Below are 72,089 nucleotides of genomic sequence, written 5' to 3'. Positions count from 1 at the left end.
AAATCCCTCTGCAGGTCAGCTTTCAGAGCAGACATTTCACCACAGTCACGGCAGTGGCGAGTTTTTCTAAGCGTGGTGCTGGGTTTGGAACAGTGTTCATCTATTGATGGGTTTGGATTCAATGATGAGCTGGGATCCAATGGCGGGTTGCTGTTAAGTCCTACTGGGTTTCTGCTTACGACTGAGCATTGGCTGGAAGAACCGTTGTGATTATCTGGAAGGTCACAGGGAATGTGGAGACCCTTAAGGTGGGTCACAGTAACAAAAGGTGTGAGATCCACTTGTTTAGGGTCACTCTCTCTGTTCTCCACAGTCTGGGTTTGGTGAAGAGTCATGGACTGAAGTGAGTCCTCCTGATCACATTCACTTTTCACACAGGAAGGAGTGAATTTGAACTCAGCCTCCAGCCCCTGAAGCTGCTCTTCCTCCTGACTGGTCCTGAGTTCCTCCTGTTCCTCTTTAATCTGTGGAAGCTCTGGGTTCTCCTGCCCCAGACTGGGGCTCCACTCCTGCTCACAGTGCTGCTGCTCAGGGAGAACCTTCTCTTCAGAGACAGCAAGAGAGAGCTGCAGGGAATCTGGAGGAAAGGAGAGGAGCAGAGGTTATCTATACAGCCGTTAGACAGTCATCACTAGTTGGCACAGCCACAGACATAAACCCACCTATTTCTAAAATGCATCTTCTTAAAGCAGAACTGAACTCAAGAACCAATTTCTCTCGTTGAAAACAGCATGTGACATTGATATAAGCATAAGACATTGATTTTTTTTTTCCTGTGCCAAAATGGTAGGTACATTTTCTCCTAACCACCAATGTAAATTCTCCGCATAATTCTCCTGTGGTTATGATGCAACAAGCAACCTGGTCTCAGAGAAAGACGTATAATACTATAGCTCCTCAAATACTAATGATAAGTTAGGTCATCCAATTCGTATGCTATTGACCGACCAGGTAAGACGTATGATACTATAGCTTCTCTAATTCAAATGATATTGTACGAAGACTATGACATTCATAATTTAACCTAATGTAATATATCATACTAAATGTTGGGAACGGATTTATATACCAAATCCTACAAATTGTTCTGAGACCAAGTTGCACGACACCGGTGCTTCGAGGCTTGCATGACATTTTCAAAGCAGAGAGCTACACTTCTGGTGCCAAAATTTGACTGTATTTGACTGCAAATATCATTTAGTCTATTCATCTATGGCAAATATACTTATATGTTACCCTTTCATCTGTGTCTGGTGTTAGCTAGTTACTGGCTATGTAGGTCTAATGCCAGTATGGAACAAAAGGGGGGAAAGTGTCTTTCAAAACTCAGACGTAGTCGTCAAGTCAACTCATCCGACAGTGCTGCTGTGAACTCCAACAAAACAGGAGATGTATAAAAATGAAGGATATCATTGATGCAAATTAAATGTTGTTTGAGTTGCTTTGTGTTTCACCAAATTAGCTTGATGATTTTACTGCAACACTTCATCAAAGTTACTTGATATAGGAGTTTCAAAGAGCTGTCAGTCAAGGCGAGCTCATGAATATAAGCTCCCTGCCAACAGCCTGTCGTCTTTTCAAACTTCCTGGTTGTTAGCCATGAGAGAAAAAGTACATTTTCATAATGACAGTTCAGGACCTTTAAACAAACCAACCACATTTCCCCCTGGCCAAGCTGTCTCATGGCATCAGTTCATGAAAATAAACTGAGCAAAAAAAGAAATGTCCCTTTTTCAGGACCCTGTCTTTCAAAGATATTTTTAGGAATTATCTTCACAGATCTTCATTATAAAGGGTTGAAACACTGTTTTCCATGCTTGTTCAATGAACCATAAACAATTAATGAACATGGACCTGTGGAACGGTAATTAAGACACTAGCAGCTTACAGACGGTAGGCAATTTAGGTCACTGTGATGAAAACTTAGGACACTAAAGAGGCCTTTCTATTGACTCTGAAAAACACCAAAAGAAAGATGCACAGGGTCCCTGCTCATAGGAGCATGAGGACTGCAGATGTGGCCAGTGCAATAATTTGCCATGTCCATACTGTGAGACGCCGAAGACAGTGCTACAGGGAGACAGGACAGACAGCTGATCGTCCTCGCAGTGGCAGACCACGTGTAACAACACCTGCACAGGATCGGTACATCTGAACATCACACCTGCGGGACAGGTACAGGATGGCAACAACAACTCCCTGAGTTACACCAGGGACGCACAATCCCTCCATCAGTGCTCAGACTGTCCGCAATAGAATGAGAGAGGCTGGACTGTAGGCTTGTAGGCCTGTTGTAATGCAGGTCCTCACGAGACATCACCACCAACAACGTCAAACTATGGGCACAAACCCACCTTCGCTGGACCAGACAGGACTGGCAAAAAGTGCTCTTCACATACGAGTCGCGGTTTTGTCTCGCAAGGGGTGATGGTCGGATTCACGTTTATTGTCGAAGGAATGAGCGTTACACCGAGGCTTGTACTCTGGAGTGGGATCGATTTGGAGGTGGAGGGTCCGTCATGGTCTGGGGCCGTGTGTCACAGCATCATCGGACTGAGCTGGTTGTCATTGCAGGCAATCGCAATGCTATGCGTTACAGGGAAGACATCCTCCTCCATCATGTGGTACCCTTCCTGCAGGCTAATCCTGACATGACCCTCCAGCATGACAATGCCACCAGCCATACTGCTCGTTCTGTGAGTGATTTCCTGCAAGACATGAATGTCAGTGTTCTGCCATGACCAGCGAAAAGCCAGGAGCTCAATCCCATTAAGCACGTCTGGGACGTGTTGGATTGGAGGGTGAGGGCTAGGGCCATTCCCCCCCAGAAATGTCCGGGAAGTTGCAGGTGCCTTGATGGAAGAGTGGGGTAACATCTCACAGCAAGAACTGGCAAATCTGGTGCAGTCCATGAGGAGATGCACTGCAGTACTTAATGCAGCTGGTGGCCACACCAGATACCGACTGTTACTTTTGATTTTGACCCCCCCTTGTTCAGGGACACATTATTCAATTTCTGTTAGTCACATGTCTGTGGAACTTGTAAACTTTATGTCTCAGTTGTTGAATCTCGTTATGTTCATACAAATAGTTACACATGTTAAGTTTGCTGAAAATAAACGCAGTTGACAGTGAGAGGACATTTCTTTTTTTGCTGAGTTTATAATGTTAATATATTCAGATGTAATTGTTAGACAATAATTAAATGTATGTGTTGGGCACAATGGTGGCAGTGGGGTTATGGTATGAGCAAGCATAAGCTACAGAGAACGAGCAGAATTGCATTTTATCGATGGCAATTTGAATGCACAGAGACACCGCGACGAAATCCTGAGGCCCATTGTCATGCCATTCATGAGCTGCCATCACCTCCTGTTTCAGCATGATATTGCACAGCCCCATGTTGCTTGGATATGTGGATATGTACACAATTCCTGGAAGCTGAAAATGTCCCAGTTCTTCCACGGCCTGCATACTCACCAGACATGTCACCCATTGAACATGTCCCAGTTCTTCCACGGCCTGCATACCCACCAGACATGTCACCCATTGAACATGTCCCAGTTCTTCCACGGCCTGCATACCCATCAGACATGTCACCCATTGAACATGTCCCAGTTCTTCCACGGCCTGCATACCCACCAGACATGTCAACCATTGAACATGTCCCAGTTCTTCCACGGCCTGCATACCCACCAGACACCCATTGAACATGTCCCAGTTCTTCCACGGCCTGCATACCCACCAGACACCCATTGAACATGTCCCAGTTCTTCCACGGCCTGCATACCCACCAGACATGTCACCCATTGAACATGTCCCAGTTCTTCCACGGCCTGCATACCCACCAGACATGTCAACCATTGAACATGTCCCAGTTCTTCCACGGCCTGCATACCCACCAGACATGTCACCCATTGAACATGTCCCAGTTCTTCCACGGCCTGCATACCCACCAGACATGTCACCCATTGAACATGTCCCAGTTCTTCCACGGCCTGCATACCCACCAGACATGTCAACCATTGAACATGTCCCAGTTCTTCCACGGCCTGCATACCCACCAGACACCCATTGAACATGTCCCAGTTCTTCCACGGCCTGCATACCCACCAGACATGTCACCCATTGAACATGTCCCAGTTCTTCCACGGCCTGCATACCCACCAGACACCCATTGAACATGTCCCAGTTCTTCCACGGCCTGCATACCCACCAGACATGTCACCCATTGAACATGTCCCAGTTCTTCCACGGCCTGCATACCCACCAGACACCCATTGAACATGTCCCAGTTCTTCCACGGCCTGCATACCCACCAGACATGTCACCCATTGAACATGTCCCAGTTCTTCCACGGCCTGCATACCCACCAGACACCCATTGAACATGTTTGGGACGCTCAGGATCGACATGTAGGACAGTTCCAGCCAATATCCAGCAACTTCGCACAGCTACTGAAGAGGAGTGGGACAACCTTCCACACACCACAATCAACAGCCTGATCAACTCTATGTGAAGGAGTTGTCACACTGCATGAGGCAAATGGTGGTCACACCAGATAGTGACAGGGTTTCTGATCCACCCCCTTCCTTTTTTAAGTTATCTGTGACCAACAGATACATATCTCCATTCACAGTAATGTGAAATCCATAAATTAGAGCCTAATGATTTTATTTCAATTGACTGATTTCCTTATATGAACTGTAACTCACAAAAATCTTTTAAATTCTTGCATGTCGAGTTTATATTTTTTTGTTCAGTGTAGCTATCAGAAGATCTACATACGAACCTATTCTACATAGTTTTATCTCCGGTGTGATCCGCAGCAGTCTCCGTAGCCGATCATTCTCCTCCTGGTACTCCGCCACTGTTTCTTCAACTGCCCCGAAAATCTCCACAGCTGCCGCCGTTAAACGCTCATTTAAAAACACACGAAACGAATGTAGTTTAGACATATTTCAGTCGACTGAGAGTTGGGTATTTAGGTAGTATGTTTACATCCACGAGGAAAAAATGGTGGACGCAAATGAAACAAACCCGCTCTCAGATGTACTTCCCTTTTGTTCTGTTTTTATCAGCGGGTAACGAGCCCATTATCACATCACAGCGCCCCCATGGAGATGGAGTTTTATTACGCGCTACAGACCAATGACAATGTATCTCAGGGATTCTTGACGCGACAAACCCCTACCTTTTTCCCACAAATATTTTTTATTAATATTAACCAAACAATCTCCTTCTTAAATATTTTCTGAAAATGCAACTAACTGGATTGATGTCAACTCCGTCAGACACCATAAAAGCCATTTCATTTTTACATGCATTTTCCAAGAAAGGTTTAAAAGTCTTCATTGTTTCATTCTAACATTAAATTATTCAAATATGTAACACAAATCTCCCAAAGTTTTGTTTTATTTTATAGCGCTATATCAGGGATGGTTAACTGGTGACCCGACCTGCAGCAACCATTTTGAAGGCTCTCTGATCAATTTCCGTAAAGAGTAAATATATTTTTAATCAGTTGGGGTCTTCACTTCTTGTTGAGATTATAATATCTAACATAATGGAGTAAAACACACAATGAATGGAGTAAAACACACAGCAGATGGCAATGAATTATTGGGTAAGTGGGTAATACGAGCTTTGGGTAGGTGGGTAATACCCAGGTAAAGGAGATGGAAGAGAGTTTAGTCCAACGGTAGCTATCCCTGTGAATCCACCATGGCTCCTCCCACCCCCAGTAGTAGATCTAGAAGTATTGGAGAGACTACAGAAAGATAGGCAGGGTGTTGATCCATCTGATTGGTTTAAGAGATGTCTGGATACTGTGTATATCAGGATGTTGTGGCCATTTACACAGATGGTTCAAAAGATCCAAGGACAGGACGTACTGGGTCAGCATTTGTAGTGCAGGAATGTGGGGTGAGAGTCAGGAAACGTGTTACAGATCATCTGTCTGTATATATGGCAGAGGTGATGGCCATACTGTTGGCCTTGCAGTGGGTGGAGGAGTTAAGCCAGACAGAGTAGTTATTTGCTCTGATTAATGTGCAGTGCTAAGGAGTCTCCAGTCCTTTATATCACGTAGCAGACAAGACCTGCTTTATGAGGTGATACAAACCCATGGCAGGAGTAAACAAATGGGTATACAGATCATATTTACATGGGTCCCAGCTCATGTGGGAGTGGAGGGGAACGAGGCAGTTGATGTACTGGCTAAGCAAGTATTAAGTATTGAGGATGATGTGGTAGTTTCAATGAGCAAGGTAGAGGCAAAAAGCATGATATGGACAGTGAAGGAGGAGAAATGGCAGGAGCAGGGGAATAGAGAACCTAATGGCAGGAGCAGGGGAATAGAGATACTAATGGCAGGAGCAGGGGAATAGAGATCCTAATGGCAGGAGCAGGGGAATAGAGATCCTAATGGCAGGAGCAGGGGAATAGAGATCCTAATGGCAGGAGCAGGGGAATAGAGATCCTAATGGCAGGAGCAGGGGAATAGAGATCCTAATGGTAGGAGCAGGGGAATAGAGATCCTAATGGCAGGAGCAGGGGAAAGTGGAATAGAGATCCTAATGGACCAGGAGCAGGGGAATAGAGATACTAATGGCAGGAGCAGGGGAATAGAGATCTAATGGCAGGTGCTAATGGCAGGAGCAGGGGAATAGAGATCCTAATGGCAGGAGCAGGGGAATAGAGATCCTAATGGCAGGAGCAGGGGAATAGAGAACCTAATGGCAGGAGCAGGGGAATAGAGATCCTAATGGCAGGAGCAGGGGAATAGAGATCCTAATGGCAGGAGCAGGGGAATAGAGATCCTAATGGCAGGCATTTTATTTCAAGTACAGAGGAAAGTCAGGGAGGGGAGAACGGCAGGAAGGGACAGAAGAGAGGAGGCAATATTTACAAGATTAAGAGTGGCACACAGCCAGTTGAATAAGACCTTACATGTGATAGGCATCCAACAGGAATATGTGAGTATTGCCAGGAAACAGAGACAGTGGAGCATGTATTTTATTTGATTAAACTAGGCAAGTCAGTTAAGAACAAATTCTTACGTACAATGACAGTCTAGGAACAGTGGGTTAACTGCCTTGTTCAGGGGCAGAACGACATATTTTTACCTTGTCAGCGCAGGGTAGCCTAGTGTGGACATTATTGGAGGGAAAGAGAGAGGATGAGATCTAGTATGATGGAGAAGGGGATATAGGAAATTAGTTTAAAAATATATTGAGTAGAACGTCATTAGATATTGTCTCAAATATTTAATCTTTTTTAATAGCAACAGGGCTGGCAGGTAGGATTTAGATGGTCCATGTTTCTGGCCCACACTCCAGTACAGTAGGTGGCGGTAATGCACCATAACGTTGGATGACAACCGCGGATAAACCCCACCGAAGAAGAAGCTTTGCGAGACAACCTTAGTCCCTCGTGGACGAAGTAATACTAGCGGAATACCCACTTTATTGACTGAAACATGTCTAAACTACAGTCGTTTCATGTTTTTTTAAATGAGCGTTTTACCGCGGCAGCTGTGGAGATTTTTGGGGCAGTTGAAGAAACGGTGGCGGAGTACCAGGAGGAGAATGATCGACTACGGAGACTGCTGCGGATCACACCGGAGATAAAACTATGTAGAATAGGTTCGTATGTAGATCTTCTGATAGCTACGCTGAACAAAAATATAAACGCAACATGCAACATTTTCTAAGATTTTACTGAGTTACAGTTCATATAAGGAATTAGCCCATTTGATATAAATCCATTTGTCCCTAATCTTTGGTTTTACATGACTGGTAATGCAGATATGCATCTGTTGGTCACATATACCTTTAAAAAGGTCGGGCGTTAATCAGAAAACCAGTCAGTATCTGGTGTGACCTCAATTTTATTTGTCACATGCGCCAAAAACAACAGGTGTAGACCGTACAGTGAAATGCTTACTTACAACCCATTAACCAACAATGCAGTTTAAAAAAAACAACTACATTAAGTTAACTGTAGCGAGGCTATATACCGGTACAATGTGCTGGGGCACCGGTTAGTCGAGGTAATTGAGGTAATATGTACATGTAGATAGAGTTAAAGTGAGTATGCATAGATATCATGGTCCAAACACACTGAGACAGTTGTGAAGAGGGCACGACAAAGCCTATTCCACCTCAGGAGACTGAACATATTTTGTAATTGTCCTCAGATCCTCAAAAGGTTCTACAGCTGAACCATCGAGAGCATGGTTGCATTACTGCCTGGTATGGCAACTGCTCAGGGCCAAGCTTCCTGCCATCCAGGACCTCTATACCAGGCGGTGTCAGAGGAAGGCCCTAAAAATTGTCAGACTTCAGCCACCCCAGTCATAGATTGTTCTCTCTGCTACCGCACGGCAAGCGGTACCGGAGTGCAAAGTCTAGGTCCAAAAGGCTTCCTAACAGCTTTTACCCCCAAGCCATGGATTTGTTGGGGCGGTATGCAAATTGGTGTGGGTCTAGGGTTTCTGAGATGATGGTGTTGATGTGAGCCATGACCAGCTGTATAAACCACGCCCCTCTGCAAACACGACTTCTCCGATGTTTTGACAATGCAGTACTTATTTAAAGAGAAGAGAATATTATGTTAGCACACATTAAAATTAAGTGATGTCAGCTTGTCCCCTTAATAACGAGTCCAAGTGTTTGACATGAGGGAGGGAACCAGTATTTTTTATGATCAAACTTTATCAATTTAGAAAAAGCAACAGTCACTGTTTTCACACTTTGGTCATCATACATTTACATTTACATTTAAAGTCTAGAAAGATTTAGCAGACGCTCTTATCCAGACACTGTCTCCAGTTCTTACAAATCCATCTTGGACACTGCATTCACCTTATGACATCCAGTGGAGCAGCCACTGTTACAATAGTGCATCTAAATCTTTTAAGGGGGGTCATCTTGGAAGGATTACTTTATCCTATCCTAGGTATTCCTTAAAGAGGTGGGGTTGAAACAAGGTGTCTCCAGTTCATTTATAACGAAGGTGGTGATTGACTCCGCTGTCCTGGCGTTCATTTATCGTGAGGGAGTTTGTTCCACCATTGGGGGGGCCAGAGTCTCCAGCGTTAGAAACAACAGTTTTGACTGGTTCTGAGAAACAACGGTTGGGAACTGTACTTCCTCAGTGGTAGGGTCCATCTTGGACACTGTCTCCAGTTCAGGCCAGAGGTGGATTCCTTCAAATATCCAATTTCATGAAAAACCTGATTTTGACTGTTCATGACCTTGAACTGTCCATGTGCTCAGGCAGAGTTCCCGGTGCACATGCACACGGTACTGCAGTCTATCCAGTGTGCACTTGTGCTCCAGTTAATTTATAACGTTAGAAACAAGGTGTAGACACTGTCCCAGTTAAACCGGATCTAGAAAGATGGCAGAAAGTCGTCCATCTTGGACACTGTCTCCAGTTCATTTATAACGTTAGAAACAACGGTCGTCCATCTTGGACACTGTCTCCAGTTCATTTATAACGTTAGAAACAACGGTCGTCCATCTTGGACACTGTCTCCAGTTCATTTATAGCTCAGTAGCTGAGAAACGGTTCATTACTCGTGGCGTTTAAACAACAGTGTGGCTGCGGATCCGGACTAAAGGTCCCGAAGCTTCTGTACACATGCTGATCACGTTCTGCGCATGTGTTTCTTAACAAATACATTCTTGTGGTCTCTTTCCCTTCACGTTTCTCACTGTCAATCAAGAATGACACTTTTCTAGTTTTACTAGTGAAACGTCCATGCAGCATCTGCAAATCAACCATTTGATATGGTGCCGGGATGATACCAGTATCACAATATTTGTTCCAATGCAAAAATGAAAGCACCAAGCAGACTTAACTTTTTGGTTCTTTAAAAACCTGCTGTATGTAACATATTGTGTGCTATGGCTTGGAAATAAATGTGACTCTGGATGAGTCACATTAGGGCTGTTTTCCTAAAGAAGTTAAATCCTCTTCATGTTTTTCCTTGACACAATACTAACGAGTATCGTGATACTTGTATCATCTCGGCCCTAATTTGATGTTAATCAGTTTCCTGGGGATATATGTTTAGATCTTCTTGAGTTATACAGTGTTGTTTTGAACGATGCACAGTGAGGTTTAGAGCAGATGGTGCTGTCAAACTGTAGCATAGCCTACCGGTGTATTTTGCCTAGTGGCACCATGTTGAGTCTTGGCCACATTAGAGAAAAACATTGATGTTTCTGTCTTACAGTATAACGTTATGCTTATGTTTCTGTCTTACAGTATAACGTTATGCTGATGTTTCTGTCTTACAGTATAACGTTATGCTGATGTTTCTGTCTTACAGTATAACGTTATGCAGTTTTCTGTTCTGTTATGTAGAATACTAGCATTTATAAGATCTAGCAGACATTGATTCAGCTTTGATATAACTTTATTAAATAAGCAGAGTTACCTGTTCTTTACAGTAGAGCAGAGTTACCTGTTCTTTACAGTTGAGCAGAGTTACCTGTTCTTTACAGTAGAGCAGAGTTACCTGTTCTTTACAGTAGAGCAGAGTTACCTGTTCTTTACAGTAGAGCAGAGTTACCTGTTCTTTACAGTAGAGCAGAGTTACCTGTTCTTTACAGTAGAGCAGAGTTACCTGTTCTTTACAGTAGAGCAGAGACTGTGCGTGAAGTAGAGAATAAAAACATCTGATCCACAGACTTAAAACAATGAACATTAGTCACGGCGGTTAGTCACGGCGGTTAGTCATGGAGGTTAGTCACGGCGGTTAGTCACGGCGGTTAGTCACGGGGTTAGTCACGGAGGTTAGTCACGGAGGTTAGTCACGGGGTTAGTCACGGGGGTTAGTCACGGCGGTTACTCACGGAGTCACGGCGGTTACTCACGGAGGTTAGTCACGGAGGTTAGTCACGGAGGTTAGTCACGGCGGTTAGTCACGGCGGTTAGTCACGGCGGTTAGTCACGGAGGTTAGTCACGGAGCTTTGAACACCAGGCTTTGAACACGAGGTAGGCATCTTACATTCCACTTCCCTTTATTGCCTCAATTCAAAAAACTTCTAAAACTGAATCTATGCCATTATTTAGGAGGATGTGAGTGTGACAAAAGCTTATCATGAGGCCTACTAAATGAAATGTATTATTATTAACCATGATGTGCAGATAAAATTAATAAAACGATGGTGCTTTTGCCGTGATTCGACCCTGTCTTATCGTCAGTGTTCTGTGGTTCAAACAAAGCTTCGGCTGTCATTGATTACGGGGTCATTTACATTTAAACAATCATCAGCTGTACTTTTGCATAGGATCAGACTGCTTTGAAAAATGTTCTGCAAGTCTCAAAGCACCTGCAACTTGGTCACAGAACTATTAGTAGGATTTGGTAAGTCAATCCGTTCCCTACATTTAGTATGACATATTACATTAGGTTAAATTATGAATGTCATAGCCGTCACACAATATGATATGAATTAGAGAAGCTGTAGTATCATAAGTCTTACCTGGTCGGTCAATAGCATACGAATTGGATGACCTAACTTATCATTAGTATTTGAGGAGAAATGGTATTATACATCTTTCTCTGAGACCAGGTTGCTTGTTGCACCATAACAACAAAGGATAATTATGGGGAGAATTTACATTGTTGGGTAGGAGAACTAACAACAGTTAGGTGAATTTATGTAAAAGGTTGAGAGAATTTACGTAGCAGGTTAGGAATTAATTGGGTAGAAGTTAGGGGGAGGTTTAGCTAAAATGTTACAGTTGTCCCCAACACGACCCAGTCATGATGAACTCTTGTACTCAAATCTCACAACTCAGTTTTGGAAGATACTTTATGACAAATGTACCTACCATTTTGGAACAGGAAGAAATGTTTCTGACATGTCAATGTCACATGGTGTTTTCAATGAGAGAAATTGGTTCTTGAGTTCAGTTCTGCTTTAAGGAGATGCATTTTAGAAATAGGCGGGATTTATGACTGTGGCTGTGCCAACTAGTGACGACTGTCTAAAGGCTCTATAGAAAACCTCTGCTCCTCTCTCCTTTCCTCCAGACTCCCTGCAGCTCTCTCTCACTGTCTCTGAGGAGGAGGTTCTCCCTGAGCAGCAGCACTGTGAGCAGGAGTGGAGCCCCACTCTGGGGCAGGAGAACCCAGAGCTTCCACAGATTAAAGAGGAACAGGAGGAACTCAGGACCAGTCAGGAGGAAGAGCAGCTTCAAGGGCTGGAGGCTGATATCAAATTCACTCCTTCCTGTGTGAAAAGTGAATGTGGTCAGGAGGACCCACTTCAGCCCTTCACTTCTCCCCAAACCCAGACTGTGGAGAACAGAGAGTGTGACCCTAAACAAGTGGATCTCACACATGTGACCCACCTTAAGGGCCTCAACATTCCCTGTGACCCTCCAGATAATCAGAACAATGTCAGCCAATGCTCAGCCGTAAGCAGAAACCCAGTAGGACTTGACAGCAACCCACCATTGGATCCCAGCACATCATTGAATCCAAACCCATCAGTGGGGGAACACTGTTTCAAACCCAGCACCACGTCTATAAAAACTCACCACTGCCATGACTTCTGCAGAATACGCTACGACTCCATTTGTAAACTGAAGGCCCATGTCTGCCTCTGTCACAGTGGGAAACCCAACACCTGCCCTGTTTGTGGCAAGACCTTCAAACTCAAAATATATCTGTCCAAGCACATGAGGATTCACACAGAAGTGGGAGAGAAACCATTTAGCTGTGGAGACTGTGGGAAAAGCTTTGTTCATAAGTGGAACCTAAAGAGCCATATGCTGACTCACACAGGAGAGAAACCATTTAGCTGTGATGACTGTGGGAAAAGCTTCTATCAGAAGGGGAGCCTAATAAACCATAAACTGACTCACACAGGAGAGAAACCATTTAGCTGTGATGACTGTGGGAAAAGCTTCTATCAGAAGGGGAGCCTAAGAAAGCATCAACTGACTCACACAGGAGAGAAACCATTTAGCTGTGGAGACTGTGGGAAAAGCTTCGTTCATAAGTGGAACCTAAAGAGCCATATGCTGACTCACACAGGAGAGAAACCATTTAGCTGTGATGACTGTGGGAAAAGCTTCTATCAGAAGGGGAGCCTAATAAACCATAAACTGACTCACACAGGAGAGAAACCATTTAGCTGTGATGACTGTGGGAAAAGCTTCTATCAGAAGGGGAATCTAAGAAAGCATCAATTGACTCACACAGGAGAGAAACCATTTAGCTGTGCTGACTTTGGGAAAAGCTTCACTCAAAAGTCTAACTTACTGACACGTGAAAAACATCCAAAAGGAAGACGAAAATAAAAAGTACACGCTCATTGACACAAATAGCTGGAATACGTAAATGAAGTCAGAATAGTCTGATTGACTGTTGACTAAATTAGCAGTGCAGATGGCAGTATTTTGTTAAGTGCAGAGGTGAATTATAGGTAATAAATGTGCAGAGGACTTCTGAAATTCTACAGATTTTGTGGAGCAGCAGAAAGTTCAGCATACCCCAAATCCAGAGGTTGTGAGTTCAAATCCCAGGTGGGGTCATATTGAAAAGTCTACTGAGTCATGTCAAATGTAATCATATTGTCATTGCTTACCTTTTTTTTTTTTTTACACCATTTTAGCTAAACAGTGTATCACTAACCTTAAAACCCCCATACCATTTCATTACTTGCCTTATAATGGTTTGGGACACCTGGGACTAGGGCTGTTGTGGTGACCGTATTACTGCCACAACGGCGGTCAGGGGTCATGAAGGCAGTCGCGGTAATTGTTTCAAGACGGGTGCATGATAGTGGTCCATTTGAAATCAAAACACATTTCACACATTATTTAGTATATGTAAAGACAAGATTAAATCAAGAATAGTCTGATGGGTGACAATATTAGCCTATGACTTGTGAATTATACATTAGGTAAAGTAATGACGACAATGTTGCCAGACATTCGCACAACAGGACAGAGCAGCACAACATGACATCAGAGAGAGACATTCACAACAGGACAGAGCAGTACAACAGGACATCAGAGAGAGACATTCACAACAGGACATCAGAGAGAGACATTCACAACAGGACATCAGAGAGAGACATTCACAACAGGACATCAGAGAGAGACATTCACAACAGGACAGAGCAGCACAACAGGACATCAGAGAGAGACATTCACAACAGGACAGAGCAGCACAACATGACATCAGAGAGAGACATTCACAACAGGACAGAGCAGCACAACATGACATCAGAGAGAGACATTCACAACAGGACAGAGCAGCACAACATGACATCAGAGAGAGACATTCACAACAGGACAGAGCAGCACAACATGACATCAGAGAGAGACATTCACAACAGGACAGAGCAGCACAACATGACATCAGAGAGAGACATTCACAACAGGACAGAGCAGCACAACATGACATCAGAGAGAGACATTCACAACAGGACAGAGCAGCACAACATGACATCAGAGAGAGACATTCACAACAGGACAGAGCAGCACAACATGACATCAGAGAGAGACATTCACAACAGGACAGAGCAGCACAACATGACATCAGAGAGAGACATTCACAACAGGACAGAGCAGCACAACATGACATCAGAGAGAGACATTCACAACAGGACAGAGCAGCACAACATGACATCAGAGAGAGACATTCACAACAGGACAGAGCAGCACAACATGACATCAACAGACATTCACACAGGACAGAGCAGCACAACATGACATCAGAGAGAGACATTCACAACAGGACAGAGCAGCACAACATGACATCAGAGAGAGACATTCACAACAGGACAGCAGCACAACATGACATCAGAGAGAGACATTCACAACACAAGCAGGACATCAGAGAGAGACATTCACAACAGGACAGAGCAGCACAACATGACATCAGAGAGACATTCACAACAGGACAGAGCAGCACAACATGACAACATGACATCACAAGAGACATTCACAACATGACATCAGAGAGAGACATTCACAACAGGACAGAGCAGCACAACATGACATCAGAGAGACATTCACAACAGGACAGAGCAGCACAACATGACATCAGAGAGAGACATTCACAACAGGACATCAGAGCAGACAGAGCAGCACAACATGACATCAGAGAGAGACATTCACAACAGGACAGAGCAGCACAACATGACATCAGAGAGAGACATTCACAACAGGACATTCACAACAGGACAGAGCAGCACAACATGACATCAGAGAGAGACATTCACAACAGGACAGAGCAGCACAACATGACATCAGAGAGACATTCACAACAGGACAGAGCAGCACAACATGACATCAGAGAGAGACATTCACAACAGGACAGAGCAGCACAACATGACATCAGAGAGAGACATTCACAACAGGACAGAGCAGCACAACATGACATCAGAGAGAGACATTCACAACAGGACAGAGCAGCACAACATGACATCAGAGAGAGACATTCACAACAGGACAGAGCAGCACAACATGACATCAGAGAGAGACATTCACAACAGGACAGAGCAGCACAACATGACATGACATTCAGGACAGAGCAGACATGACATCAGAGAGAGACATTCACAACAGGACAGAGCAGCACAACATGACATCAGAGAGAGACATTCACAACAGGACAGAGCAGCACAACATGACATCAGAGAGAGACATTCACAACAGGACAGAGCAGCACAACATGACATCAGAGAGAGACATTCACAACAGGACAGAGCAGCACAACATGACATCAGAGAGAGACATTCACAACAGGACAGAGCATGACATCAGAGAGAGACATTCACAACAGGACAGAGCAGCACAACATGACATCAGAGAGAGACATTCACAACAGGACAGAGCAGCACAACATGACATCAGAGAGAGACATTCACACAACAGGACAGAGCAGCACAACATGACATCAGAGAGAGACATTCACAACAGGACAGAGCAGCACAACATGACATCAGAGAGAGACATTCACAACAGGACAGAGCAGCACAACATGACATCAGAGAGAGACATTCACAACAGGACAGAGCAGCACAACATGACATCAGAGAGAGACATTCACAACAGGACAGAGCAGCACAACATGACATCAGAGAGAGACATTCACAACAGGACAGAGCAGCACAACATGACATCAGAGAGAGACATTCACAACAGGACAGAGCAGCACAACATGACATCAGAGAGAGACATTCACAACAGGACAGAGCAGCACAACATGACATCAGAGAGAGACATTCACAACAGGACAGAGCAGCACAACATGACATCAGAGAGAGACATTCACAACAGGACAGAGCAGCACAACATGACATCAGAGAGAGACATTCACAACAGGACAGAGCAGCACAACATGACATCAGAGAGAGACATTCACAACAGGACAGAGCAGCACAACATGACATCAGAGAGAGACATTCACAACAGGACAGAGCAGCACAACATGACATCAGAGAGAGACATTCACAACAGGACAGAGCAGCACAACATGACATCAGAGAGAGACATTCACAACAGGACAGAGCAGCACAACATGACATCAGAGAGAGACATTCACAACAGGACAGAGCAGCACAACATGACATCAGAGAGAGACATTCACAACAGGACAGAGCAGCACAACATGACATCAGAGAGAGACATTCACAACAGGACAGAGCAGCACAACATGACATCAGAGAGAGACATTCACAACAGGACAGAGCAGCACAACATGACATCAGAGAGAGACATTCACAACAGGACAACAGGACAGAGCAGCACAACATGACATCAGAGAGAGACATTCACAACAGGACAGAGCAGCACAACATGACATCAGAGAGAGACATTCACAACAGGACAGAGCAGCACAACATGACATCAGAGAGAGACATTCACAACAGGACAGAGCAGCACAACATGACATCAGAGAGAGACATTCACAACAGGACAGAGCAGCACAACATGACATCAGAGAGAGACATTCACAACAGGACAGAGCAGCACAACATGACATCAGAGAGAGACATTCACAACAGGACAGAGCAGCACAACATGACATCAGAGAGAGACATTCACAACAGGACAGAGCAGCACAACATGACATCAGAGAGAGACATTCACAACAGGACAGAGCAGCACAACATGACATCAGAGAGAGACATTCACACAACAGGACAGAGCAGCACAACATGACATCAGAGCGAGACATTCACAACAGGACAGAGCAGCACAACATGACATCAGAGAGAGACATTCACACAACAGGACAGAGCAGCACAACATGACATCAGAGAGAGACATTCACAACAGGACAGAGCAGCACAACATGACATCAGAGAGAGAGACATTCACAACAGGACAGAGCAGCACAACATGACATCAGAGAGAGACATTCACAACAGGACAGAGCAGCACAACATGACATCAGAGAGAGACATTCACAACAGGACAGAGCAGCACAACATGACATCAGAGAGAGACATTCACAACAGGACAGAGCAGCACAACATGACATCAGAGAGAGACATTCACAACAGGACAGAGCAGCACAACATGACATCAGAGAGAGACATTCACAACAGGACAGAGCAGCACAACATGACATCAGAGAGAGACATTCACAACAGGACAGAGCAGCACAACATGACATCAGAGAGAGACATTCACAACAGGACAGAGCAGCACAACATGACATCAGAGAGAGACATTCACAACAGGACAGAGCAGCACAACATGACATCAGAGAGAGACATTCACAACAGGACAGAGCAGCACAACATGACATCAGAGAGAGAGACATTCACAAATGACATCAGGACAGAGCAGCACAACATGACATCAGAGAGAGACATTCACAACAGGACAGAGCAGCACAACATGACATCAGAGAGAGACATTCACAACAGGACAGAGCAGCACAACATGACATCAGAGAGAGACATTCACAACAGGACAGAGCAGCACAACATGACATCAGAGAGAGACATTCACAACAGGACAGAGCAGCACAACATGACATCAGAGAGAGACATTCACAACAGGACAGAGCAGCACAACATGACATCAGAGAGAGACATTCACAACAGGACAGAGCAGCACAACATGACATCAGAGAGAGACATTCACAACAGGACAGAGCAGCACAACATGACATCAGAGAGAGACATTCACACACAGGCAGCACAACATGACATCAGAGAGAGACATTCACAACAGGACAGAGCAGCACAACATGACATCAGAGAGAGACATTCACAACAGGACAGAGCAGCACAACATGACATCAGAGAGAGACATTCACAACAGGACATCAGAGAGAGACATTCACAACAGGACAGAGCAGCACAACATGACATCAGAGAGAGACATTCACAACAGGACAGAGCAGCACAACATGACATCAGAGAGAGACATTCACAACAGGACAGAGCAGCACAACATGACATCAGAGAGAGACATTCACAACAGGACAGAGCAGCACAACAGGACATCAGAGAGAGACATTCACAACAGGACAGAGCAGCACAACATGACATCAGAGAGAGACATTCACAACAGGACATCAGAGAGAGACATTCACAACAGGACAGAGCAGCACAACAGGACATCAGAGACATTCACAACAGGACAGAGCAGCACAACATGACATCAGAGAGAGACATTCACAACAGGACAGAGCAGCACAACATGACATCAGAGAGAGACATTCACAACAGGACAGAGCAGCACAACATGACATCAGAGAGAGACATTCACAACAGGACAGAGCAGCACAACATGACATCAGAGAGAGACATTCACAACAGGACAGAGCAGCACAACATGACATCAGAGAGAGACATTCACAACAGGACAGAGCAGCACAACATGACATCAGAGAGAGACATTCACAACAGGACAGAGCAGCACAACATGACATCAGAGAGAGACATTCACAACAGGACAGAGCAGCACAACATGACATCAGAGAGAGACATTCACAACAGGACAGAGCAGCACAACATGACATCAGAGAGAGACATTCACAACAGGACAGAGCAGCACAACATGACATCAGAGAGAGACATTCACAACAGGACAGAGCAGCACAACATGACATCAGAGAGAGACATTCACAACAGGACAGAGCAGCACAACATGACATCAGAGAGAGACATTCACAACAGGACAGAGCAGCACAACATGACATCAGAGAGAGACATTCACAACAGGACAGAGCAGCACAACATGACATCAGAGAGAGACATTCACAACAGGACAGAGCAGCACAACATGACATCAGAGAGAGACATTCACAACAGGACAGAGCAGCACAACATGACATCAGAGAGAGACATTCACAACAGGACAGAGCAGCACAACATGACATCAGAGAGAGACATTCACAACAGGACAGAGCAGCACAACAGGACATCAGAGAGAAATTCACAACAGGACAGAGCAGCACAACAGGACATCAGAGAGAGACATTCACAACAGGACAGAGCAGCACAACATGACATCAGAGAGAGACATTCACAACAGGACAGAGCAGCACAACATGACATCAGAGAGAGACATTCACAACAGGACAGAGCAGCACAACATGACATCAGAGAGAGACATTCACAACAGGACAGAGCAGCACAACATGACATCAGAGAGAGACATTCACAACAGGACATCAGAGAGAGACATTCACAACAGGACATCAGAGAGAGACATTCACAACAGGACATCAGAGAGAGACATTCACAACAGGACATCAGAGAGAGACATTCACAACAGGACAGAGCAGCACAACATGACATCAGAGAGAGACATTCACAACAGGACAGAGCAGCACAACATGACATCAGAGAGAGACATTCACAACAGGACAGAGCAGCACAACATGACATCAGAGAGAGACATTCACAACAGGACAGAGCAGCACAACATGACATCAGAGAGAGACATTCACAACAGGACAGAGCAGCACAACATGACATCAGAGAGAGACATTCACAACAGGACAGAGCAGCACAACATGACATCAGAGAGAGACATTCACAACAGGACAGAGCAGCACAACATGACATCAGAGAGAGACATTCACAACAGGACAGAGCAGCACAACATGACATCAGAGAGAGACATTCACAACAGGACAGAGCAGCACAACATGACATCAGAGAGAGACATTCACACAACAGGACAGAGCAGCACAACATGACATCAGAGAGAGACATTCACAACAGGACAGAGCAGCACAACATGACATCAGAGAGAGACATTCACACAACAGGACAGAGCAGCACAACATGACATCAGAGAGAGACATTCACAACAGGACAGAGCAGCACAACATGACATCAGAGAGAGACATTCACAACAGGACAGAGCAGCACAACATGACATCAGAGAGAGACATTCACAACAGGACATCAGAGAGAGACATTCACAACAGGACATCAGAGAGAGACATTCACAACAGGACAGAGCAGCACAACATGACATCAGAGAGAGACATTCACAACAGGACATCAGAGAGAGACATTCACAACAGGACAGAGCAGCACAACATGACATCAGAGAGAGACATTCACAACAGGACAGAGCAGCACAACATGACATCAGAGAGAGACATTCACAACAGGACAGAGCAGCACAACATGACATCAGAGAGAGACATTCACAACAGGACAGAGCAGCACAACATGACATCAGAGAGAGACATTCACAACAGGACAGAGCAGCACAACATGACATCAGAGAGAGACATTCACAACAGGACAGAGCAGCACAACATGACATCAGAGAGAGACATTCACAACAGGACAGAGCAGCACAACATGACATCAGAGAGAGACATTCACAACAGGACAGAGCAGCACAACATGACATCAGAGAGAGACATTCACAACAGGACAGAGCAGCACAACATGACATCAGAGAGAGACATTCACACAACAGGACAGAGCAGCACAACATGACATCAGAGAGAGACATTCACAACAGGACAGAGCAGCACAACATGACATCAGAGAGAGACATTCACAACAGGACAGAGCAGCACAACATGACATCAGAGAGAGACATTCACAACAGGACAGAGCAGCACAACATGACATCAGAGAGAGACATTCACAACAGGACAGAGCAGCACAACATGACATCAGAGAGAGACATTCACAACAGGACAGAGCAGCACAACATGACATCAGAGAGAGACATTCACAACAGGACAGAGCAGCACAACATGACATCAGAGAGAGACATTCACAACAGGACAGAGCAGCACAACATGACATCAGAGAGAGACATTCACAACAGGACAGAGCAGCACAACATGACATCAGAGAGAGACATTCACAACAGGACAGAGCAGCACAACATGACATCAGAGAGAGACATTCACAACAGGACAGAGCAGCACAACATGACATCAGAGAGAGGCATTCACAACAGGACAGAGCAGCACAACATGACATCAGAGAGAGAGACATTCACAACAGGACAGAGCAGCACAACATGACATCAGAGAGAGACATTCACAACAGGACAGAGCAGCACAACATGACATCAGAGAGAGACATTCACAACAGGACAGAGCAGCACAACATGACATCAGAGAGAGACATTCACAACAGGACAGAGCAGCACAACATGACATCAGAGAGAGACATTCACAACAGGACAGAGCAGCACAACATGACATCAGAGAGAGACATTCACAACAGGACAGAGCAGCACAACATGACATCAGAGAGAGAGACATTCACAACAGGACAGAGCAGCACAACATGACATCAGAGAGAGACATTCACACAACATGACATCAGAGAGAGACATTCACAACAGGACAGAGCAGCACAACATGACATCAGAGAGAGACATTCACAACAGGACAGAGCAGCACAACATGACATCAGAGAGAGACATTCACAACAGGACATCAGAGAGAGACATTCACAACAGGACAGAGCAGCACAACATGACATCAGAGAGAGACATTCACAACAGGACAGAGCAGCACAACATGACATCAGACATTCACACAACAGGACATCAGAGAGAGACATTCACAACAGGACAGAGCAGCACAACATGACATCAGAGAGAGACATTCACAACAGGACAGAGCAGCACAACAGGACATCAGAGAGAGACATTCACAACAGGACAGAGCAGCACAACATGACATCAGAGAGAGACATTCACAACAGGACATCAGAGAGAGACATTCACAACAGGACATCAGAGAGAGACATTCACAACAGGACAGGACATCAGAGACATGACATCAACAGGACAGAGCAGCACAACATGACATCAGAGAGAGACATTCACAACAGGACAGAGCAGCACAACATGACATCAGAGAGAGACATTCACAACAGGACAGAGCAGCACAACATGACATCAGAGAGAGACATTCACAACAGGACAGAGCAGCACAACATGACATCAGAGAGACATTCACAACAGGACAGAGCAGCACAACATGACATCAGAGAGAGACATTTACAACAGGACAGAGCAGCACAACATGACATCAGAGAGAGACATTCACAACAGGACAGAGCAGCACAACATGACATCAGAGAGAGAGACATTCACAACAGGACAGAGCAGCACAACATGACATCAGAGAGAGACATTCACAACAGGACAGAGCAGCACAACATGACATCAGAGAGAGACATTCACAACAGGACAGAGCAGCACAACATGACATCAGAGAGAGACATTCACAACAGGACAGAGCAGCACAACATGACATCAGAGAGAGACATTCACAACAGGACAGAGCAGCACAACATGACATCAGAGAGAGACATTCACAACAGGACAGAGCAGCACAACATGACATCAGAGAGAGACATTCACAACAGGACAGAGCAGCACAACATGACATCAGAGAGACATTCACAACAGGACAGAGCAGCACAACATGACATCAGAGAGAGACATTTACAACAGGACAGAGCAGCACAACATGACATCAGAGAGAGACATTCACAACAGGACAGAGCAGCACAACATGACATCAGAGAGAGACATTCACAACAGGACAGAGCAGCACAACATGACATCAGAGAGAGACATTCACAACAGGACAGAGCAGCACAACAGGACATCAGAGAGAGACATTCACAACAGGACAGAGCAGCACAACAGGACATCAGAGAGAGACATTCACAACAGGACATCAGAGAGAGACATTCACAACAGTGCCCCCTCAGTATTCAGTTGTGCCCTCTCCTGTTTCTGTTTAATAGAAACAACGTTATTTTTTTAAACCGACGCGTTTCGGCTGCATGGCCTTCGTCAGGGGAGTACTCCTTGTTTCTATTGAACATGCCATACTAATAAAGGCATTTTAATCAATTATATGAAGAGCGTCTTGGTCCTCCTTTCTTTTTGATGACCCTTTTACCAAAGAGCACCTATCTACCAAAATGTACTATTGTGTACCTTAGTAGCGCTTCCCTTCATCCTCTTTCTACTATGGGCCTATATCGAATCTCCCATTCCTCTTAACATAAAAAAAAAAGCTGTTGCTCGGCAACTCACTGCCTTCCTGAAGACATACAATGTATACGAAACGCTTCAGTCTGGTTTTAGACCCCATCATAGCACTGAGACTGCACTTGTGAAGGTGGTAGATGACCTTTTAATGGTGTCAGACCAAGGCTCAAGACATCAGTCAGGAAGTTAAAGCACGGTCGCAAATTGACAATGACCCTAAGCATACTTCCAAAGTTGTGGCAAAATGGCTTAAGGACAACAAAGTCAATTTGTGGGCAGAACTGAAAAAGTGTGTGCGAACAAGGAGGCCTACAAACCTGTTACAGCAGCTCTGTCAGGAGGAATGGGCCAAAATTCACCCAACTTATTGTGGGAAGCTTGTGGAAGGCTACCCAAAACGTTTGACCCAAGTTAAACAATTTAAAGGCAATGCTACCCAATACTAATTGAGTGCATGTAAACTTCTGACCCACTGGGAATGTGATGAAAGAAATAAAAGCTGAAATAAATCACTCTCTCTATAATTCTTACATTTTACATTCTTAAAATGAAGTGGTGATCCTAACTGATCTAAGACAGTGCATTTTTACTAGGATTAAATGTCAGGAATTGTGAAAAATTGAGTTTGCATGTATTTGTTAAGGTGTATGTAAACTTCAGACTTCAAGTGCACCTACACCTACGCTGCGGTCACAAGACGCAGGCCTCCTTATTGTCCCAAGAATTTCTAAGCAAACAGCTGGAGGCAGGGCTTTCTCCTATAGAGCTCAATTTTGATGGAATAGTTTGCCTATCCATGTGAGACGCACTCAGTCTCGACCTTTAAGTCTGGCTGAGAGAGTGAGACACACACACACAGGGAAAGAAAGAGCGGGATGAAATATACAATGGACATTCTCACTTCTCATGTTGTTGTAGCCTACTGAAAGGATCCTTGTTAGTGTAATAGATCCACGTCATTGGCCAGCTAGCCGAATTCCTTTTGCTGCAGTAGGATGTCATGCAGACACCTCTTAATCAGAGGGACACTGAGGAGCAAACATGTGTTTAGTTTTATTTACTCAACATGCATTAGTCTAGAAGCCTGCATGTATAGAATGAAAAGATGTCCTCTTTCTGGGAACATTTAAGCAGATACCTCATCTACACCTCTTTCTATTGTAGTAGACTAATGTATACAGTGAAAGTCCCACTCCTCCACATTGTGGTCAATCTGGATAACACACACCTGTTTATTTGGACTCTCCTGGTGTTGTGAACCTAATCCTGATTTACAGTCACCTCTGACCCCACAGTACACAACATCTTCCCTCATTCCCAGGGTCAGTCATGTCTGGTTCAGTTTAGCATAAGCCTGTTTGGTTGTAATACAATGTGTTTAGTAATGGTTTATGCCCTCATAGGTCTCTGGAAAACAAGATGAAATGACTAACAGGTTTGATATACTGAGATACTGCAATCTAGTGGGGAGACATCCTAAACAGTGCCATCTAGTGGTAGGAAAGCAGAAGTGTCACCACTGAGTTCATAATACAGTGGGATCTACAATAATTGATTATCAAATGATCTTTGATAAAGATTAGCAATAATGTATACAATAAATCACTCAAATACTGAGCTATAAGGTATTATTTTATACAATTTTCCCCCAAAAGGTATTCTTATTGCAATAAAACTGACTCCAAAATGACAATTACATTATTTACCATTCATTTCTACTGGGCACAAAACAAAAACAAACTTTTGTAGAGTTCATAGAGTCACAGGCTCGATGTCGTATTTCATCTACTTTATTTATTAGAATCGCCAGGGGTGTCAATGTTTACCACCACTCTTTTGAGAAAAAAAATATTTCTATGAGCATTTGTAGTAATATAAAATAATATACTTTCCCAATTTTTTTAAGCATACAAAATAGCTCAGCATTTGAATGATTTATTTTATACAGTCATGATTGCTCATATTTATCAAGGACGTCAATCAGTTCAGACTCCATTGTATATGCCATTTAGCAGGAGATTTTATCCAAAGGGCATACATTTTACAAACGGGTTAGCTGTGACACTGTCAGAGGTATTTTCTTCTAAAAAGCCTTGGAGAGTGTTGAGACTAGAAACCTCATTCTGTGACCTCCATCTCTCCCTCCAGACAGATGTAAAGAATCTAGGCCCTCCATGTAGACCAGAGAGTAGCAGAGAGCACTGTGGAGAGAAACAGCAGGTTACCAATAGAATAGATCAGAGACCAGAGGAACTTTAATCCTGAAGCATGGAGAGCAGGTCCCTAGGAGAGGTATCATCGTATTGTACTCCACCAACCAATAGATGTGAGTCTATGAGCGTGTACTCAGAGTATTGTCCACATCCTGCCTTTTTATTCTCATTTTGTGACTAAACAGTTCTTTAAGATTTCCTCCTGTTTTCCTCCTTTGTGGATGTTTTTAACATGCGTCAGTAAGTTAGACTTGTGATTGAAACTTTTCCCACAGTCACCACAGCTAAATGGTTTATCTTCTGTGTGAGTCAGTTCATGCTTCTTTAGGTTCCCCTTCAAATTGAAGCTTTTTCCACAGTCACCACATATAAAAAGTTTCTCTCCTGTGTGAGTCCGTATATGCCTACTTAGGTCCCCTCTCTGATAGAAGCTTTTCCCACAGTCTCCACAGATAAATGGTTTCTCTCCTGTGTGAGTCAGTCTATGCTTCCGTAGGGTCCCCTTCTGACTGAATCTTTTTCCGCAGTCAGCACAGCTAAATGCTTTCTCTCCTGTGTGAATAGGAATATGATCAGTAAGGTTCCCCTTGCGATTGAAGCGCTTCCCACAGTCTCCACAACTAAATGATTTCTCCCCTGTGTGAATCCTCAAGTGCTTGGACAGATCTGCGTTGAGTTTGAAGGTCTTGCTACAAACAGGGCTGGTGCAGGGTTTCCTACCGTGACAGAGTCGGACATGGGCCTTCAGTTTACAGCTGGAGTTGTAGTGTTTTCTGCAGACGCGGCATTCGCTGGGTCTCTGCATGGCGAGAGTCACATGACTCTTCAGGTCAGCTTTCAGAGCAAACATTTCACCACAGTCACGGCAGTGGTGAGTTTTTCTAGACGTGGTGCTGGGTTTGAAACAGTGTTCCCCCATCGCTGGGTTTGGATCCAATGATGGGCTGCTGTCAAGTCCTACTGGATTTCTGCTTACGGCTGAGCTGTGGCTAGAGGCATTGTTTTGATTATCTGGTGGGTCACAAGGAATGCTGAGGCCCTTAAAGTGGGTCACAGTAACAAAAGGTGTGAGATCCACTTGTTTAGGATCACTCTCTCTGTTCTCCACAGTCTGGGTTTGGGGAAGAGTCAAGGACTGAAGTAGGTCCTCCTGATCACATTCACTTTTCACACAGGAAGGAGTGAATTTGAACTCTAAGATATCAGCCTCCAGCCCTTGAAGCTGCTCTTCCTCCTGACTGGTCCTGAGTTCCTCCTGTTCCTCTTTAATCTGTGGAAGTTCTGGGTTCTCCTGCCCCAGACTGGGGCTCCACTCCTGCTCACAGTGCTGCTGCTCAGGGAGAACCACCTCCTCAGAGACAGAGAGCTGCAGGGAGTCTGGAGGAAAGGAGAGGAGCAGAGGTTCTCTATACAGCTTTTAGACATCAGGGTTGGGGTCAATTAGAAGTTAAAACTAGAATCCTTAATTGCTACATAACTGTTTTGACTTATAAATGATTCTTGAAGAATAGAATGTATAAATGCCTCGTGAGCTTAGTTCAACTGTCATCCCCCATCAGAACACATAGTTTTAACCATGTTTTTGTGGCTATATTTACATTGTTTACAAACATTGGAGTTAACAAGCTTATATTTTAATGTTGATATCATGGATGGTCAGTCCTTGCATCCATATCTCAGTCTATGAATTTGAGAGTGGTTTAATTTCTCCAGGCTCATCATCACCTTTTACCAAAACAGAGGCAGGGTAACCCCGCGTTATTACTGTTTCAATTAAGGGCTCTGGGGAAGTAGATTCGCGTTAACAAAAATTCCAATTAAATAATTGATCAACTAGAATCCACTTCAATTACTTCTCAATAAACGTTAGATAATAAGCTATTTATTTCTAATGTAAAAAATAATACAAGTTCATTTATAAAGTGGAATGATTCACTGGTTTTAATGAGAATGTGTTTTAGCAATGGTATTAGAAAAAGATAGTTAGGTAGGAAGATATGTAGAAACGGATTCTCCAATAGAAATCCCAGATCAGGCCTGTAGGGCGATGTCATGACGACGTTAGCTAGCTAATCTAATTCGCAGAAACACTTCATCGGGTTCAAGCGAACTGAGCACACCCCAGGTGAGAATGTCAACATTCGTCTCCCGCAGAACTGCGCATGTGCAAGCCATCAACTCTTAGATAAACTAGTTTTTGACGAAAATCAAAACGTGTCAGTTTGTCACTTTCATAGGTTGTAGTAATGACATGTTCATCTACTTAAAACATTCGTTTGAATCTAGGTTGTGCTTTTAGAAATCGAGAAAATGAACAACTAAGGAGGAATATTTCACTTCTCTCATTGACTTCTCAAACCCCGGTCTGGTCTGCCGAGTCTTGCCTCGCAAGCGTTCCCGGAAGTCTGACGATGTTGGGCCTCGGGGTTTAGAAACTGTGGTAACAGTTAATAAGGCATATTGAAATGATGATCACTGAACCCCTAAACAGTTTATTTATTGAGCAGATCTGCTAGCTATCAGTAGATCTACATACGAACCTATTCTGCATCGTTTTATCTCCGGTGTGACCCGCAGCAGTCTCCGTAGCCGATCATTCTCCTCCTGGTACTCCGCTACCGTTTCTTCAACTGCCCCGAAAATCTCCACAGCTGCCGCTGTTAAACGCTCATTTACAAACACACGAAACAATTGTAGTTTAGACATGTTTCTGTCGACGGAGAGTTGGGTATTCAGCTAGTATGTCTTCGTCCACGAGGAAAGAATGGTGGGCAAGAACAAAACAAACCCGCTTGAAGTTTTACTTCCGCGTTGTCCTTTCGCTTTTGTCAGCTGGTGGCGAGCCCAAATAAACGCCACAGCATCACCTTGTGGATGAGTTTTTTACTACACGCTACAGACCAATGATAATGTCAATCAGTGGAGGCTGGTGGGAGGAGCTACAGGAGGACGGATTGTAACGGTATCAAACACATCCGTTCCATTTATTCCATTCCAGCCATTACAATCACCCAATCAATCAATCTCCTATGTAATATACAATCAATCTCCTATATAATCTATAATCTCCTATAGTCTCCTATAGCACCACCCACCAGCTCCCACTGACGGAAATATATAACTACAGTCATGGAAAAAGTTTTGAGAATGACACAAATATTAATTTTCACAAATTCTGCTGCCTCAAGAGTCTTTAGATATTTTTGTCAGATGTTACTGTGGAATACTGAAGTATAATTACAAGCATTTCATAAGTGTCAAAGGCTTTTATTGTGAGTGAGCCACTCCCTTGGCTGAGAAACAACCCCACACATGAATGGTCTCAGGATGCTTTACTGTTGGCATGACACAGGACTGATGGTAGCGTTCACCTTGTCTTCTCTGGACAAGCTTCTTTCCGGATGCCCCAATCAATCGGGAAGGGGATTCATCAGAGAAAATGACTTTACCCCAGTCCTCAGCAGTCCCTGTACCTTTTGCAGAATATCAGTCTGTCCCTGGTGTTTTTCTTGGAGAGAAGTGGCTTCTTTGCTACTGTTCTTGACACCAGGCCATCCTCCAAAAGTCTTCGCCTCACTGTGCATGCAGATGCACTCACACCTGCCTAAGCATGATCTGTACTGGCGGTGCCACGACCCCGCAGCTGAATCAACTTTAGAAGATGGTACTGGCGCTTGCTGGCCTTTCTTGGGCGCCCTGAAGCCTTCTTCACAACAATTGAACTGCTCTCCTTGAAGTTATTGATGATCTGATAAATGGTTGATTTGGGTGCAATCTTACTGGCAGTAATATCCTTGCCTGTGAAGCCCTTTTTGTGCAAAGCAATGATGACAGCACATGTTTCCTTGCAGGTAACCATGGTTGACAGAGGAAGAACAATGATTCTTCAATCTCAATCAGCATGACAGAGTGATCTCCAGCCTTGTCCTCATCAACACTAACACCTGTGTTAACGAGAGAATCACTGACATGATGTCCTTTTGTGGCAGGGCTGAAATGCATTGGAAATGTTTTTTTGTAATTCAGTTAATTTGCATGGCAAAGAGGGACTTTGCAATTAATTGCAATTCATCTGATCACTCTTCATAACATTCTGGAGTATATGCAATTTGCCATCACACAAACTGAGGCAGCACACTTTGTGAAAATTAATATTTGTGTCATTCTCAAAACTTTGGGCCACAACTGTAGATGGAAAAAAAGCTGTCCTTGAAACAGTATTGATATATTCATCAAAAGAGAGATCAGGGTCCAGAGTAATGCTGAGGTCCTTCACAGTTTTATTTGAGACGACTGTAGAACCATCAAGATTAATTGTCAGATTCAACAGAAGATCTCTTTGTTTCTTGGGACCTAGAACAAGCATCTCTGTTTTGTCCGAGTTTAAAAGTAGAACATTTGCCGCCATCCACTTCCTTATGTGTAACTCTGTGTCGTTGTATGTGTCGAACTGCTTTGCTTTATCTTGGCCAGGTCGCAATTGTAAATGAGAACTTGTTCTCAACTTCACCATGTTTCATCAAAATGTACAGCTGTGTGTCGTCCGCATAGCAGTGAAAATTAACATTATGTTTCCGAATGACATCACCAAGAGGTAAAATATGTAGTGAAAACAATAGTGGTCCTAAAATGGAGCCTTGAGTAACACCAACATTTAAAGTTGATTTGTCAGAGGACAAACCATCCACAGAGACACACTGATATCTTTCCGACAGATAAGATCTAAACCAGGCCAGAACTTGTCCGTGTAGACCAATTTGGGTTTCCAATCTCTCCAAAAGAATGTGCTGATAGATGCTATCAAACCAGCACTAAGGTTTAGGAGCACGAGGACAGATGCAGAGCCTCGGTCTGATGCCATTAAAAGGTAATTCACAAGTGCAGTCTCAGTGGTATGATGGGGTCTAAAATTAGACTGAAGCATTTCGTATACATTGTTTGTCTTCAGGAAGGCAGTGAGTTGCTGTGCAACAGCTTTTTCCAAAATGTTCGAGAGGAATCGGAGATTCGATATAGGCCAATAGTTTTTTTATATTTTCTGGGTCATGGTTTGGCTTTTTCAAGAGAGGCTTTATTACTGCCACTATTAGTGAGTTTGGTACACATCCGGTGGATAGAGAGCGGTTTATTAGGTTCAACAAAGGAGGGCCAAGCACAGGAAGCAGCTCTTTCAGTAGTTTAGTTGGAATAATGTCCAGTATGCAGCTTGAAGGTTTAGAAGCAATGATTATTTTCATCAATATGTCAAGAGATATAGTATTAAAAAACTTGAGTGTCTCCCTTGATCCTAGGTCTTGGCAGTGTTGTGTAGACTCAGGACAACCGAGCTTTGGAGGAATACGCAGATTTAAAGAGGAGTCCGTAATTTGCTTTCTAATGATCATGATCTTTTCCTCAAAGAAGTTAATGAATTTATCACTGCTGAATTGAAAGCCATCCTCTCTTTGGGAATGCTGCTTTTTTAGTTAGCTTTGCGACAGTATCAAAAATACATTTTGGATCGTTCTTATTTTCCTCAATTAAGTTGGAAAAATAGTAACATCTCACAGCAAGAACTGGCAAATCTGGTGCAGTCCATGAGGAGGAGATGTTCTGCAGTACTTAATGCAGCTGGTGGCCACACCAGATACTGAGTGTTACTTTTGATTTTGACCCCCCCTTTGTTCAGGGACACATTATTCAATTTCTGTTCAGTTTATTTCTCAGTTGTTGCATCTTGTTATGTTCATACAAATACTGTATTTACACATGTTAAGTTTGCTGAAAATAGACGCAGTTGACAGTGAGAGGACGTTTCTTTTTTTGCTGAGTTCAGGATATGGTAGAAAGAGTATGTGGCCTTTTCTGTAGCCTTCAGGCTTGAGATTACATGTATGACAATGTAATGAGACGGACACTTTTCACTTCATACAGGTCTCTCCAATCAAATAGCTTAACTTACATTTAAACCAATCAAATAAAAAATGAGTTGCCATGTTAACAAACAACATATCCTAAAAACAGGACAAGTCAAAGTAAAATGGACAATATGGAATGGACAATCATGGGAGTTTCATCCCAAAATGGACAATATGGAATTAATAATCATGGGAGTTTCATCCCATTGTGGGAGTTTCATCCCAAAATGGACAATATGGAATGAATAATCATGGGATCCCAAAATGGACAATATGGAATTAATAATCATGGGAGTTTCATCCCATTGTGGGAGTTTCATCCCAAAATGGACAATATGGAATGAATAATCATGGGAGTTTCATCCCAAAATGGACAATATGGAATTAATAATCATGGGAGTTTCATCCCATTGTGGGAGTTTCATCCCAAAATGGACAATATGGAATGGGCAATCATGGGAGTTTCATCTCAAAATGGACAATATGGAATGGGCAATCATGGGAGTTTCATCCCAAAATGGACAATATGGAATGGGCAATCATGGGAGTTTCATCCTATTGTGGGAGTTTCATCCTATTGTCATGATCAGTAGTTTCAAGTTTGTATCTGTACATTTTGACAAGCTATCTGTATCTGTAAATAAAATGTCACAGCGAAAAACAAAATACTTCTGCATTTCCCCCTGTGGAAACACCTTGCAAAATGACTGGTGAGAACTCCTGGTCAAGTTGGGTAGTTGATATTCAGAGGTTACCAAGGTTATCATCCACAGTGTTCAGCCCTGTTTCCATGATTTATGTACCAGGGTTATCATCCACAGTGTTCATCCCTGTTTCCATGATGTATGTACCAGGGCTATCATCCACAGTGTTCATCCCTGTTTCCATGATTTATGTACCAGGGTTGTCATCCACAGTGTTCATCCCTGTTTCCATGATTTATGTACCAGGGTTATCATCCACGGTGTTCAGCCCTGTTTCCATGATTTATGTACCAGGGTTATCATCCACAGTGTTCAGCCCGGTTTCCATGATTTATGTACCAGGGTTATCATCCACAGTGTTCAGCCCGGTTTCCATGATTTATGTACCAGGGTTATCATCCACAGTGTTCATTCCTGTTTCCATGATTTATGTACCAGGGTTATCATCCACAGTGTTCAGCCCTGTTTCCATGATTTATGTACCAGGGTTATCATCCACAGTGTTCATCCCTGTCTCCATGATTTATGTACCAGGGTTATCATCCACAGTGTTCAGCCCCGTTTCCATGATTTATGTACCAGGGTTATCATCCACAGTGTTCATCCCTGTTTCCATGATTTATGTACCAGGGTTATCATCCACAGTGTTCAGCCATGTTTCCATGATTTATGTACCAGGGTTATCATCCACAGTGTTCATCCCTGTTTCCATGATTTATTTCCCAGGGTTATCATCCACAGTGTTCAGCCATGTTTCCATGATTTATGTACCAGGGTTATCATCCACAGTGTTCAGCCCCGTTTCCATGATTTATGTACCAGGGTTATCATCCACATTGTTCTTCCCTGTTTCCATTATTTATGTACCAGGGTTATCATCCACAGTGTTCAGCCATGTTTCTATGATTTATGTACCAGGGTTATCATCCACAGAGGTGTAAAAAGGAGCTAAGAAAAAACAAGGACAACACAATGATGACGTGAGTCACAACAGAAAACTGAATAGTAGTGGGAGGACTGCAAGGGCAACCAAACCACGTCATTATATAATTACATGACATTCCTCCATGGATATCTTTGTTGTTTATAGGTAGTGTTCGCAGCGGCGCAGCATTCTCAGACACCCCTAACTCAAAAAACCTACCCCCTAACCCTAATTGTAACCCTAACCCCTTTTTCTTTGTGAGGACCGGCGAAATGTCCCCACTTGTCTGAATTTTCCTTGTTTTTCTATCCTTGTGAGGATTTCTGGTCCCCACATGGAAGCTAAAACCAAACACACACACACAGCTCTTTCTAATGATAAACTGTTTGGATGAGTCTGTTGTACGCTTTTCAATTATCATGTTCTGACGGCATTCCAATGGCAATTTAGGTCATTACTTATTCTAATGTCTTTATTTTGTCTTGGCTAATGAATGTGAAGAGCGACTGACGCAATAAGAGCTTATATTAGCTCATTTAGCATCTGTCATGGCTTTGCATTGAGATCATAGCTAAGACCCAAATTAGACTGACACAGGAAGTGCCTGGGTGTTTAAGAAACAGTGTGTGCCAGTGTCATCCTGACCCCCGTTCCCCATCTTTCTGTGGGTCCTCAAGCAGCCCCTTTCCCCCTGCCTATCTGATCCCTCCTCCGCCTCTCCGCTACCCGACCCCCAGCGCGTCGTCCCTCGTTCCCTTCCATGGTGTTTCTATGGGTCCTGTCCCATCTGATCCTCCCCTCCGCCTCTCCGCTACCCGACCCCCAGCGCGTCGTCCCTCGTTCCCTTCCATGGTGTTTCTATGGGTCCTGTCCCATCTGATCCCCCCCTCCGCCTCTCCGCTACCCGACCCCCAGCGCGTGGTCCCTCGTTCCCTTCCATCGTGTTTCTATGGGTCCTGTCCCATCTGATCCCCCCTCCGCCTCTCCGCTACCCGACCCCCAGCGCGTGGTCCCTCGTTCCCTTCCATCGTGTTTCTATGGGTCCTGTCCCATCTGATCCCCCTCCGCCTCTCCGCTACCCGACCCCCAGCGCGTGGTCCCTCGTTCCCTTCCATCGTGTTTCTATGGGTCCTGTCCTACCCGACCCCCAGCGCGTCGTCCCTCATTCCCTTCCATGGTGATGGGTCCTGTCCCATCTGATCCCCCTCCGCCTCTCCACTACCCGACCCCCAGCACGTCGTCCCTCGTTCCCTTCCATTGTGTTTCTATGGGTCCTGTCCCATCTGATCCCCCCTCCGCCTCTCCACTACCCGACCCCCAGCGTCGTCCCTGGTCCCTCTGATCCCCCCCCCTCCGCCTCCCTTCCATGGTGTTTCTATGGGTCCTGTCCCATCTGATCCCCCTCCTCCCACTACCCGACCCCCTACCCGTTCCCCCATTGTGTTTCGTGGGTCCCTCGACCCCCAGCGCGTCGTCCCTCGTTCCCTTCCATCGTGTTTCTATGGGTCCTGTCCCATCTGATCCCCCCTCCGCCTCTCCTGTCGTGGTCCCTCGTTCCCTTCCATCGTGTTTCTATGGGTCCCATCTGATCCCCCCTCCGCCTCTCCGCTACCCGACCCCCAGCGCGTGGTCCCTCGTTCCCTTCCATCGTGTTTCTATGGGTCCTGTCCCATCTGATCCCCCCTCCGCCTCTCCGCTACCCGACCCCCAGCGCGTGGTCCCTCGTTCCCTTCCATCTATGGGTCCTGTTTCTATGGGTCCTGTCCCATCTGATCCCCCTCCGCCTCCGCCTCTCCACTACCCGACCCCCAGCGCGTCGTCCCTCATTCCCTTCCATGGTGTTTCTATGGGTCCTGTCCCATCTGATCCCCCCTCCGCCTCTCCACTACCCGACCCCCAGCACGTCGTCCCTCGTTCCCTTCCATTGTGTTTCTATGGGTCCTGTCCCATCTGATCCCCCCTCCGCCTCTCCACTACCCGACCCCCAGCGCGTCGTCCCTCGTTCCCTTCCATCGTGTTTCTATGGGTCCTGTCCCATCTGATCCCCCCCTCCGCCTCTCCGCTACCCGACCCCCAGCGCGTCGTCCTCGTTCCCTTCCATCGTGTTTCTATGGGTCCTGTCCCATCTGATCCCCCCTCCGCCTCTCCACTACCCGACCCCAGCACGTCGTCCCTCGTTCCCTTCCATGGTGTTTCTATGGGTCCTGTCCCATCTGATCCCCCTCCGCCTCTCCACTACCCGACCCCCAGCGCGTCGTCCCTCGTTCCCTTCCATGGTGTTTCTATGGGTCCTGTCCCATCTGATCCCCCTCCGCCTCTCCACTACCCGACCCCCAGCGCGTCGTCCCTCGTTCCCTTCCATGGTGTTTCTATGGGTCCTGTCCCATCTGATCCCCCTCCGCCTCTCCGCTACCCGACCCCCAGCGCGTCGTCCTCATTCCCTTCCATGGTGTTTCTATGGGTCCTGTCCCATCTGATCCCCCTCCGCCTCTCCACTACCCGACCCCCAACGCGTCGTCCCTCGTTCCCTTCCATCGTGTTTCTATGGGTCCTGTCCCATCTGATCCCCCCCCTCCGCCTCTCCACTACCCGACCCCCAGCGCGTCGTCCCTCATTCCCTTCCATGGTGTTTCTATGGGTCCTGTTCCATCTGATCCCCCCTCCGCCTCTCCACTACCCGACCCCCAGCACGTCGTCCCTCGTTCCCTTCCATTGTGTTTCTATGGGTCCTGTTCCACTGTCTTCTTTTCTCCCTGCGTCACTTGGGAAACATATGTTAAAAGCCTGGCAGCCTGAAGCCAATGACTCCCGACTGAAGAACTAGAAGTCGCCTTTGATCAGTGGAGCCGCCAGTCAGTAGGCAGCCGGACCGTGTCTGAGCGTCATACCCACTGCATGGCACACATTGGAGCCCCGGGCATGTCTAGGAGAAGTCTGACGCAGACACAGTAATGCCAGAGCGGAGCTAGCTCCCAGGAAGGATATGGATTCATTTGTTTCAGCAGCATGACGGTTTTCAGTGTAAGGGTGTGTAATGTTACCATCAGTGCTCTTACAGAGTTTGACTCACTCCCAGCTGCGTGTATAGCCTCTGCACGTGCAAGCTTCGAGCTTCAATGCGTTGATCATGAAATTGGGTCATTCCGAACTTCATCCGCAACGCCAAACTCTATTCTGTTGGCCTCCAGCGATACTTCTCCTTGTAGCCCTCTAACCTTTTCAGTGTGCGCAAGCCCTGGCTAGACTGAGAAGTTTCGCTCCAACAGAATGGAACATAACGCTGCAGATAAAGTTTGGAATGACACAATGTCATGTGTACAACATAAAGGCCTGCATCACTACAAGTATTTGGGTGTTTTTGGAGCCTTTGTTCATGTTTTATCTGAGCCCCTCCAACTGCAGAACAAGCATGAGGATGTCTATCGCTGTTTAGAGACATTTCTCAAAGTCAAAGAGTGTCTGGACGATACTATAACATGGCATCCAAAATACAGATTGGTTCAAAAAGGGAACTTGTCCTTTAATCCATTCTTTGCCTCTGCCAGGGGCCTGTGTTCAATCTGATCCACAGAAGACAAAGTGTTAGTACATCTGATTCAACTATTTAACCAATCATAGTCTTCAATCAACATTTCATTAGTTAGCCTGAGTTTGTTGCAGCATCGGCTGGAGTAAAAGCCTGCATCCATGACACTTATAGCAGATACCTTTGGCCAGTGGTTCTCAACTCCAGTCCTCCAGTACCCTCAAATACACTACATTTCCTGCAACAGGGTGATCAGATTAAGATCTTACATCTGTACTATATTTCTCTGTGACATGACATAAATACAGTACATAGAAGTGTTACTGTAATTTAATTATGCCAATGTGCTTTCATCAATTGAAAGCCCTTCATCTATTTTATGAGAATTTGTAAGATTTCTTGTTTGCATAAAATAGACGCAGACCAGTCTTTCAATAATAGGTAATAGAATGTATTCTCGGAGGGCGCTCCCACTTAATCACGAGCAGCAGTTTATATACAGATCATGACGTCATTTCACTGCTTTAACAGAATCCCCTCCTCTCGACCGGGACAAAGTAAGGTGAAAAGTTCATTCTAACTTACTAACACACTCCCAGATAACTTTTGGCCCCTCAACATTATCGATCACCACTGAACTGACAGTTTTAATTAACAGAAAACCTAGGAATGCACTCACTGCCTTATCTAAAAACCCAAGAGCTAAGTTTCAGTTGGGTCAAACATAGGCTAACGACCTTATGTGTTTACTCAGTCCCCAACCCATTTGTTTCTGCCTAGTTGGAATGGTGTTCATTAACTTTTATTACTCCTTGTCCTGTCACACAATCCCTTCTTATGAACTCATATTGTCAATCACTTATAAAACAGAGTATAAGTTTACTTAGTTACAATTCTATTTAAAATGGGGATATTGTTTATTCATTTATCCATAATAAATCCAACAAGAAGACATGAAGACATTGTTGCTGGTGGAAGTTATCGTTGGTCAGGAGGAGGAAAGTTCTCCTGCAACAGGGTGGTCAGATTAAGATCTTACATCTGTACTTTATTTCTCTGTGACATGACATAAATACAGTACATAGAAGACATGAAGACGTTGTTGCTGGTGGAAGTTATCGTTGGACTTGTCAGGAGGAGGAAAGTACCACAGTCCCAGTCTCTTCCCTCGGTCTTATCATCGTGTCTATTCATGATGTGTCCTTGATTTCCTTGATTGACACGGTAGTTTGTGAATGTCACGCCTCTTGTCTTGTCTTCACATCTCAGCATCCGTTCTCAGGTACGATCCTGCACTTGAGGATCTTCAGGTAGTTCTGGACCTTGTTGGAGTCCCGTCTGAAGCAGTAGAGTAGGTCGTGGTCGCTCATGGCCTGGGTCTCTCCACTGGTGTCTGATGAGGGGTCCAAGGCCTCAGGGGAGGACAGGCCACTCAGGGAGTTACTGATCATCCCCAGGTGCTGCATCTGAGAGGGAGGGACACAGACAGTGGATTGTTAGAGACAAGGAATTTTACTTTCTGTACATATTGCAAAATGAGGTGTGTGTGTGTGTGTGTGTGTGTGTGTGTGTGTGTGTGTGTGTGTGTGTGTGTGTGTGTGTGTGTGTGTGTGTGTGTGTGTGTGTGTGTGTGTGTGTGTGTGTGTGTGTGTGTGTGTGTGTGTGTGTGTGTGCGTGCGTGTGTGTGTGTGTGTGTCTTCTCTCGTGAGTTATCACATGCCAACCCAGTAGCAGAGCGAGGATTGTCTAGTGACATTCCGGTTGGCATCTGCATTCGTCACTGACTCAGTGGTGGTGTCAACATCAGTCTACACAATGTCACTAGGGATCAAGCTGCTATAGGACTCTCTTTTCACTATAATATGCTCAAGGCTAACTCTGTCTTATTTGCTTTAATTAGCTTTCTCTCTCTCCTACTATCTATATCTTTATTTCATTCTCTCTCTCACACTCACTCACTCACTGTCACTTTAGTATGTATGCTCAAGGCTAACTCTGCCTTATTTGCTTTCTCTCTCTGTCTCTCTCTCTGTCTCTCTCTCTGTCTCTCTCTGTCTCTCTCTCTGTCTCTCTCTCTCTTTCTCTTTCTCTTTCTCTTTCTCTTTCTCTCTCTCTCTCTCTCTCTCTCTCTGTCTCTCTCTTTCTTTGTCTCTGTCTCTCTCTCTCTCTCTCTGTCTCTGTCTCTCTGTCTTTCTCCCCCCATCTCTGTGATTCATTCAGTGTCATACACACTTCGTCATCTGTGAGACATTTCACATTATAACTCTTCCACCTTCACTTATCTTCCTCTTACCCTATCAGCCATCTTATCCCCCCGTCTTCCTCTTACCCTATCAGCCACCTTCTCCCCCCGTCTTCCTCTTACCCTATCAGCCACCTTCTCCTTCCGTCTTCCTCTTACCCTATCAGCCACCTTCTCCTCCCGTCTTCCTCTTACCCTATCAGCCACCTTCTCCCCCGTCTTCCACTTACCCTATCAGCCATCTTCTCCCCCGTCTTCCTCTTACCCTATCAGTCACCTTCTCCCTCCATCTTACTCTTAACCTATCAGCCACCTTCACTTATCTTCCTCTTACCCTATCAGCCACCTTCTCCCCCCGTCTTCCTCTTACCCTATCAGCCACCTTCTCCCCCGTCTTCCTCTTACCCTATCAGACACTATCTCCCCCGTCTCCCACTTACCCTATCAGCCACTATCTCTACCCGTCTTCCTCTTATCCTGTCAGCCATCTTCTCCCCCGTCTTCCACTTACCCTATCAGCCATCTTCTCCCCCGTCTTCCACTTCAGCCACCCTATCAGCCACCTTCTCCTCCATCTTTCTCTTACCCTATCAGCCATCTTCTCCCCCGTCTTCCCTCTTACCCTATCAGCCACCTTCTCCCCCGTCTTCCTCTTACCCTATCAGACACTATCTCCCCCGTCTTCCACTTACCCTATCAGCCACCTTCTCCCCCCCCGTCTTCCTCTTACCCTATCAGACACTATCTCCCCCGTCTTCCACTTACCCTATCAGCCACCTTCTCCCCCGTCTTCCACTTACCCTATCAGCCACCTTCTCCCCGTCTTCCTCTTACCCTATCAGCCATCTTCTCCCCCGTCTTCCTCTTACCCTATCAGCCACCTTCTCCCCCCCGTCTTCCTCTTACCCTATCAGCCACCTTCCTCCTCCCGTCTTCCTCATACCCTATCAGCCATCTTCTCCCCCGTCTTCCTCTTACCCTATCAGCCATCTTCTCCCCCCGTCTTCCTCTTACCCTATCAGCCATCTTCTCCCCCCGTCTTCCTCTTACCCTATCAGCCATCTTCTCCCCCCGTCTTCCTCTTACCCTATCAGCTACCTTCTCCCCGTCTTCCTCTTACCCTATCAGCCATCTTCTCCCCATCTTCCTCTTACCCTATCAGCCATCTTCTCCCCCCCGTCTTCCTCTTACCCTATCAGCCACCTTCTCCCTCCATCTTACTCTTAACCTATCAGCCACCTTCACTTATCTTCCTCTTACCCTATCAGCCATCTTCTCCCCCCGTCTTCCTCTTACCCTATCAGCCACCTTCTCCCCCCGTCTTCCTCTTACCCTATCAGCCATCTTCTCCCCCGTCTTCCTCTTACCCTATCAGCCATCTTCTCCCCCCCGTCTTTCTCTTACCTTATCAGCCACCTTCTGGACTCCCTTGCGGAGCTCGTGCACCATGTAGCTCATCTCCAGTGCTTTGTTGGAGCTGAAGTTGTTGGAGTCATCCTGGTGAACCATGTTCTGGTGGAACTGCCACAGAGGATCCTTCCATGCTACCAGCAGCTTCAGAATCACCTCTGTTAACTCCTCTCTCTGAGGAGAGAGAGAGAGAGAGAGTGAGTAGAATTGTATGTTCTTGTAGAGTTGGTTATTGAGTGTTGAAAGAGAGAAGACAGACACAAGCAAAGACATAGAAGCAGTCTACATCTGGAGACAGATATGGGTACTACAGGAAGCAGAGAGGGGTAGTACCATAAGGGAACAGACAAGGTTACTACAGGAAGCAGAGAGGGGTAGTACCATCAGGGAACAGACAAGGTTACTACAGGAAGCAGAGAGGGATAGTACCATCAGGGAACAGACAAGGTTACTACAGGAAGCAGAGAGGGGTAGTACCATCAGGGAACAGACAAGGTTACTACAGGAAGCAGAGAGGGGTATTACCATCAGGGAACAGACAAGGTTACTACAGGAAGCAGAGAGGGGTAGTACCATCAGGGAACAGACAAGGTTACTACAGGAAGCAGAGAGGGGTAGTACCATCAGGGAACAGACAAGGTTACTACAGGAAGCAGAGAGGGGTAGTACCATCAGGGAACAGACAAGGTTACTACAGGAAGCAGAGAGGGGTAGTACCATCAGGGAACAGACAAGGTTACTACAGGAAGCAGAGAGGGGTAGTACCATCAGGGAACAGACAAGGTTACTACAGGAAGCAGAGAGGGGTAGTACTATGGTAAACAATAGTTGATTAAACAGAGTTGTAAGACTCACAGCCAGTCTCTGCGCGTTCTCTTTGCCATTAGGGGTTAGTATGGTGGCTGTATGGCAGTGGCGGTTTATCCTGCCAATATGATTTCTGCTAGGCAGAACATATTGCTCCTGAAGGAGGGAAGAAGAAAGGAGAGAAAGAGGAATTGAGTTGACAGGGAAGACGTAGGTAGAAAGCAAAAGGTCAGAGAGTCAAAGGAGCTGCATCTCTGAAGAGCAAAGCCTTCGAAAGCAAAGAAACAAAAAGCTTGTAGAACCTTTAAAGGGATAGTTCACCCAAATAACAAAATTATAATAGACTGCTGTCTTACCTTGACAATAGACGAATGTCTTTTCTTGGCAATAGACTGCTCTCTTATCTTGGCAATAGACTGCTGTCTGACCTTGACAATAGACTGCTGTCTTACCTTGACAATAGACTGCTGTCTGACCTTGACAATAGACTGCTGTCTTACCTTGACAATAGGCTGCTGTCTTACCTTGACAATAGACTGCTGTCTTACCTTGACAATAGACTAATGTCTTATCTTGGCAATAGACTGCTCTCTTATCTTGGCAATAGACTGCTGTCTTACCTTGGCAGTAGACTGCTGTCTTACCTTGGCAATAGACTGCTGTCTTACCATGGAAATAGACTGCTCTCTTACCTTGGCAATAGGCTGCTGTCTTACCTTGGAAATAGACTGCTGTCTTACCTTGACAATAGACTGCTGTCTTACCTTGACAATAGACTGCTGTCTTGCCTTGACAATAGACTAATGTCTTATCTTGGCAATAGACTGCTCTCTTATCTTGGCAATAGACTGCTGTCTTACCTTGACAATAGACTGCTGTCTTAACTTGACAATAGACTGCTGTCTTACCTTGACAATAGACTGCTGTCTTACCTTGGCAATAGACTGCTGTCTGACCTTGACAATAGACTGCTGTCTTACCTAGACAATAGACTGCTGTCTGACCTTGACAATAGACTGCTGTCTTACCTTGACAATAGGCTGCTGTCTTACCTTGACAATAGACTGCTGTCTTACCTTGACAATAGACTAATGTCTTATCTTGGCAATAGACTGCTCTCTTATCTTGGCAATAGACTGCTGTCTTACCTTGGCAGTAGACTGCTGTCTTACCTTGGCAATAGACTGCTCTCTTACCGTGACAATAGACTGCTCTCTTACCTTGGCAATAGACTGCTCTCTTACCTTGGCAATAGACTGCTTACAGGGTAAGGAAACCAATATGTTATTTTGTCATTTGGGTGAACTATCACTTTAAACATGCAATTTCCTCTTTCTAAATTGAAACCAGCAAAAAAAAATGGTGCTGGAAGAAATGGCAGCAGTTTTACAGGCGCCCAACCAATTGTGCTATTATGTGTTTTTATTGTTAATTTCACTTTATATATTATCTACTTCACTTGCTTTGGCAATGTTAACACATGTTTCCCATGCCAATAAAGCCCTTGAATTGAATTGAATTGACATACAGAGAGAGAGAGAGAAAGAGACTAGGACTGTGTCATTAGTGACAGAGATACAGAGAGAGAGAGAGACTAGGACTGTGTCATTAGTGACAGAGATACAGAGAGAGAGAGAGACTAGGACTGTGTCATTAGTGACAGAGATACAGAGAGAGAGAGAGACTAGGACTGTGTCATTAGTGACAGAGATACAGAGAGAGAGAGAGACTAGGACTGTGTCATTAGTGACAGAGATACAGAGAGAGAGAGACTAGGACTGTGTCATTAGTGACAGAGATACAGAGAGAGAGAGACTAGGACTGTGTCATTAGTGACAGAGATACAGAGAGAGAGAAAGACTAGGACTGTGTCATTAGTGACAGAGATACAGAGAGAGAGAGAGACTAGGACTGTGTCATTAGTGACAGAGATACAGAGAGAGAAAGAGACTAGGACTGTGTCATTAGTGACAGAGATACAGAGAGAGAGAGAGACTAGGACTGTGTCATTAGTGACAGAGATACAGAGAGAGAGAGAGACTAGGACTGTGTCATTAGTGACAGAGATACAGAGAGAGAGAGAGACTATGACTGTGTCATTAGTGACAGAGATACAGAGAGAGAGAGAGACTAGGACTGTGTCATTAGTGACAGAGATACAGAGAGAGAGAGAGAGAGAGAGACTAGGACTGTGTCATTAGTGACAGAGATACAGAGAGAGAGAGAGACTAGGACTGTGTCATTAGTGATAGAGATACAGAGAGAGAGAGAGAGAGAAAGAGACCAGGACTGTGTCATTAGTGACAGAGATACAGAGAGAGAGAGAGAGAAAGAGACTAGGACTGTGTCATTAGTGACAGAGATACAGAGAGAGAGAGAGACTAGGACTGTGTCATTAGTGACAGAGATACAGAGAGAGAGAGAGAGAAAGAGACTAGGACTGTGTCATTAGTGACAGAGATACAGAGAGAGAGAGAGACAGAGATGACAGAGAGAGAGAGAGAGACTAGGACTGTGTCATTAGTGACAGAGATACAGAGAGAGAGAGAGACTAGGACTGTGTCATTAGTGACAGTGATACAGAGAGAGAGAGAGAGAAAGAGACTAGGACTGTGTCATTAGTGACAGAGATACAGAGAGAGAGAGAGACTAGGACTGTGTCATTAGTGACAGAGATACAGAGAGAGAGAGAGACTAGGACTGTGTCATTAGTGACAGAGATACAGAGAGAGAGAGACTAGGACTGTGTCATTAGTGACAGAGATACAGAGAGAGAGAGAGACTAGGACTGTGTCATTAGTGACAGAGATACAGAGAGAGAGAGAGACTAGGACTGTGTCATTAGTGACAGAGATACAGAGAGAGAGAGACTAGGACTGTGTCATTAGTGACAGAGATACAGAGAGAGAGAGAGACTAGGACTGTGTCATTAGTGACAGAGATACAGAGAGAGAGAGACTAGGACTGTGTCATTAGTGACAGAGATACAGAGAGAGAGAGACTAGGACTGTGTCATTAGTGACAGAGATACAGAGAGAGAGAGAGACTAGGACTGTGTCATTAGTGACAGAGATACAGAGAGAGAGAGAGACTAGGACTGTGTCATTAGTGACAGAGATACAGAGAGAGAGAGAGAGAGAAAGAGACTAGGACTGTGTCATTAGTGACAGAGATACAGAGAGAGAGAGAGACTAGGACTGTGTCATTGGTGACAGAGATACAGAGAGAGAGAGAGACTAGGACTGTGTCATTAGTGACAGAGATACAGAGAGAGAGAGAGACTAGGACTGTGTCATTAGTGACAGAGATACAGAGAGAGAGAGAGAGACTAGGACTGTGTCATTAGTGACAGAGATACAGAGAGAGAGAGAGACTAGGACTGTGTCATTAGTGACAGAGATACAGAGAGAGAGAGAGACTAGGACTGTGTCATTAGTGACAGAGATACAGAGAGAGAGAGAGAGAGAGAGACTAGGACTGTGTCATTAGTGACAGAGATACAGAGAGAGAGAGAGAAAGAGACCAGGACTGTGTCATTAGTGACAGAGAGAGAGAGAGAGAGAAGAGACTAGGACTGTGTCATTAGTGACAGAGATACAGAGAGAGAGAGAGACTAGGACTGTGTCATTAGTGACAGAGATACAGAGAGAGAGAGAGACTAGGACTGTGTCATTAGTGACAGAGATACAGAGAGAGAGAGAGAGAGAAAGAGACTAGGACTGTGTCATTAGTGACAGAGATACAGAGAGAGAGAGAGACTAGGACTGTGTCATTAGTGACAGAGATACAGAGAGAGAGAGAGACTAGGACTGTGTCATTAGTGACAGAGATACAGAGAGAGAGAGAGACTAGGACTGTGTCATTAGTGACAGAGATACAGAGAGAGAGAGAGACTAGGACTGTGTCATTAGTGACAGAGATACAGAGAGAGAGAGAGACTAGGACTGTGTCATTAGTGACAGATATACAGAGAGAGAGAGAGACTAGGACTGTGTCATTAGTGACAGAGATACAGAGAGAGAGAGAGAGAGAGAGACTAGGACTGTGTCATTAGTGACAGAGATACAGAGAGAGAGAGAGAGAAAGAGACCAGGACTGTGTCATTAGTGACAGAGATACAGAGAGAGAGAGAGAGAAAGAGACTAGGACTGTGTCATTAGTGACAGAGATACAGAGAGAGAGAGAGAGAAAGAGACTAGGACTGTGTCATTAGTGACAGAGATACAGAGAGAGAGAGAGACTAGGACTGTGTCATTAGTGATAGAGATACAGAGAGAGAGAGAGAGAGAGAGACTAGGACTGTGTCATTAGTGACAGAGATACAGAGAGAGAGAGAGACTAGGACTGTGTCATTAGTGACAGAGATACAGAGAGAGAGAGAGAGAGAGACTAGGACTGTGTCATTAGTGACATAGATACAGAGAGAGAGAAAGAAAGAGACCAGGACTGTGTCATTAGTGACAGAGATACAGAGAGAGAGAGAGACTAGGACTGTGTCATTAGTGACAGAGATACAGAGAGAGAGAGAGACTAGGACTGTGTCATTAGTGACAGAGATACAGAGAGAGAGAGAGACTAGGACTGTGTCATTAGTGACAGAGATACAGAGAGAGAGAGAGACTAGGACTGTGTCATTAGTGACAGAGATACAGAGAGAGAGAGAGACTAGGACTGTGTCATTAGTGACAGTGATACAGAGAGAGAGAGAGAGAAAGAGACTAGGACTGTGTCATTAGTGACAGAGATACAGAGAGAGAGAGAGACTAGGACTGTGTCATTAGTGACAGAGATACAGAGAGAGAGAGAGACTAGGACTGTGTCATTAGTGACAGAGATACAGAGAGAGAGAGAGACTAGGACTGTGTCATTAGTGACAGAGATACAGAGAGAGAGAGAGAGACTAGGACTGTGTCATTAGTGACAGAGATACAGAGAGAGAGAGAGACTAGGACTGTGTCATTAGTGACAGAGATACAGAGAGAGAGAGAGACTAGGACTGTGTCATTAGTGACAGAGATACAGAGAGAGAGAGAGACTAGGACTGTGTCATTAGTGACAGAGATACAGAGAGAGAGACTAGGACTGTGTCATTAGTGACAGAGATACAGAGAGAGAGAGAGACTAGGACTGTGTCATTAGTGACAGAGATACAGAGAGAGAGAGAGACTAGGACTGTGTCATTAGTGACAGAGATACAGAGAGAGAGAGAGACTAGGACTGTGTCATTAGTGACAGAGATACAGAGAGAGAGAGAGAGAAAGAGACTAGGACTGTGTCATTAGTGACAGAGATACAGAGAGAGAGAGAGACTAGGACTGTGTCATTAGTGACAGAGATACAGAGAGAGAGAGAGAGACTAGGACTGTGTCATTAGTGACAGAGATACAGAGAGAGAGAGAGACTAGGACTGTGTCATTAGTGACAGAGATACAGAGAGAGAGAGAGAGACTAGGACTGTGTCATTAGTGACAGAGATACAGAGAGAGAGAGAGACTAGGACTGTGTCATTAGTGACAGAGATACAGAGAGAGAGAGAGAGACTAGGACTGTGTCATTAGTGACAGAGATACAGAGAGAGAGAGACTAGGACTGTGTCATTAGTGACAGAGATACAGAGAGAGAGAGAGAGAAAGAGACCAGGACTGTGTCATTAGTGACAGAGATACAGAGAGAGAGAGAGAGAAAGAGACTAGGACTGTGTCATTAGTGACAGAGATACAGAGAGAGAGAGAGACTAGGACTGTGTCATTAGTGACAGAGATACAGAGAGAGAGAGAGAGACTAGGACTGTGTCATTAGTGACAGAGATACAGAGAGAGAGAGAGAGAGAAAGAGACTAGGACTGTGTCATTAGTGACAGAGATACAGAGAGAGAGAGAGACTAGGACTGTGTCATTAGTGACAGAGATACAGAGAGAGAGAGAGACTAGGACTGTGTCATTAGTGACAGAGATACAGAGAGAGAGAGAGACTAGGACTGTGTCATTAGTGACAGAGATACAGAGAGAGAGAGAGACTAGGACTGTGTCATTAGTGACAGAGATACAGAGAGAGAGAGAGACTAGGACTGTGTCATTAGTGACAGAGATACAGAGAGAGAGAGAGACTAGGACTGTGTCATTAGTGACAGAGATGACAGAGAGAGAGAGAGAGAGACTAGGACTGTGTCATTAGTGACAGAGATACAGAGAGAAAGAGACCAGGACTGTGTCATTAGTGACAGAGATACAGAGAGAGAGAGAGAGAAAGAGACTAGGACTGTGTCATTAGTGACAGAGATACAGAGAGAGAGAGAGAGAAAGAGACTAGGACTGTGTCATTAGTGACAGAGATACAGAGAGAGAGAGAGACTAGGACTGTGTCATTAGTGACAGAGATACAGAGAGAGAGAGAGACTAGGACTGTGTCATTAGTGACAGAGATACAGAGAGAGAGAGAGACTAGGACTGTGTCATTAGTGACAGAGATACAGAGAGAGAGAGAGAGAGAGACTAGGACTGTGTCATTAGTGACATAGATACAGAGAGAGAGAAAGAAAGAGACCAGGACTGTGTCATTAGTGACAGAGATACAGAGAGAGAGAGAGACTAGGACTGTGTCATTAGTGACAGAGATACAGAGAGAGAGAGAGACTAGGACTGTGTCATTAGTGACAGAGATACAGAGAGAGAGAGAGAGAAAGAGACCAGGACTGTGTCATTAGTGACAGAGATACAGAGAGAGAGAAAGAAAGAGACTAGGACTGTGTCATTAGTGACATAGATACAGAGAGAGAGAAAGAAAGAGACCAGGACTGTGTCATTAGTGACAGAGATACAGAGAGAGAGAGAGACTAGGACTGTGTCATTAGTGACATAGATACAGAGAGAGAGAAAGAAAGAGACCAGGACTGTGTCATTAGTGACAGAGATACAGAGAGAGAGAGAGACTAGGACTGTGTCATTAGTGACAGAGATACAGAGAGAGAGAGAGACTAGGACTGTGTCATTAGTGACAGAGATACAGAGAGAGAGAGAGAGAAAGAGACCAGGACTGTGTCATTAGTGACAGAGATACAGAGAGAGAGAGAGACTAGGACTGTGTCATTAGTGACAGAGATACAGAGAGAGAGAGAGACTAGGACTGTGTCATTAGTGACAGAGATACAGAGAGAGAGAGAGACTAGGACTGTGTCATTAGTGACAGAGATACAGAGAGAGAGAGAGACTAGGACTGTGTCATTAGTGACAGAGATACAGAGAGAGAGAGAGACTAGGACTGTGTCATTAGTGACAGAGATACAGAGAGAGAGAGAGACTAGGACTGTGTCATTAGTGACAGAGATACAGAGAGAGAGAGAGACTAGGACTGTGTCATTAGTGACAGAGATACAGAGAGAGAGAGAGACTAGGACTGTGTCATTAGTGACAGAGATACAGAGAGAGAGAGAGACTAGGACTGTGTCATTAGTGACAGAGATACAGAGAGAGAGAGAGACTAGGACTGTGTCATTAGTGACAGAGATACAGAGAGAGAGAGAGACTAGGACTGTGTCATTAGTGACAGAGATACAGAGAGAGAGAGAGACTAGGACTGTGTCATTAGTGACAGAGATACAGAGAGAGAGAGAGAGAGACTAGGACTGTGTCATTAGTGACAGAGATACAGAGAGAGAGAGAGAAAGAGACCAGGACTGTGTCATTAGTGACAGAGATACAGAGAGAGAGAGAGACTAGGACTGTGTCATTAGTGACAGAGATACAGAGAGAGAGAGAGACTAGGACTGTGTCATTAGTGACAGAGATACAGAGAGAGAGAGAGACTAGGACTGTGTCATTAGTGACAGAGATACAGAGAGAGAGAGAGACTAGGACTGTGTCATTAGTGACAGAGATACAGAGAGAGAGAGAGACTAGGACTGTGTCATTAGTGACAGAGATACAGAGAGAGAGAAAGAGACTAGGACTGTGTCATTAGTGACAGAGATACAGAGAGAGAGAGAGACTAGGACTGTGTCATTAGTGACAGAGATACAGAGAGAGAGAGAGACAGGACTGTGTCATTAGTGACAGAGATACAGAGAGAGAGAGAGACTAGGACTGTGTCATTAGTGACAGAGATACAGAGAGAGAGAGAGACTAGGACTGTGTCATTAGTGACAGAGATACAGAGAGAGAGAGACTAGGACTGTGTCATTAGTGACAGAGATACAGAGAGAGAGAGAGACTAGGACTGTGTCATTAGTGACAGAGATACAGAGAGAGAGAGAGACTAGGACTGTGTCATTAGTGACAGAGATACAGAGAGAGAGAGAGACTAGGACTGTGTCATTAGTGACAGAGATACAGAGAGAGAGAGAGACTAGGACTGTGTCATTAGTGACAGAGATACAGAGAGAGAGAGACTAGGACTGTGTCATTAGTGACAGAGATACAGAGAGAGAGAGAGACTAGGACTGTGTCATTAGTGACAGAGATACAGAGAGAGAGAGAGAGAGACTAGGACTGTGTCATTAGTGACAGAGATACAGAGAGAGAGAGAGAAAGAGACCAGGACTGTGTCATTAGTGACAGAGATACAGAGAGAGAGAGAGACTAGGACTGTGTCATTAGTGACAGAGATACAGAGAGAGAGAGAGACTAGGACTGTGTCATTAGTGACAGAGATACAGAGAGAGAGAGAGACTAGGACTGTGTCATTAGTGACAGAGATACAGAGAGAGAGAGAGACTAGGACTGTGTCATTAGTGACAGAGATACAGAGAGAGAGAGAGACTAGGACTGTGTCATTAGTGACAGAGATACAGAGAGAGAGAGAGACTAGGACTGTGTCATTAGTGACAGAGATACAGAGAGAGAGAGAGACTAGGACTGTGTCATTAGTGACAGAGATACAGAGAGAGAGAGAGACTAGGACTGTGTCATTAGTGACAGAGATACAGAGAGAGAGAGAGACTAGGACTGTGTCATTAGTGACAGAGATACAGAGAGAGAGAGAGACTAGGACTGTGTCATTAGTGACAGAGATACAGAGAGAGAGAGACTAGGACTGTGTCATTAGTGACAGAGATACAGAGAGAGAGAGACTAGGACTGTGTCATTAGTGACAGAGATACAGAGAGAGAGAGAGACTAGGACTGTGTCATTAGTGACAGAGATACAGAGAGAGAGAGACTAGGACTGTGTCATTAGAGAGAGAGAGAAAGAGACTAGGACTGTGTCATTAGTGACAGAGATACAGAGAGAGAGAGAGACTAGGACTGTGTCATTAGTGACAGAGATACAGAGAGAGAGAGAGAAAGAGACTAGGACTGTGTCATTAGAGAGAGAGAGAAAGAGAGAGAGAGAGAAAGAAAGAGAGAGGTAACCTTGAGCATACTAGAGAAAGATAAGGTAACTTACGAATTCAGAGTGCAGGTCACTGGAGATGCTGTGCATCCTGGCACTGTGCTGGATGACCCGGTCAAAGAGGTCTGCCAGGGAGAGGAAGTGGCACCCCGCCTGGCCGTGGACACAGATGGGCGCCGCGCTCGCTCTGCCACGCAGCTCCACACACACCAACACCATGAGCAGAGCCCACACTGGAAGAGAGAGGGAGAGAGGGAGAAGGATGAGGATGAGGATGATGAGATAAATAGAGAGGAGGTTGAAGGAGTTGAGAGAGAGGAGGGCAATAGAGGGAGACGACAGGATCCTCTCACCAGCCAGAAGCAGCACTGACACTGGCAGAGAGAGAGAGTGAGAATAAGAACAGAGAGAAGTGTGGATGGGATCCTGTCTCACAAGGCAGATGCAGCACTCAAACTGGTGGAAATATAGAGGGAGAAGGGAACAATGAGAAGAGCAATGAGAAGGAGGAAAGGGCAGGATAGAGGGATGAGGACAGGAGGGAGAGGGGAACACATACAGAGGAATAGAAGGAGAAGAGGATGAAGAGAGACAACACTGACACATACAGAGGAATAGAAGGAGAAGAGGATGAAGAGAGACAACACTGACACATACAGAGGAATAGAAGGAGAAGAGGATGAAGAGAGACAACACTGACACTGGATAGTGACTGACTGGTTGAGGGAGGAAGAGAAAAAGAGAAAGGGAAGAAGAGGTGGTAAACAGAGGAGAGAATCTAGTTCCACAGGCAGAGGCATGCATGTATAGCTCCTCAGTCCCTGGTCCCTGGTCCCTGGTCCCTGGTCCCTGCTCTGCTGCTCCCTTCACCCTGGTCCCTGGTCCTTGCTCCCTGGTCCCTGGTCCCTGCTCCCTGCTCCCTGCTCTGCTGCTCCCTTCACCCTGGTCCCTGGTCCTTGCTCCCTGGTCCCTGGTCCTTGCTCCCTGGTCCCTGGTCCCTGCTCTCTGCTCCCTGCTCTCTGCTCCCTGCTCCCTGCTCCCTTCACCCTGGTCCCTGGTCCCTGGTCCTTACTCCCTGGTCCCTGGTCCCTGGTCCTGGTGCTCCCTGCTCCCTGCTCCCTGGTCCTTGCTCCCTGCTCCCTGGTCCCTGGTCCCTGGTCCATGCTCCCTGGTCCCTGCTCCCTGCTCCATGCTCTCTGCTCCCTGCTCCCTGCTCCCTGATCCCTGCTCCCTGCTCCCTGGTCCCTGGTCCCTGGTCCCTGCTCCCTGGTCCCTGCTCCCTGCTCCCTGGTCCCTGCTCCCTGGTCCCTGCTCCCTGGTCCCTGGTCCCTGGTCCCTGGTCCCTGCTCTCTGCTCCCTGGTCCCTGCTCTCTGCTCCCTGGTCCCTGGTCCCTGCTCCCTGGTCCCTGCTCCCTGGTCCCTGGTCCCTGGTCCCTGCTCTCTGCTCCCTGGTCCCTGCTCTCTGCATGCACTGCCTGGCTTGTTCTTAGAAGTAGCTACCTTGTTTGATGTTGTTCCTGGACATTCTGTGTTTCTTGGTGGTATTTTTGAAGCTGGAGGATGTACAGTGACACACAGCTATTTAAAGGGACCAGGAGGATTAAGGAAAGGGTCTCTCTCTCTGTCATCATGTGATGACCACAATCATTTAGGAGGGGAGGAGAGAGAGACAGAGGTTTGCGTGAGTTTTCATTCGCCCTCAATTTTCTCTTTCTGTTTTTTCCTCAGATCATGATGGAAGTCGGCTTCACAGCCCAAAGCGGCCGGGACAAATCAGGACAGATACAGCTCATTCAGTTCATTCAGTTCATTCAGCTCATTCAGTTCAACCCCCAGCCCCTTCACCAGTTTCACTGTCATTCAATAGGCTAGTTTAGTGCATAAGCGATGCTCAGAAAAAAGGTGCTATCTAGAACCTAAAAGGGTTTGAACCCTCTGCTGTCCCCATAGGAGAACCCTTTGAAGAACCCTTTCTGGTTCCAGGTAGAACACCTTTCTACAGAGGGTTCTACATGGAACCCAAAAGGGTTCTACCTGGAACCAAAGAGGGCTGTCCTATGTGGACAGCCAAGGAGCTGTTTTGGAACCCTTTTATCTCAGAGTGTACAGGAGTATGGTACTGCCATTCACACTGACCAGCTCCCATGTTTCTAACAGGGTGATGACTTCATCCACGTGTTAACCTCATTCCACGGAGGGCCGCGTGTCTGCAGGTTCTCGCTCCTCCCTTGTAATTGATTGATAAATGAAGGTCACTAATAAGTAATAATAAGGAACTCCCCTCAGCTGGTAGTCTATGTCTTAAACCAAAAGCCTGCAGACACCCGGCCCTCTGTGGAAGGATTTTCACATCCCTGATTTAAATGATCAATGTATTGATCAGTAAGTGAAAGCAAACCTTGTTGTTGATTGTTTTCAATATTATCTCTGTCCTTGTTCTGTTGTGTTCTGTAGTGTACTGTAGTGTACTGTAGTGTTATGTAGTGTACTGTAGTGTTCTGTAGTGTTCTGTAGTGTACTGTAGTGTATTGTAGTATTCTGTAGTGTACTGTAGTGTACTGTAGTGTTATGTAGTGTACTGTAGTGTTCTGTAGTGTTCTGTAGTGTACTGTAGTGTACTGTAGTGTTATGTAGTGTACTGTAGTGTACTGTAGTGTTATGTAGTGTACTGTAGTGTACTGTAGTGTTCTGTAGTGTACTGTAGTGTACTGTAGTGTTATGTAGTGTACTGTAGTGTACTGTAGTGTTCTGTAGTGTACTGTAGTGTACTATAGTGTTCTGTAGTGTACTGTAGTGTTCTGTAGTGTTCTGTAGTGTACTGTAGTGTTCTGTAGTGTACTGTAGTGTTCTGTAGTGTACTGTAGTGTACTGTAGTGTTCTGTAGTGTACTGTAGTGTTCTGTAGTGTACTGTAGTGTACTGTAGTGTTCTGTAGTGTTCTGTAGTGTACTGTAGTGTTCTGTAGTGTTCTGTAGTGTACTGTAGTGTTCTGTAGTGTTCTGTAGTGTACTGTAGTGTTCTGTAGTGTACTGTAGTGTACTGTAGTATTCTGTAGTGTTCTGTAGTGTACTGTAGTGTTCTGTAGTGTACTGTAGTGTTCTGTAGTGTACTGTAGTGTATTGTAGTGTTCTGTAGTGCTCTGTAGTCTTCTGTAGTGTACTGTAGTGTACTGTAGTGTTCTGTAGTGTCCTGTAGTGTTCTGTAGTGTTCTGTAGTGTACTGTAGTGTTCTGTAGTGTACTGTAGTGTACTGTAGTGTTCTGTAGTGTACTGTACATTTACATTACATTTAAGTCATTTAGCAGACGCTCTTATCCAGAGCGACTTACAAATTGGTGCGTTCACCTTATGACATCCAGTGTACTGTAGTGTTCTGTAGTGTACTGTAGTGTACTGTAGTGTTCTGTGGTGTACTGTAGTGTACTGTAGTGTTCTGTAGTGTACTGTAGTGTTCTGTAGTGTTCTGTAGTGTACTGTAGTGTTCTGTAGTGTACTGTAGTGTTCTGTAGTGTTCTGTAGTGTTCTGTAGTGTACTGTAGTGTTCTGTAGTGTACTGTAGTGTTCTGTAGTGTACTGTAGTGTACTGTAGTGTGTGACAGTTAGGTGAGCTGTTGGTGGACTGAAATAACGTGGTATTGATCTTTAAAGGGGCAATCTGTAGGTCAAAGAATGAAAAAGCCTCCCCCTGCATCCCTGTTGTGGTAACAGCTTAGGGATGGGGCTGGATAAATGTAACCACTCTCAAATTCATAGACAGGTCTATGGATGCATGGAATGTCTATCCCTGTGATCAAAATGATAGTTTTAACTATATTTTGAAGTTAACAGTGCTTGATAACAGTTACATTGTTTATAAACAAATTAGTAAAACACGAGCCTTTTATAAGTTACACCCAATTGGTTTACCTATATCATTAAAAGTAAAACGTTGATGTAGGAATCATAGATTGTGACTTTAAGGATACTGACATGATTATATCTATTGGTTTTTACATGTACTTGATGATTACATTTACACTGAGTGGACAAAACATTAAGAACACCTACTCTTTCCATAACAGACTGACCAGGTGAATACAGGTGACAGCTATGATCCCTTATTGATGTCACTTGTTAAATTCACTTCAATCAGTGTAGATGAGACAGTTGAGACTTGGACTGTGTGCCATTCAGAGGGTGAATGGGCAAGACAAAATATTGAAGTGCCTTTTAACGAAGTATGGTAGCAGGTGCCAGCTGCAAAGGTTTGGGTCAAGAACTGCAACGCTGCTGGGTTTTTCACGGTCAAAGATTCCCTATGTGTATCAAGAATGGTCCACCACACAAAGGACATCCAGCCAACTTGACACAACTGTGGGAAGCATTGGAGTCAACGTGGGCCAGCATCCCTGTGGAACGCTTTCGACACCTTGTAGAGTTCATGCCCAATGAATTGAGGCTGTTCTGCAACTCAATATTAGGAAGGTGTTCCTGTTTGTTATACTCAGTGTACACTTACCCTGTAGTCATTTAGCAGACGCTCTTATCCAGAGCGACTTACAGTTAGTTCATCAATCTTAATACAGCTCATATCTCAGTCATAGTAAGTACATTTTTCCTCAATAAAGAAGCTATCAGCTTAGTCAGAGCTAGTAAAAAAATTAAACGTTTAAAGGCATAATCATATCAAATCAAACGCTATTTCACAATTCAAATACAACATGTGCAGACCTTACAGTGAAATGCTTACTTACAAGCCCTTAACCAACAATGCTTCAAGAAGTTAAGAACAAAACATGTTAAGTAAAAAGTAACAAATAATTAAATTATAAAGAAAAATTGAAAATAAAAGTAACAAATAATTAAACAGCAGCAGTAGAATAACAAGCGAGGCTTTATACAGGGGGTACCTGTACAGAGTCAATGTGGAGACTATATACAGGGGGTACCGGTACAGAGTCAATGTGGAGACTATATACAGGGGGTACCAGTACAGAGTCAATGTGGAGGCTATATACAGGGGTACCTGTACAGAGTCAATGTGGAGACTATATACAGGTGGTACTGGTACAGAGTCAATGTGGAGGCTATATACAGGGGGTACCAGTACAGAGTCAATGTGGAGGCTATATACAGGGGGTACCAGTACAGAGTCAATGTGGAGGCTATATACAGGGGTACCTGTACAGAGTCAATGTGGAGACTATATACAGGGGGTACCAGTACAGAGTCAATGTGGAGGCCATATACAGGGGTACCTGTACAGAGTCAATGTGTGGAGACTGAGACTATATACAGGGGGTACCTGTACAGAGTCAATGAGGAGGCTATATACAGACTGCAATAGAGTCAATGTGGAGGTTATATACAGGGTACCTGTACAGAGTCAATGTGGAGGCTATATACAGGGGTACCGGTACAGAGTCAATGTGGAGGCTATATACAGGGGGTACCTGTACAGAGAAATTTCAGTACAAGAGTCAATGTGGAGACTATATACAGGGTCCTGGTACAGAGTCAATGTGGAGACTATATACAGGGAGTACCAGTACAGGAGTCAATGTGGAACTATATACAGGGGTACTGGTACAGGAGTCAATGTGGAGGCTATATACAGGGGTCATGGTACAGAGTCCAATGTGGAGACTATACTGAAATTTTGTGCAGAGTCAATGTGGAGACTATATACAGGGGTACTGGTACAGAGTCAATGTGGAGGCCCATATACAGGGGGTACCGGTGCAGTCAATGTGGAGCTATATACAGGGGGTACTGGTACAGAGTCAATGTGGAGGCTAGCAAGGTACCAGTACAGAGTCAATGTGGAGACGCTATATACAGGGAGTACCGGTACAGAGTCAATGTGGAGGCTATATACAGGGGGTACCGGTACAGAGTCAATGTGGAGGCTATATACAGGGGGTACCAGTACAGAGTCAATGTGGAGGCTATATACAGGGGTACCAGTACAGAGTCAATGTGGAGGCTATATACAGGGGTACCGGTACAGAGTCAATGTGGAGACTATATACAGGGGGTACCGGTACAGAGTCAATGTGGAGGCTATATACAGGAGGTACCGGTACAGAGTCAATGTGGAGGCTATATACAGGGAGTACCGGTACAGAGTCAATGTGGAGGCTATATACAGGGGTACCGGTACAGAGTCAATGTGGAGGCTATATACAGGGGGTACCGGTACAGAGTCAATGTGGAGGCTATATACAGGGGGTACCGGTACAGAGTCAATGTGGAGGCTATATACAGGGAGTACCGGTACAGAGTCAATGTGGAGGCTATATACAGGGGGTACCGGTACAGAGTCAATGTGGAGACTATATACAGGAGGTACCGGTACAGAGTCAATGTGGAGGCTATATACAGGGGTACCAGTACAGAGTCAATGTGGAGGCTATATACAGGGGGTACCGGTACAGAGTCAATGTGGAGACTATATACAGGGGGTACCGGTACAGAGTCAATGTGGAGGCTATATACAGGGGGTACCAGTACAGAGTCAATGTGGAGGCTATATACAGGGGTACCGGTACAGAGTCAATGTGGAGGCTATATACAGGGGGTACCGGTACAGAGTCAATGTGGAGGCTATATACAGGGGGTACCAGTACAGAGTCAATGTGGAGGCTATATACAGGGGTACCGGTACAGAGTCAATGTGGAGGCTATATACAGGGGGTACCGGTACAGAGTCAATGTGGAGGCTATATACAGGGGGTACCGGTACAGAGTCAATGTGGAGGCTATATACAGGAGGTACCAGTACAGAGTCAATGTGGAGGCTATATACAGGGGGTACCAGTACAGAGTCAATGTGGAGGCTATATACAGGGGTACCGGTACAGAGTCAATGTGGAGGCTATATACAGGGGGTACCGGTACAGAGTCAATGTGGAGGCTATATACAGGGGGTACCAGTACAGAGTCAATGTGGAGGCTATATACAGGGGGTACCGGTACAGAGTCAATGTGGAGGCTATATACAGGGGGTACCGGTACAGAGTCAATGTGGAGGCTATATACAGGGGGTACCGGTACAGAGTCAATGTGGAGGCTATATACAGGGGGTACCGGTACAGAGTCAATGTGGAGGCTATATACAGGGGGTACCGGTACAGAGTCAATGTGGAGGCTATATACAGGGGTACCGGTACAGAGTCAATGTGGAGGCTATATACAGGGGTACTGGTACAGAGTCAATGTGGAGGCTATATACAGGGGGTACCGGTACAGAGTCAATGTGGAGGCTATATACAGGGGGTACCGGTACAGAGTCAATGTGGAGGCTATATACAGGGGGTACCGGTACAGAGTCAATGTGGAGGCTATATACAGGGGGTACCGGTACAGAGTCAATGTGGAGGCTATATACAGGGGTACCGGTACAGAGTCAATGTGGAGGCTATATACAGGGGGTACCGGTACAGAGTCAATGTGGAGGCTATATACAGGGGGTACCGGTACAGAGTCAATGTGGAGGCTATATACAGGGGGTACCAGTACAGAGTCAATGTGGAGGCTATATACAGGGGTACCGGTACAGAGTCAATGTGGAGGCTATATACAGGGGGTACCGGTACAGAGTCAATGTGGAGGCTATATACAGGGGGTACCGGTACAGAGTCAATGTGGAGGCTATATACAGGGGGTACCGGTACAGAGTCAATGTGGAGGCTATATACAGGGGGTACCGGTACAGAGTCAATGTGGAGGCTATATACAGGGGTACCGGTACAGAGTCAATGTGGAGGCTATATACAGGGGGTACCGGTACAGAGTCAATGTGGAGGCTATATACAGGGGGTACCGGTACAGAGTCAATGTGGAGGCTATATACAGGGGTACCGGTACAGAGTCAATGTGGAGGCTATATACAGGGGGTACCGGTACAGAGTCAATGTGGAGGCTATATACAGGGGTACCGGTACAGAGTCAATGTGGAGGCTATATACAGGGGGTACCGGTACAGAGTCAATGTGGAGGCTATATACAGGGGGTACCGGTACAGAGTCAATGTGGAGGCTATATACAGGGGGTACCGGTACAGAGTCAATGTGGAGGCTATATACAGGGGGTACCGGTACAGAGTCAATGTGGAGGCTATATACAGGGGGTACCGGTACAGAGTCAATGTGGAGGCTATATACAGGGGGTACTGGTACAGAGTCAATGTGGAGGCTATATACAGGGGGTACCGGTACAGAGTCAATGTGGAGGCTATATACAGGGGGTACCGGTACAGAGTCAATGTGGAGGCTATATACAGGGGGTACCGGTACAGAGTCAATGTGGAGGCTATATACAGGGGGTACCGGTACAGAGTCAATGTGGAGGCTATATACAGGGGTACCGGTACAGAGTCAATGTGGAGGCTATATACAGGGGGTACCGGTACAGAGTCAATGTGGAGGCTATATACAGGGGGTACCGGTACAGAGTCAATGTGGAGGCTATATACAGGGGGTACCGGTACAGAGTCAATGTGGAGGCTATATACAGGGGTACCGGTACAGAGTCAATGTGGAGGCTATATACAGGGGTACCGGTACAGAGTCAATGTGGAGGCTATATACAGGGGGTACTGGTACAGAGTCAATGTGGAGGCTATATACAGGGGGTACCGGTACAGAGTCAATGTGGAGGCTATATACAGGGGTACTGGTACAGAGTCAATGTGGAGGCTATATACAGGGGTACCGGTACAGAGTCAATGTGGAGGCTATATACAGGGGGTACCGGTACAGAGTCAATGTGGAGGCTATATACAGGGGGTACCGGTACAGAGTCAATGTGGAGGCTATATACAGGGGTACCGGTACAGAGTCAATGTGGAGGCTATATACAGGGGGTACCGGTACAGAGTCAATGTGGAGGCTATATACAGGGGTACCGGTACAGAGTCAATGTGGAGGCTATATACAGGGGTACCGGTACAGAGTCAATGTGGAGGCTATATACAGGGGGTACCGGTACAGAGTCAATGTGGAGGCTATATACAGGGGTACCGGTACAGAGTCAATGTGGAGGCTATATACAGGGGGTACCGGTACAGAGTCAATGTGGAGGCTATATACAGGGGGTACCGGTACAGAGTCAATGTGGAGGCTATATACAGGGGGTACCGGTACAGAGTCAATGTGGAGGCTATATACAGGGGGTACCGGTACAGAGTCAATGTGGAGGCTATATACAGGGGGTACCGGTACAGAGTCAATGTGGAGGCTATATACAGGGGTACCGGTACAGAGTCAATGTGGAGGCTATATACAGGGGTACCGGTACAGAGTCAATGTGGAGGCTATATACAGGGGGTACCGGTACAGAGTCAATGTGGAGGCTATATACAGGGGGTACCGGTACAGAGTCAATGTGGAGGCTATATACAGGGGGTACCGGTACAGAGTCAATGTGGAGGCTATATACAGGGGGTACCGGTACAGAGTCAATGTGGAGGCTATATACAGGGGTACCGGTACAGAGTCAATGTGGAGGCTATATACAGGGGGTACTGGTACAGAGTCAATGTGGAGGCTATATACAGGGGTACCGGTACAGAGTCAATGTGGAGGCTATATACAGGGGGTACCGGTACAGAGTCAATGTGGAGGCTATATACAGGGGTACCGGTACAGAGTCAATGTGGAGGCTATATACAGGGGGTACCGGTACAGAGTCAATGTGGAGGCTATATACAGGGGGTACCGGTACAGAGTCAATGTGGAGGCTATATACAGGGGTACCGGTACAGAGTCAATGTGGAGGCTATATACAGGGGGTACCGGTACAGAGTCAATGTGGAGGCTATATACAGGGGTACCGGTACAGAGTCAATGTGGAGGCTATATACAGGGGTACCGGTACAGAGTCAATGTGGAGGCTATATACAGGGGTACCGGTACAGAGTCAATGTGGAGGCTATATACAGGGGGTACTGGTACAGAGTCAATGTGGAGGCTATATACAGGGGTACCGGTACAGAGTCAATGTGGAGGCTATATACAGGGGGTACCAGTACAGAGTCAATGTGGAGGCTATATACAGGGGTACCGGTACAGAGTCAATGTGGAGGCTATATACAGGGGGTACCGGTACAGAGTCAATGTGGAGGCTATATACAGGGGGTACTGGTACAGAGTCAATGTGGAGGCTATATACAGGGGGTACTGGTACAGAGTCAATGTGGAGGCTATATACAGGGGTACTGGTACAGAGTCAATGTGGAGGCTATATACAGGGGGTACCGGTACAGAGTCAATGTGGAGGCTATATACAGGGGTACCGGTACAGAGTCAATGTGGAGGCTATATACAGGGGGTACCGGTACAGAGTCAATGTGGAGGCTATATACAGGGGGTACCGGTACAGAGTCAATGTGGAGGCTATATACAGGGGGTACCGGTACAGAGTCAATGTGGAGGCTATATACAGGGGGTACCGGTACAGAGTCAATGTGGAGGCTATATACAGGGGGTACCGGTACAGAGTCAATGTGGAGGCTATATACAGGGGGTACTGGTACAGAGTCAATGTGGAGGCTATATACAGGGGGTACCGGTACAGAGTCAATGTGGAGGCTATATACAGGGGTACCGGTACAGAGTCAATGTGGAGGCTATATACAGGGGGTACCGGTACAGAGTCAATGTGGAGGCTATATACAGGGGTACCAGTACAGAGTCAATGTGGAGGCTATATACAGGGGGTACCGGTACAGAGTCAATGTGGAGGCTATATACAGGGGTACCGGTACAGAGTCAATGTGGAGGCTATATACAGGGGGTACCGGTACAGAGTCAATGTGGAGGCTATATACAGGGGTACCTGTACAGAGTCAATGTGGAGGGCTATATACAGGGGTACCGGTACAGAGTCAATGTGGAGGCTATATACAGGGGTACCGATACAGAGTCAATGTGGAGGCTATACAGGGGTACTGGTACAGAGTCAATGTGGAGGCTATATACAGGAATTTACCTGGTACAGAGTCAATGTGGAGGCTATATACAGGGGTACCGGTACAGAGTCAATGTGGAGGCTATATACAGGGGTACCGGTACAGAGTCAATGTGGAGGCTATATACAGGGGTACTGGTACAGAGTCAATGTGGAGGCTTTATACAGGGGTACTGGTACAGAGTCAATGTGGAGGCTATATACAGGGGTCCTGGTACAGAGTCAATGTGGAGGATATATACAGGGGTACTGGTACAGAGTCAATGTGGAGGCTATATACAGGGGTACCGGTACAGAGTCAATGTGGAGGCTATATACAGGGGGTACCAGTACAGAGTCAATGTGGAGGCTATATACAGGGGGTACCTGGTACAGAGTCAATGTGGAGGTTATATACAGGGGGTACCTGGTACAGAGTCAATGTGGAGGCTATATACAGGGGGTACCTGGTACAGAGTCAATGTGGAGGCTATATACAGGGGGTCCTGGTACAGAGTCAATGTGGAGGCCATATACAGGGGGTACCAGTACAGAGTCAATGTGGAGGCTATATACAGGGGGTCCTGGTACAGAGTCAATGTGGAGGCTATATACAGGGTACTGGTACAGAGTCAATGTGGAGGCTATATACAGGGGGTACCTGGTACAGAGTCAATGTGGAGGCTATATACAGGGGTACCTGGTACAGAGTCAATGTGGAGGCTATATACAGGGGTACCTGGTACAGAGTCAATGTGGAGGCTATATACAGGGGTACCAGTACAGAGTCAATGTGGAGGCTATATACAGGGGGTACCTGGTACAGAGTCAATGGTGGAGTACAGAGTCAATATACAGGGGGTACCTGGTACAGAGTCAATGTGGAGGCTATATACAGGGGTACCTGGTACAGAGTCAATGTGGAGGCTATATACAGGGGTACTGGTACAGAGTCAATGTGGAGGCTATATACAGGGGTACCTGGTACAGAGTCAATGTGGAGGCTATATACAGGGGTCCTGGTACAGAGTCAATGTGGAGGCTATATACAGGGGTACCTGGTACAGAGTCAATGTGGAGGCTATATACAGGGGGTACCTGGTACAGAGTCAATGTGGAGGCTATATACAGGGGTACCTGGTACAGAGTCAATGTGGAGGCTATATACAGGGGGTACCGGTACAGAGTCAATGTGGAGGCTATATACAGGGGTACCTGGTACAGAGTCAATGTGGAGGCTTTATACAGGGGTCCTGGTACAGAGTCAATGTGGGGGTACCTGGTACAGAGTCAATGTGGAGGCTATATACAGGGGTACTGGTACAGAGTCAATGTGGAGGCTATATACAGGGGGTACCTGGTACAGAGTCAATGTGGAGGCTATATACAGGGGGTACCTGGTACAGAGTCAATGTGGAGGCTTTATACAGGGGGTACCTGGTACAGAGTCAATGTGGAGGCTATATACAGGGGGTACCTGGTACAGAGTCAATGTGGAGGCTTTATACAGGGGGTACCGGTACAGAGTCAATGTGGAGGCTTTATACAGGGGGTACCGGTACAGAGTCAATGTGGAGGCTATATACAGGGGTACCTGGTACAGAGTCAATGTGGAGGCTATATACAGGGGGTACCAGTACAGAGTCAATGTGGAGGCTATATACAGTCAATGGGGTACCTGGTACAGAGTCAATGTGGAGGCTTATACAGGGGTACCTGGTACAGAGTCAATGTGGAGGCTATATACAGGGGTACCTGGTACAGAGTCAATGTGGAGGCTATATACAGGGGGTACCTGGTACAGAGTCAATGTGGAGGCTATATACAGGGGTACCTGGTACAGAGTCAATGTGGAGGCTATATACAGGGGGTCCTGGTACAGAGTCAATGTGGAGGCTATATACAGGGGTACCTGGTACAGAGTCAATGTGGAGGCTATATACAGGGGTACCTGGTACAGAGTCAATGTGGAGGCTATATACAGGGGTACTGGTACAGAGTCAATGTGGAGGCTATATACAGGGGGTACCTGGTACAGAGTCAATGTGGAGGCTATATACAGGGGGTACCTGGTACAGAGTCAATGTGGAGGCTATATACAGGGGGTACCTGGTACAGAGTCAATGTGGAGACTATATACAGGGGGTACCTGGTACAGAGTCAATGTGGAGGCTATATACAGGGGGTACTGGTATAGAGTCAATGTGGAGGCTATATACAGGGGGTACCTGGTACAGAGTCAATGTGGAGGCTTTATACAGGGGGTACCTGGTACAGAGTCAATGTGGAGGCTATATACAGGGGTACTGGTACAGAGTCAATGTGGAGGCTATATACAGGGGTACCTGGTACAGAGTCAATGTGGAGGCTATATACAGGGGGTACTGGTACAGAGTCAATGTGGAGGCTATATACAGGGGTACCTGGTACAGAGTCAATGTGGAGGCTATATACAGGGGTACCTGGTACAGAGTCAATGTGGAGGCTATATACAGGGGTCCTGGTACAGAGTCAATGTGGAGGCTATATACAGGGGTACCTGGTACAGAGTCAATGTGGAGGCTATATACAGGGGGTCCTGGTACAGAGTCAATGTGGAGGCTATATACAGGGGGTACCTGGTACAGAGTCAATGTGGAGGCTATATACAGGGGGTACCTGGTACAGAGTCAATGTGGAGGCTATATACAGGGGGTACCTGGTACAGAGTCAATGTGGAGGCTATATACAGGGGGTACCTGGTACAGAGTCAATGTGGAGGCTATATACAGGGGGTACCTGGTACAGAGTCAATGTGGAGGCTTTATACAGGGGTACCTGGTACAGAGTCAATGTGGAGGCTATATACAGGGGTACCTGGTACAGAGTCAATGTGGAGGCTATATACAGGGGGTACCTGGTACAGAGTCAATGTGGAGGCTATATACAGGGGGTACCTGGTACAGAGTCAATGTGGAGGCTATATACAGGGGGTACCAGTACAGAGTCAATGTGGAGGCTATATACAGGGGGTACCTGGTACAGAGTCAATGTGGAGGCTATATACAGGGGTACCTGGTACAGAGTCAATGTGGAGGCTATATACAGGGGGTACCTGGTACAGAGTCAATGTGGAGGCTATATACAGGGGTACTGGTACAGAGTCAATGTGGAGGCTATATACAGGGGGTACCGGTACAGAGTCAATGTGGAGGCTATATACAGGGGGTACCTGGTACAGAGTCAATGTGGAGGCTATATACAGGGGGTACCTGGTACAGAGTCAATGTGGAGGCTATATACAGGGGGTACCAGTACAGAGTCAATGTGGAGGCTATATACAGGGGGTACCAGTACAGAGTCAATGTGGAGGCTATATACAGGGGGTACGGTACAGAGTCAATGTGGAGGCTATATACAGGGGGTACCTGGTACAGAGTCAATGTGGAGGCTATATACAGGGGTCCTGGTACAGAGTCAATGTGGAGGCTATATACAGGGGGTACTGGTACAGAGTCAATGTGGAGGCTATATACAGGGGGTACTGGTACAGAGTCAATGTGGAGGCTTTATACAGGGGGTACCTGGTACAGAGTCAATGTGGAGGCTATATACAGGGGGTCCTGGTACAGAGTCAATGTGGAGGCTATATACATGTGGGGTACCTGGTACAGAGTCAATGTGGAGGCTATATACAGGGGTACCTGGTACAGAGTCAATGTGGAGGCTATATACAGGGGGTACTGGTACAGAGTCAATGTGGAGGCTGTATACAGGGGGACCAGAGTCAATGTGGAGGCTATATACAGGGGGTACCTGGTACAGAGTCAATGTGGAGGCTATATACAGGGGGTCCTGGTACAGAGTCAATGTGGAGGCTATATACAGGGGGTACCGGTACAGAGTCAATGTGGAGGCTATATACAGGGGGTACCTGGTACAGAGTCAATGTGGAGGCTATATACAGGGGGTACCTGGTACAGAGTCAATGTGGAGGCTATATACAGGGGGTACAGAGTCAATGTGGAGGGTACAGAGTCAATGTGGAGGCTTTATACAGGGGGTCCTGGTACAGAGTCAATGTGGAGGCTATATACAGGGGTCCAGTACAGAGTCAATGTGGAGGCTATATACAGGGGGTACCTGGTACAGAGTCAATGTGGAGGCTATATACAGGGGTACCTGGTACAGAGTCAATGTGGAGGCTATATACAGGGGGTACCTGGTACAGAGTCAATGTGGAGGCTATATACAGGGGGTACCGGTACAGAGTCAATGTGGAGGCTATATACAGGGGGTACCTGGTACAGAGTCAATGTGGAGGCTATATACAGGGGGTACCTGGTACAGAGTCAATGTGGAGGCTATATACAGGGGGTACCTGGTACAGAGTCAATGTGGAGGCTTTATACAGGGGTCCTGGTACAGAGTCAATGTGGAGGCTATATACAGAGTCAATGTGGAGGCTATATACAGGGGGTACCGGTACAGAGTCAATGTGGAGGCTATATACAGGGGGTACCTGGTACAGAGTCAATGTGGAGGCTTTATACAGGGGGGTACAGTCAATGTGGGCTATTACAGGGGTACCGGCACAGAGTCAATGTGGAGGCTTTATACAGGGGGTACCAATGGGAGGTACAGAGTCAATGTGGAGGCTATATACAGGGGTACCTGGTACAGAGTCAATGTGGAGGCTATATACAGGGGGGTACAGTCTGGTACAGAGTCAATGTGGAGGCTATATACAGGGGGTACCTGGTACAGAGTCAATGTGGAGGCTATATACAGGGGGTCCTGGTACAGAGTCAATGTGGAGGCTTATACAGGGGGTCCTGGTACAGAGTCAATGTGGAGGCTTTATACAGGGGGTACCTGGTACAGAGTCAATGTGGAGGCTTTATACAGGGGGTACCTGGTACAGAGTCAATGTGGAGGCTATATACAGGGGGTACCTGGTACAGAGTCAATGTGGAGGCTTATATACAGGGGTACCTGGTACAGAGTCAATGTGGAGGCTATATACAGGGGTACCTGGTACAGAGTCAATGTGGAGGCTATATACAGGGGGTACCTGGTACAGAGTCAATGTGGAGGCTATATACAGGGGGTACCTGGTACAGAGTCAATGTGGAGGCTATATACAGGGGTACCTGGTACAGAGTCAATGTGGAGGCTATATACAGGGGGTACCTGGTACAGAGTCAATGTGGAGGCTATATACAGGGGGTACCTGGTACAGAGTCAATGTGGAGGCTATATACAGGGGGTACCTGGTACAGAGTCAATGTGGAGGCTATATACAGGGGGTACCTGGTACAGAGTCAATGTGGAGGCTATATACAGGGGGTACCTGGTACAGAGTCAATGTGGAGGCTATATACAGGGGGTACCTGGTACAGAGTCAATGTGGAGGCTATATACAGGGGGTACCTGGTACAGAGTCAATGTGGAGGCTATATACAGGGGGTACCTGGTACAGAGTCAATGTGGAGGCTATATACAGGGGGTACCTGGTACAGAGTCAATGTGGAGGCTATATACAGGGGGTACCTGGTACAGAGTCAATGTGGAGGCTATATACAGGGGGTACCTGGTACAGAGTCAATGTGGAGGCTTTATATATACACAGGGGGGTACCTGGTACAGAGTCAATGTGGAGGCTATATACAGGGGGTACCGGTACAGAGTCAATGTGGAGGCTATATACAGGGGTACCTGGTACAGAGTCAATGTGGAGGCTATATACAGGGGTACCTGGTACAGAGTCAATGTGGAGGCTATATACAGGGGTCCTGGTACAGAGTCAATGTGGAGGCTATATACAGGGGTCCTGGTACAGAGTCAATGTGGAGGCTATATACAGGGGGTCCTGGTACAGAGTCAATGTGGAGGCTATATACAGGGGTACCTGGTACAGAGTCAATGTGGAGGCTATATACAGGGGTACCTGGTACAGAGTCAATGTGGAGGCTATATACAGGGGGGTACAGAGTCAATGTGGAGGCTATATACAGTACAGAGTCAATGTGGAGGCTATATACAGGGGGGGTCCTGGTACAGAGTCAATGTGGAGGCTTATATACAGGGGTACTGGTACAGAGTCAATGTGGAGGCTATATACAGGGGGTACCTGGTACAGAGTCAATGTGGAGGCTATATACAGGGGTACCTGGTACAGAGTCAATGTGGAGGCTTTATACAGGGGGTACCGTACAGTCACAGAGTCAATGTGGAGGCTATATACAGGGGGTACCTGGTACAGAGTCAATGTGGAGGCTATATACAGGGGTACCTGGTACAGAGTCAATGTGGAGGCTATATACAGGGGTACCTGGTACAGAGTCAATGTGGAGGCTTATACAGGGGGTACCGGTACAGAGTCAATGTGGAGACTATATACAGGGGGTACCGGTACAGAGTCAATGTGGAGGCTTTATACAGGGGGTACCTGGTACAGAGTCAATGTGGAGGCTATATACAGGGGGTCCTGGTACAGAGTCAATGTGGAGACTATATACAGGGGTACCGGTACAGAGTCAATGTGGAGGCTATATACAGGGGTACCTGGTACAGAGTCAATGTGGAGGCTATATACAGGGGGTACCTGGTACAGAGTCAATGTGGAGCTATATACAGGGGGTACAATGTGGAGGTACAGAGTCAATGTGGAGGCTTTATACAGGGGGGTACCAATGTGGAGGTACAGAGTCAATGTGGAGGCTTTATACAGGGGGTACCTGGTACAGAGTCAATGTGGAGGCTATATACAGGGGGTACAGAGTCAATGTGGAGGCTATATACAGGGGGTACCACAGAGTCAATGTGGAGGCTATATACAGGGGTCCTGGTACAGAGTCAATGTGGAGGCTATATACAGGGGGTCCTGGTACAGAGTCAATGTGGAGGCTATATACAGGGGTACCTGGTACAGAGTCAATGTGGAGGCTATATACAGGGGGTACACCTGGTACAGAGTCAATGTGGAGGCTATATACAGGGGGTACCGGTACAGAGTCAATGTGGAGGCTATATACAGGGGGTACCGGTACAGAGTCAATGTGGAGGCTATATACAGGGGGTCCTGGTACAGAGTCAATGTGGAGGCTTTATACAGGGGGTACCGGTACAGAGTCAATGTGGAGGCTATATACAGGGGGTCCTGGTACAGAGTCAATGTGGAGGCTTTATACAGGGGGTACCTGGTACAGAGTCAATGTGGAGGCTATATACAGGGGGTACCTGGTACAGAGTCAATGTGGAGGCTATATACAGGGGGTCCTGGTACAGAGTCAATGTGGAGGCTATATACAGGGGGTACCTGGTACAGAGTCAATGTGGAGGCTATATACAGGGGTACCTGGTACAGAGTCAATGTGGAGGCTATATACAGGGGTCCTGGTACAGAGTCAATGTGGAGGCTATATACAGGGGTACCAGTACAGAGTCAATGTGGAGGCTATATACAGGGGGACCAGTACAGAGTCAATGTGGAGGCTATATACAGGGGGTACCGGTACAGAGTCAATGTGGAGGCTATATACAGGGGTACCTGGTACAGAGTCAATGTGGAGGCTTTATACAGGGGGTACCGGTACAGAGTCAATGTGGAGGCTATATACAGGGGGTACCTGGTACAGAGTCAATGTGGAGGCTATATACAGGGGGTACCAATGTGGAGGCTATATACAGAGTCAATGTGGAGGCTATATACAGGGGGTACCTGGTACAGAGTCAATGTGGAGGCTATATACAGGGGGTACCTGGTACAGAGTCAATGTGGAGGCTTTATACAGGGGGTCCTGGTACAGTCAATGTGGAGGCTATATACAGGGGGTACCTGGTACAGAGTCAATGTGGAGGCTATATACAGGGGGTACCTGGTACAGAGTCAATGTGGAGGCTATATACAGGGGGTACCTGGTACAGAGTCAATGTGGAGGCTATATACAGGGGGTACCTGGTACAGAGTCAATGTGGAGGCTTTATACAGGGGGTACCTGGTACAGAGTCAATGTGGAGGCTATATACAGGGGTCACCTGGTACAGAGTCAATGTGGAGGCTATATACAGGGGGTACCTGGTACAGAGTCAATGTGGAGGCTATATACAGGGGGTACTGGTACAGAGTCAATGTGGAGGCTATATACAGGGGGTACCTGGTACAGAGTCAATGTGGAGGCTATATACAGGGGGTACCTGGTACAGAGTCAATGTGGAGGCTATATACAGGGGGTACCTGGTACAGAGTCAATGTGGAGGCTATATACAGGGGGTACCGGTACAGAGTCAATGTGGAGGCTATATACAGGGGGGGGTACCTGGTACAGAGTCAATGTGGAGGCTTATATACAGGGGGTACCGGTACAGAGTCAATGTGGAGGCTTTATACAGGGGGTACCTGGTACAGAGTCAATGTGGAGGCTATATACAGGGGGTACCTGGTACAGAGTCAATGTGGAGGCTTTATACAGGGGTACCTGGTACAGAGTCAATGTGGAGGCTATATACAGGGGGTACCTGGTACAGAGTCAATGTGGAGGCTATATACAGGGGGTACCTGGTACAGAGTCAATGTACAGAGTCAATGTGGAGGCTATATACAGGGGTACCTGGTACAGAGTCAATGTGGAGGCTATATACAGGGGGTACCTGGTACAGAGTCAATGTGGAGGCTATATACAGGGGGTACCTGGTACAGAGTCAATGTGGAGGCTATATACAGGGGTACCTGGTACAGAGTCAATGTGGAGGCTATATACAGGGGGTACCTGGTACAGAGTCAATGTGGAGGCTTTATACAGGGGGTACCTGGTACAGAGTCAATGTGGAGGCTATATACAGGGGGTACCTGGTACAGAGTCAATGTGGAGGCTTTATACAGGGGGTACCTGGTACAGTCAATGTGGAGGCTATATACAGGGGGTACCTGGTACAGAGTCAATGTGGAGGCTTTATACAGGGGGTACCTGGTACAGTCAATGTGGAGGCTTTATACAGGGGGTACTGGTACAGAGTCAATGTGGAGGCTATATACAGGGGGTACCTGGTACAGAGTCAATGTGGAGGCTTTATACAGGGGGTACCGGTACAGAGTCAATGTGGAGGCTTTATACAGGGGGTACCTGGTACAGAGTCAATGTGGAGGCTTTATACAGGGGGTACCTGGTACAGAGTCAATGTGGAGGCTTTATACAGGGGGTACCTGGTACAGAGTCAATGTGGAGGCTATATACAGGGGTCCTGGTACAGAGTCAATGTGGAGGCTATATACAGGGGTACCGGTACAGAGTCAATGTGGAGGCTATATACAGGGGGTACCTGGTACAGAGTCAATGTGGAGGCTATATACAGGGGTACCTGGTACAGAGTCAATGTGGAGGCTATATACAGGGGGGTACCTGGTACAGAGTCAATGTGGAGGCTATATACAGGGGTACCGGTACAGAGTCAATGTGGAGGCTATATACAGGGGTACCTGGTACAGAGTCAATGTGGAGGCTATATACAGGGGTACCTGGTACAGAGTCAATGTGGAGGCTATATACAGGGGGTACCTGGTACAGAGTCAATGTGGAGGCTATATACAGGGGGTACCTGGTACAGAGTCAATGTGGAGGCTATATAGTCAGGGGTACCTGGTACAGAGTCAATGTGGAGGCTATATACAGGGGGTACCGGTACAGAGTCAATGTGGAGGCTATATACAGGGGGTACCTGGTACAGAGTCAATGTGGAGGCTATATACAGGGGGTACCTGGTACAGAGTCAATGTGGAGGCTATATACAGGGGGGGTCAACTATATACAGAGTCAATGTGGAGGCTTTATACAGGGGGTCCTGGTACAGTCAATGTGGAGGCTATATACAGGGGGTACCAGTACAGTCAATGTGGAGGCTATATACAGGGGGTACCTGGTACAGAGTCAATGTGGAGGCTTTATACAGGGGGTACCTGGTACAGAGTCAATGTGGAGGCTATATACAGGGGGTACCTGGTACAGAGTCAATGTGGAGGCTTTATACAGGGGGTACTGGTACAGAGTCAATGTGGAGGCTTTATACAGGGGTACTGGTACAGAGTCAATGTGGAGGCTTTATACAGGGGTACCTGGTACAGAGTCAATGTGGAGGCTATATACAGGGGTACCTGGTACAGAGTCAATGTGGAGGCTATATACAGGGGGTACTGGTACAGAGTCAATGTGGAGGCTATATACAGGGGGTACTGGTACAGAGTCAATGTGGAGGCTATATACAGGGGTACTGGTACAGAGTCAATGTGGAGGCTATATACAGGGGGTACTGGTACAGAGTCAATGTGGAGGCTTTATACAGGGGGTACCTGGTACAGAGTCAATGTGGAGGCTATATACAGGGGGTACCTGGTACAGAGTCAATGTGGAGGCTATATACAGGGGGTACTGGTACAGAGTCAATGTGGAGGCTATATACAGGGGGTACCTGGTACAGAGTCAATGTGGAGGCTATATACAGGGGTACCTGGTACAGAGTCAATGTGGAGGCTATATACAGGGGGTACTGGTACAGAGTCAATGTGGAGGCTATATACAGGGGTACCTGGTACAGAGTCAATGTGGAGGCTATATACAGGGGGTACTGGTAC

General features: G+C 46.1%; 4 protein-coding genes across 5 annotated transcripts in view; 1 reads left to right on the top strand and 3 right to left on the bottom strand.

The window, feature by feature from the left end:
* Nucleotides 1-6,519, bottom strand: part of LOC135572858 (gastrula zinc finger protein XlCGF57.1-like) — a 7,709-nt gene extending 1,190 nt beyond the window's left edge. Inside the window, exons 1-2 of the mRNA XM_065021369.1 lie at nt 4,793-6,519; nt 1-577 (exon numbers count right to left, since the gene is read on the bottom strand). The exon at nt 1-577 is cut by the window's left edge and continues 1,190 nt beyond it. Coding sequence (XP_064877441.1) covers nt 1-577; nt 4,793-4,958 — 743 coding nt within the window. The 5' untranslated portion in view covers nt 4,959-6,519. The remainder of the gene's footprint in view (nt 578-4,792) is intronic.
* An 884-nt stretch (nt 6,520-7,403) lies between these two features.
* Nucleotides 7,404-14,258, top strand: LOC115127556 (gastrula zinc finger protein XlCGF57.1-like). Its single transcript, XM_029657168.2, has 2 exons — nt 7,404-7,646; nt 12,057-14,258. The coding sequence occupies exons 1-2, from the start codon at nt 7,481-7,483 to the stop codon at nt 13,328-13,330; spliced, it is 1,440 nt and encodes a 479-aa protein (XP_029513028.2). The 5' UTR covers nt 7,404-7,480; the 3' UTR covers nt 13,331-14,258.
* Nucleotides 14,259-24,539: 10,281 nt separating this feature from the next.
* LOC115121485 (zinc finger protein 771-like) lies at nt 24,540-28,552 on the bottom strand. 2 transcript variants are annotated; one of them, XM_065021367.1, is made up of 2 exons: nt 28,260-28,552; nt 24,540-27,123 (listed from the first exon to the last, which is right to left on the bottom strand). In XM_065021367.1, the coding sequence occupies exons 1-2, from the start codon at nt 28,423-28,425 to the stop codon at nt 25,886-25,888; spliced, it is 1,404 nt and encodes a 467-aa protein (XP_064877439.1). In that variant the 5' UTR covers nt 28,426-28,552; the 3' UTR covers nt 24,540-25,885. The 2 variants fall into 2 exon arrangements, with proteins under 2 accessions (XP_064877439.1, XP_064877440.1); XM_065021368.1 differs by having other exon boundaries at nt 24,540-27,096.
* Nucleotides 28,553-37,088: 8,536 nt separating this feature from the next.
* Nucleotides 37,089-50,775, bottom strand: prl2 (prolactin 2). Its single transcript, XM_065021189.1, has 4 exons — nt 50,611-50,775; nt 41,279-41,386; nt 40,418-40,597; nt 37,089-38,237 (listed from the first exon to the last, which is right to left on the bottom strand). Exons 1-4 carry the CDS (start codon nt 50,773-50,775, stop codon nt 38,037-38,039), a joined length of 654 nt encoding a protein of 217 aa, XP_064877261.1. The 3' UTR covers nt 37,089-38,036.
* Between the last annotated feature and the right edge of the window lie 21,314 nt (nt 50,776-72,089).

The sequence above is a fragment of the Oncorhynchus nerka genome, linkage group LG8, assembly GCF_034236695.1.
Source record: "Oncorhynchus nerka isolate Pitt River linkage group LG8, Oner_Uvic_2.0, whole genome shotgun sequence".
Classification (NCBI taxonomy): Eukaryota; Metazoa; Chordata; class Actinopteri; order Salmoniformes; family Salmonidae; genus Oncorhynchus; species Oncorhynchus nerka.
This window is presented reverse-complemented; position numbering and strand designations above follow the sequence as displayed.

Coding starts and splice junctions, on each gene's coding strand:
- LOC115121485 (XM_065021367.1), bottom strand. CDS start 28,425: ATGTCTAAACTACAATTGTTTCGTGTGTTTGTAAATGAGCGTTTAACA. Junction 27,124..28,259: donor GATAAAACGATGCAGAATAG/GTTCGTATGTAG, acceptor AGCTGTATAGAG/AACCTCTGCTCCTCTCCTTT.
- prl2 (XM_065021189.1), bottom strand. CDS start 50,775: ATGGTGTTGGTGTGTGTGGAGCTGCGTGGCAGAGCGAGCGCGGCGCCC. Junction 40,598..41,278: donor AGAACGCGCAGAGACTGGCT/GTGAGTCTTACA, acceptor CTCTCTCCTCAG/AGAGAGGAGTTAACAGAGGT. Junction 38,238..40,417: donor TCCAGAAGGTGGCTGATAAG/GTAAGAGAAAGA, acceptor CCTCCCTCTCAG/ATGCAGCACCTGGGGATGAT.
- LOC115127556 (XM_029657168.2), top strand. CDS start 7,481: ATGTCTAAACTACAGTCGTTTCATGTTTTTTTAAATGAGCGTTTTACC. Junction 7,647..12,056: donor GATAAAACTATGTAGAATAG/GTTCGTATGTAG, acceptor CCTTTCCTCCAG/ACTCCCTGCAGCTCTCTCTC.